At 35.4% G+C, this 72,089-nt stretch overlaps 1 protein-coding gene and 1 pseudogene across 4 annotated transcripts; one reads left to right on the top strand and one right to left on the bottom strand.

Moving 5' to 3' along the window:
• Positions 1-20,271: 20,271 nt before the first annotated feature.
• On the top strand, positions 20,272-42,374 carry LOC121444692 (male-specific submandibular salivary gland protein-like). Of its 4 annotated transcripts, XR_005973813.1 has the most exons (9): positions 20,272-20,455; positions 21,256-21,404; positions 24,068-24,135; positions 24,291-24,419; positions 26,612-26,722; positions 28,845-28,946; positions 29,085-29,118; positions 41,750-41,807; positions 42,242-42,374. XR_005973813.1 is itself a non-coding variant. In XM_041646593.1 (8 exons), the coding sequence occupies exons 1-7, from the start codon at positions 20,357-20,359 to the stop codon at positions 29,099-29,101; spliced, it is 675 nt and encodes a 224-aa protein (XP_041502527.1). In that variant the 5' UTR covers positions 20,272-20,356; the 3' UTR covers positions 29,102-29,118; positions 33,027-33,103. The 4 variants fall into 4 exon arrangements, 3 of the variants coding, with proteins under 3 accessions (XP_041502527.1, XP_041502525.1, XP_041502528.1); XM_041646593.1 differs by lacking the exons at positions 41,750-41,807; positions 42,242-42,374 and adding an exon at positions 33,027-33,103; XM_041646591.1 differs by lacking the exons at positions 41,750-41,807; positions 42,242-42,374 and adding an exon at positions 30,062-30,291.
• A 20,486-nt stretch (positions 42,375-62,860) lies between these two features.
• LOC121444685 lies at positions 62,861-63,535 on the bottom strand (annotated as a pseudogene).
• Positions 63,536-72,089: the final 8,554 nt, after the last annotated feature.

The following is a 72,089-nucleotide window of genomic DNA, read 5'->3' as shown; positions in this document are numbered from 1 at the left end:
ATATAAATTACAATCCTAAACACTAACCCAACCACAAATCCAGCCCAACTTTAGCCTTAACACTAACCCAAACCAATCCCAAGTTGTAGACCTAGCCCTAACCCTAGCCCCAACTCCAGTACCAATGTTAACACTAATTATAAATTTAACACAATACTTAACCCTAACATCTAAGAATAGCACTAAACCTAACCCTAACATTTAACAATAACTCTAACTGCAACCCGAACACTATCCCTAACACAAAGATGAAATCAACAACAACCATAATCCTAAACCTAACTAAAACCCTAACATTAAACCTACCACTAATGCTGATTCAAACCCCAACCTCAATATGAAACCCAGAACAAGACCAAACCTAAGCTTCAACCTGACCATAAACCTAACACCTAAACCAAAATTTAAATGCAACACAAACAATAACCCTAATACAAAATTCTCTTCCAAACACAATCTCAAACTCTAGACCTAAACATAACTATAAACCTAACCCTAACGTTAACCTCAACACAAACCCTAAACTAAACATAACCACAACATAAATGCCATTCCAAACCCAAAAGTTAAACCCAACCCTAAACCTATCCCTAACACTAAATCCAAGAACTCCAACCAAAACACAAACTCAAACCCCAACCTAGCCCTAGCCATAGCCCTAACCTAAACCCTAACCCTAATCCCAGCCCCAACTTCAAAACTAATCCTAAATCTAATCTTAAGCCATGAACTCAAACCACAATACTGTACCCTAATGCTAGCCCTGACCCCAACCCAAACTCTGAGTCAAACACCACCCTTAGCACTAATTCTATTTAGAAGTCCAACCATAGGCCTAACTCTAATGCTAACTATAAACCCTAACTCTAACCCTAACACTAAACCCTATAGCTATCTAGCAATAACCCTAAACTCTAACCTTGAACTTAACACTAACCTCTAAGACATGAACCCATACCTTAACCCTAAACTCAACACTAACCCTAACCCTGAACTCTAACTCAAAACCTAAACTCTAAACCATAACACTATTGCTAACCCAAACCCAAACTGTAACTGCAAACCCAAACCTAACCTGAACCTTAAGCTTTAAATCTAACTGCAACCCCAAACCCTAACCCTAACCCTATCCCAAACTCCAACCCTAACCATAACCCCAAACCAGGCCTAGCCTTAAACGTAACTCTAATCTTGACCAAAACTACTAACCCTAGCCCCAATCCTAACCTAACCTGAAACATGATGTAATTGAATTTTCCACTTATTTCCCTCCCCAATCTCTCCCCATGCCCCTTTCAAATACAAGACTTCATTACAAATAATCTAGGTGTTAGCTTCTAGTGTATTTGCAAAAAAATAGCAGTTATTTTGCTCTTGGAAGTGAGAAAAATTAATTCAATACAATTATATACATTAGTGAGTTTATAATCCCTATAGATACTATGTTTTAATAGGGATAGTTTTCAAATACTTTCATTTCATTTTAATGTTCAAGGATGTAAAATCACTGACCATCATTTCACATATTTATAGGTTATTTTTATTACTTCCTTTGAGAATAATCAAGTAAAGTTGTCTGCCAATTTTATGGATACCTTTGGTCTTTTCTTAGTCAATGTTTGATGTACTTTTAATGATGTTTATATTAGTCTTTTTCGAAATGAAGTGTTGGCACTGACTTTGTTTTTCCAAAGCACAGCCTGTCAGACCAGTCTGTGTGACTATGCCCTTTGTTATGCAAAAAATATTTGCTTTCATGAACAGTTCAATTTTTAACCAAAATTCCTCTCCCATGTCTGAATTATAAAACAGTTCATTTAAATCAGTGGTTCTCAACCTGTGGTGGTGTGTTGTAACTCCTTTTGGGGTCAAATGACCATTTTGCAGGGGTTGCATATCAGGTATCTATCATACAAAATATTTATATTATGATACATAACAGTAGCAAAACTTGCTGTTATGAAGAAGCAACAAAATAATTTCATGGCTAGGGGTCACCACAACATGAAATGTATTAAAAGGTAGCAGAAATAAGAAGGCTGAGAACCACTCCTCTGTTTCAAAGTTCCCAGTCTTAAATTCCTTTCTTAGATTCATTCTAAATTTTTATTTAATTTTTATAGAGGGAAAGATGGGGTGAACTAACTGAAAACAAGTTTTTCTTACTGGGAAAGAATCTTCTCTTAGCAAATGTTCATAGTGTCTTTATATTTAATCTAATAAGAATAGAAAAAATATATTGTGATGGCTAGGCCCAATTCCATTGTCTCATATTTCTTTTTAGAGATAAAATACTTTTAAGTTTTGATAATTCTTCTGTACTATGTATTTAATTTTTTCTCAATTAAAACCCCAATGCTTTTTGTACTTTCTCTTATTTATTTACTTACTTATTTGGTTATCTGGAAATTTGTATATTGATATAGAGATTAGATTATACTAGTTTTCTGATGTTTTTGAAGAATAGCAGCATGATTTTTTATATGGTTATCAAAATATCTGTAAATAATTTTAGTGATAAGGTAAACTGCAAAAATTACGCATTTTTCAATGTATTAGAGAACTCTCAAATATTATACTTTGTTATTTTATATGCATATACTATATATGTAGTTGTTCTAATATATAGGTACTTTTCCTTTTTTGTTATGTGTTTCATTAATAATTTTGTTTCTTGAATGTGAATTTTTATTTTTGCCTCTTTTATAATCATACCAATCAAAGCTAATATTTTAAGTATATCAATTATTTTAAAATATATTACATTTATTAATACAATTTTGTATAACTTTGTAATATTTTCTACATATAGAATCACATTTTCTTATGTCAAGATATTTTCACATCTTTAAGTTCTTTTCATTAAGTATGTGCATTTCTCTTGTCTGAATTATTTTGCTAAAATTTACTATTCTCCATAGAGTAAAATATTTTCTTTTTTGTTTATTGTTTTCAAGAAATGCTGTAATATATTCCTGTATTATTTAGGTATTCGTTCTGGATTTCCATCCTTGCCTTATCTCTGTGTCGTTGTGCACTGTCAAAGAATTTATTATGGTTAAGTTTTACCACCTCATACAATTGATACATATTAAATGCTCTCCCTCTTCAATTCCTATTCATCCTTCTCTATCTCTACCTCTCTACTGATATGAACATTGTTTTGGAATCAGATGCCTACTGACAGTGGTTGTGCCCATACTTTAATGTCTTTCAATAGAAGTGAAACCTATTGGTTTCTTGTCTTTTTGTTGCTGTTGTAGTTGTTTTTTGTTATTTTGAGATGTGATATTTATTCTAAAAAGAGGCATTTTATTGTTAGTTTTATCAGTCAATTTTGAACACTGGTATTCAACACATAGTATTTTCGTTATGCTTTTCTGATTGCTTGATAATATTGGATTAATGTAACAAATTCCTTTGACTATATATCTGATGGAACATTGTCAAAACAATACTTTTAATTAGTGGTAAGTTTAGTGGAATCACTTATAAATCTGTTTAGCTATCTCATTTTCTATTTGGATTCCTTTTCTATTACAGACCTGATAATTTTGTCATTAATATGGTTTTGTAAAATAAATGTATGTATGCAATATATCTTGGATATATACATCCCCCACTCCTTCTTTCCATTTCACACTTTACCTCAAGATATAACTTGTTTTAAACTTTATTGTAATTTCCTTTTTATAAACCAGCAAGTTCAATTAGTGCTGCCCACTTGTGCTCACGTTTGAGGTCCTCCACTGGGGGGTGATAAACCTGCCAATGCTCCCACACAACTTGTGCCAAGACAAACAACTCGCTCTCACTCAGAAGTCAGTAACTGAACTTGTGAAATAGGGATGAGAATTTGAAAGTACATTCATTGTACATACATAGAATTGGCTTTATTTTATCAAATAACTACTTCTTGTTATGTTCCAGCCATGGAAAATGGGTAATATACCCACTTTTCCTAATTCCTAAAAAAATAACTTTTCTCTTTCACAGTAGCTATCAAATGCAAGGATCGTTTTCGTGATGAATGGGACTTTGTTTCCACCTCTGATACTCAGTGCTGGGATTTTGGCTGGTTTGACCTTGGCAGATTGTGTGTGTAACTATGAGTACATATGTGTGTGAGCTCAGTTTTGCCTGGGTGACTTTGCTGTCTTTCCTATAAATGTGTTTTTTTCTAATTCTCCCAGTACAAAACTGACAATTTTTCCTGAAAATAATCTATACTAACTCTGTGAATCTTAGTATCCTTTGTTTTAATATTCAATATTGCTATTTGTTTGGATTATGATTTATTACTTTTTTTAAATTTTCTCTGTAGTAAAACTAGCATTATTAAGTTTCTGTATCATTATAAGAATGTCTGTTGAATTCAATTTTGTTTTAATTTATTATTTCTTATTATATACTTACATTGAATTGGCTTATTCTTGTTATTATAATTCATTGACATGTATCCTTAAAACATTTAAACAAGATTTTGTGTGTTTAGAGTTGAAGGATCTCATAGATATAAATTTTCTCATTCAAACTGAGAGTTCTGTATCTCCCAGTTATCTTTGAGAACATTGTGCTACTTTTTAAATTCGATTAAAAAAATAAAAACCCAGGTGTAAATAGTTTTAAATTAGTCCTGAGGAATCAGAATCAGGCCTGCTGTTCATATAGAGTTTCATGCCATTCACGCAGAAAATTGTGAAATCCTGCCTGTAATAAATACAGAAAGAAATAATAAATTTTAAGAACACATTCTACACAAATTTAAATATATGCTCACTAAAATATAGAAAGTTTTTATTGATTTTTGAGCTATACATTTTTCTATGTTCCCTTCCTTCCTCTCCCCTCTCCTTCAACCTTCTTCCATGGTCCCTATGCTCTGAATATACTCAAGAGATCTTGTCTTTTTCTAATTCCCATGTATATTAGATCTATCTATGTCTCTCTTAGGTACCTCATTATTGTCTAGGTTCTCTGTGATTGTGATTTGTAGACTGGTTTTCTTTGCTTTATGTTTAAAAACCACTTATGAGTGAGTACATATGATAACTGTCTTTTTGGGTCTGGGTTACCTTACTCAAAATGATGTCTTCTAGCTCCATCCATTTTCTTGCAAAATTCAAAATATTATTTTTCTTCTGCTGAGTAGCACTCCACTGTATAAATGTACCACATTTTCTTTATTCATCCTTTGATTGAGGGGCATTTAAGTTGTTTCCAGGTTCTGGCTATGACAAACAATGATGATGTGAACATATTTGGGCACATATCCACATGGTATAATTGAGTATCCTTAGGGTATATACCCAAAAGTGAGTCTTGAGGAAGGTTGTTTCCTAATTTTCTGAGAAATTGCCATACTGGTATTCAAAGTGCCTGTACAAGTTACACTCCCACCAGCAATGTAGAAGTGTTCCCTTTCCCCACATATTCTCTTTTTTTAAATTGTATTTATTAAAATTTATTATTACATGATAGAGTTCAGTAATATACAGGAGTTCTTCCAGCCACAGCTTCTCATCCCAATTCACCATCTCTATATATTTCACTTTTAGAAACTGCTGTTTAAATGCAGATGGCCTTATAAATTTCCACTCCTAACCTAAACTATTTCTAGCAAATAGGACATGACTAATTCACAGTTTGGAGAGCCCATTTTTCCCAGAATGACAGGCTCTCCTCTGGCAATACAATTCCCTCTGCCTCTCTCAGAGTAACATCTGGCAGCAATGGACATTTCCTCTTTAACATCTATCACTGTTGGATGCTTAAGTCACATCCAATAGTCAGTGAATCTCTTGGTTTGGGGAGGTCATTATCTCAGAGTTCAGAAACTGATAATAATGTTTGTGTGGCTTGCACATTTTGGTATAAAGTTTAGGACAAGTGTTCATGTACTGAGGGATCATTCAGAAGGGGCATATGTTCACATGAACATTTATTTTAGCAGGCAGACATAGATTAAACTGTGCGCACTCACCATCACCTCTTCCTAGCCATGTCTCAGGAGCAATCCAATTTGCAAAAAGAAAACAAGCTTTGGGTTCTGTGAAAGCAACAGTGAGCAATCAGGGACCATCAGAGCATTCTGGAGACTGTCTTCCCAAAACCTTTCTCAAGAACCAGTTTCTCTGTGGTGATAGTTAGCAACCAGAGTGTGCCCAGCTTCACATTTAAGTGTTCCTTCCTAGTTAGAATGACAATTGTGTGAGCATGTAGCTAAGTAACTGTGAGAAGAATGGATCTAATTTCCCCAGTGTCACTGCAATATCACCTTTCAGGACTAACAGCACTGAATGATTACACATATCATTTGGTAATTGTGTTTTTATTCATTTAACCCTTGGACATGCAATTAGATTATAAATGAGCACACATCAGAAAACAGCAAATGTAGCTGTTAACCCAGCTACATTTTTAACTACCGCTAGTGACAGTGTTTTTGTCTTGTCAACATTCATCAATGATGAACATAGTCAGGGACACAGAACATAGCCTTTGATAATAAAAAAGAGAAAAGAATAACTGATAATCACATATTCTCTAAGATAAGTTGCCATCAGTGTTTTTGATCTTGGCCATTCTTACAGGTGTAAGATGGTATCTCTGAGTTGTTTTGATTTGCATTTCTCTGATGGCTAAAGATGCTGAACATTTTCTTAAGTGTCTTTTAGTCATTTTAGATTCATCTTTTGAGAGCTCTCTGTTTAGGTCTGTACCCTATTATTATTAGATTATTTGTTCTTATGATGACTAATTTCTTGAGTTCTTTGCATATTTTGGAGATCAGACCTCTGTCTGATGTGAGGTTGGTTAAGATCTTTTCCCATTCTGTAGGATGCCATTTTGTCTTTTTGACCATGTCTTTTTCTTTATAGAAGCTTCTCAGTTGCAAGAGGCCCTACTTATTAATTATTTCCCTCAGTGCCTGTGCTGCTAGGGTTATATTTAGAAAGTGGTTTCTTGTACCAATGCATTCAAGTATACTTCCCACCTTATCTTCTATGAGGTTCAGTGTAATTGGCTTTATGTTGAGGTCTTTGATCAATTTGGACTTGAGTTTTGTGCATGGTGATAGATACGGATCTATATTCATTCTTGTACATGTTAATATCCAGTTATGCCAGCAACATTTTTGAATATGCGTTCTCTTTTCTGTTTTATATTTTTTGCTTCTTTGTCAAATATTAGGTGTTCATGGGTGTGTTGATTGATATATGGGTCTTCAATTTGGTTCCATTGGCCTCCTGTCTGTTTTTATGCCAATATTAGTCTAGTACTGTAGCTCTGTAGTAGAGTTTGAAGTCAGGACTTGTGATGCCTCTAGATGTTCATTTACTGTACAGCGGTGTTTTGGCTACCCTGGGTTTTTTTCCATCCATATGATATCTATTCCTGTTCTTTTGAGGTCTGTGAAGAATTTTTTTCTGGGATTTTGATGGGCATTGTGTTGAATCTGTAGATGGCTTTTGGTAAGATTGTCATTTTTTACTGTGTTAGTTCTACCTACCCAAGATCATGTGAGATCTTTCCATTTTCTGGTGTCTGCTTCAATTTCTTTTTTCAAAGATTTAAAGTTCTTGTCATACAGGGCTTTCACTTGTTTGGTCAAAGTTAGTCAAAGATATTTTATGCTATCTGTAGTTATTGTGAAGGATATTTCTCTTATTCTTTCTCAGCCGATTTATAATCTGTGTAAAGCATGGCTATTGATTTTTTGAGTTAATCTTGTATCCTGCAACACTACTGAAAGTGTTTATAAGTTGTAGAAGTTCCTTGGTAGATTTTTTTGGGGGGTTGCTTATGTCAACTATCATATCATCAGCAAATAGTGAGAGTTTGGCTTCTTTTTTATTTGTATCCCCTTGATCTCCTTTTGTTGTCTTATTGTTCTAGCTAGAGACTTAAAAAGTATATTGAATAGATATGGAGAGAGTGGCCAACCTTGTTTTCTTCCTGATTTCAGTGAGATGGCTGTGAGTTTATCTCCACTTAGTTTGATTTTGGCTATTTGTTTGCTGTATATTGCCTTTATTATGTTTAGGTATGTTCCTTGTACCCCTGCTCTCTCCAAGAACTTTATCCTGAAAGGATATTGTATTTTGTCAACTGCTAAAATAAAGTAAGTTTTTTATCTTTGAAATTTTACACGTATGCAAATTATAAAAAAATCCTTATGAAAAATAAAGAAAGAATAGTAGTAATGGAAAACACAAGACAAATGACAAGTAAAATAAACACTATTTTGGGAAAATAAATGTAATATGACAATCAGTTGTAATTATCAACTTAATTCAATTTAGAATCATCAGGCAGGACAGATTCTGTGAGTGATTGTCTACAACACTGTGGCCTGTAGGCATATCTTTGAGGGATGCCTCATGGTATGTGATGTGCAAAGATCTGGCCTAATTATGTTAGCACCACTCCCAAGTCACAGGTTCCTAAACTGGATAATATTGGGAAATCCAAGCAAACTACAAGTAATGAATCAAGTAAAAATGTATACTTTCTTTCTCTACGCTCTTGATTGTGATGGGACACCCAGCCTCAAACTCAAGCCACTGTGCACTGGTATGGGAGAATTGTCTGTATTCTGTCAATCATGTTATAAATAAACATTGATTGGCCACGCAGGAAGTATATAGGTGGGAAAACCAAACAGGAAGTAGAAATGATGCAAAGAGAACAGGAGAATTCTGGGAAGGAGGAAGCTGATTCCTCCCACTCCTGCCCAGACCAATGAAGCAGAACATGTGACATGCCCTGCCCTGAAAGGTACTGAGCCACATGGCTAACATAGATTAGAATAATGGGTTAATAGGCCAATCAGCTTTATAACTTATAGAAATCTCTGTGTGATATTATTTGGGGCTTGCCGGCTGTGGGGTACTGGACGAAACAAAAACCCCCAACAAGCAGGCCCAGCCAGCTCGTGTTACAGTGCACTGTATTATGGACATATGCACTAAATAACCTATTTATCTCCGAGGTTGCTTCATGTCATTATATTTTATCACAGCATCATAATGAAACTATAATGTGGACATATAGCACACTATGGTAGGTGTATTAAGAATATTTGGCAAATCTACCCTTCAGACAGGCTCCAATTTTCCCAACCACACTTGATCAATTTATGAGTTTATATCAGTGGACACATTGACAAAAGCTGAAAGAGGTACATAGTATATTCTGGGAAGGAGGATGATTTTATGATTACTGACATGAAATTGCCAGTGGCTGAGGAACAGGTACTTGGAAGGAGATGGGCTGTGTACTCAGATAAAATAGGTACGTATAAGGAATATTACAGGATAAGCACAGCATATAGAATCAGAGTCTGAAGTGAGATACTTGTTTTCTGAACAAAAAAAATGGATTTGTTACATGTATAGCTCTGTATGAGTTCATTGATAAACTGTAATGACAATAAAACCACCAAGTGATTCAAAAACAGATGCTTGGAGAGAAAGAGGGGGACGGGGAGAGAGAGAGAAAGAGAGAGAGAACACATAAATACATAAATATAAACAAAATGGTGCATATTCTATAGGTTCTGTGACCAAGTAGATGCTAAATTGTTAGCTGTTTTCCAGCAGCTGCTTCTGTAGGACACATCGAGGGCTTTTGGTTAATGCCCTGTGCCTGACATTAGAAAAACTGATGAGGCTCCTGTTAAATGTACCACAGTTATCCCAAGAACTCAATCCAAAATTAATAGTTTCTCAAGCATTTATTATGGGTATTTGGGTTTATAACATCATAAATGACAGAGAAATCTGATAGATGATGCTAATGCATTGAGAAAGATAAAACAGAGAGAAAATATTAATGAAACACACAGGGTTTGTAGGTCACCATCAAATGTCCAAATTCACCAATAATGGAACTAGAAACAAGACCTTCAAGTTAAAAGAAAAAATAATGTACACAGCAAAATCAAAGAACTTGAGGAAAAGGGAGAGTGACCTATAATCATGACATATTAAAACACAGTAGACTAAAATAAAAATAAGTGATAACAAAATGAAAGGGATTTATATATCTTTTTGCCATAAATGGAATATGATCTCAATTGCCCAGTTGAAAGAAATGACAGGAATAGAAGAAGGTAATCCATTTCCTTGCTCTCTCACCATACAAGAATGCACAGTTTGTGTACTGCAAAAATGAATCTTCACATCTCAACTCCTCTAATTTTAATTAAAATGTGTAATGATATCAATATCCTATTTCCTTTCCTCCATCCATATTCCTGTCCTTGCTCCAACTCAATTTTTCAAAATAGTGGTGACCCTTTCCTTGATTATTTTATAAATATAAAGCTAGAACATATAAAATTATTTAGTGTGTCTAATGTGTATATAGTTGGGAGTCTGAGAACTTTGTATTACATAAAAAATACCTACGAAAGGCTAATTCTCCCTCTCTCTAGAGTCATCAGTTGCCTCTAGCTTTTGCCTACAAACTGGACCCCTTGAAATTCCCCCTTTACATTATACATATCTGTTGGTCATGTAACTCTTCAGGTATTGTTCAATATTGTTGATACATGTATGTACCCTGGTATTCTTCTAAGAAAAAAATCTCACAGTAGGCTTCCTGGACTACTGATTCTTAATTTATTTTTAATAGTCTCTCATGTGAGATGGTCCTTGAGCCTTAGGTGCAGAAGTTGTTTTGTTGATTTATCCATTGCAGCTGGGATCCCATGATCAGTTAATTTCTATATTATGACCAGTTTTGTTTTCTTATAATTTGCTATATATCTCCCAGAGAGAATATATTTTTGGATACAAGGTGAGAGTTATAGTTATTTGTGAGTATAAAATCAAATTTAGAATGTAGTTAGGATTTATACTGATTTAATAAAGTGAAGTAATACATTCTTTAACATTCATTACCTTAATAAGTCTGAGTAGTTGTTTAGGCTTCTAGTACTAAGCATAGTATCCCTTCTGTTGTGTGGGACATAAGATGAATTAAACAATGAATGGTGAACAACAAGATAAGAGTGCCACTGTTGCACCTTAAGCATATTTTGCCAAGCTAGACAGTGTTATGTGGTATAGAGGTACCACAAGGTGATAAGTTTCTTTATTGCTCCCCTCCCATATTAACTAACATAATATTGCATAATCTTATAAAATTTATTCCTTGAAGAGGAGGCTTTCAATTTAGACCTGGTTCAAAGCTTCTGATCCCTGTGTCTGAAGTCTTCAGTATTTTCTGTTATAAGTTTTAATCTCTGAGAGGCACTCAAAAGCTATAGCAACATCTTATCTTGTTTTGGGAGTCTCTTGCAACTATTACAACTCAGATGAATATTCCTCATATTTGTTTCAGGCACTCTCTTATAGAGAATATGAGTCTAGTAGGAAACTTTGTCAGCCCAAGTAGTGCAAACTAACTTTATCTATATTAAAGTAAAATGTAAAAATTCATTGTGGTTATGCATGTTTGTACATAAAGAAATTCTTCTTTGTAGTATACATTGTTAAGTTTTAATCATTCCACATGGTTTTTCTAAAACCAGAAAATCATTTAATTTCTAAAAGTATTATTTGAATAACATATAAGCTGTTATTTGCAAATTATATACATATATAAAATGTATCTTGATTTGATCCATTGCACAATACTTCTCTGATACATATTTATGACTTCATGTCATCTTCAAAATACTAAGAGTATTTGCAATTAGTGTCAACCATATGAGCTTGGGTGTGGGCCATCACTGAGACATGGATAACCTCACAGCTGCCATATTCCCCAATCCCACCCCCAATAAGGCTCACTATGCCCCAGCTGCTATGAACTGTCAACAGTTCTTTATATGTTGTGGGGGCTTTGAGATCCTCCTCTACATCCATACTTATATGTGGAATTTTTGGTACTTTTCATGACTTGTTAAGAAACTTTGAATTACTGTATGCATTGTCTATGATATATCTATAAGACAGAATATTACAGCTCTGAAAAATATGGAAGGTATTTTGCATTCTACAATATAAAATATTCAGCCAAGATTTAATCATGCAAATAGACAAAATATCCACATTATTAGTATATTATTTTTCTATTATCTATAGCAAACTGTAAATTACATATGTACCAAGAATTGTTTTAAAATAAATGTCTTTGTAATTTATCTTAAAATGTTATTCTTCCTCTTATGTCACATTGGACTAGGTTCCCTATAAAAATGAAAAAAATATTAAATTTTGATACACATTACACCATGAACTTTTACAGTCTCACATCTGACATTTACAGGAGATAGTGAGGGCTTTGTATTCAGTCACATATTTAGACCATTCTATTATCTTACCTTCAACAGAAGCATTCTGTACAAGCTTTTGCAGTTGAATATCTGTGGATAAACTCAAATGATACTAAAAGTAGATAAATAAGTCTTGTCATATCTCCTTCAGTTTGCATTAAAAAAGTTTTCCCTGGTATTTGCCTTATATTTTCTGTAGCTGCAAGCTACTGAAAAATGACCCTTAGAAAGTCCATAGCATCTGAAGGACATGAACAAATTTGTATCCTTTAAATTATTTGACATACATAAATCTAGAAATGACTGTAACATTCAATAATTAATATGCAATTACTACTGTATTGTATTATTTTACTAATTATACATCCAATTTGCTTTTATTCCATTGTCAATAGCTAAGAAATCCTTAGACATTGACTATATGGAACAAGTTTCCAGAGTATAGCCAGCTCCCAGAAATGGTGTATAATTGTGTCTGAATACTGAGTACTCCATTCAAAGTTCTGATAGAACCCTATCATGCCTTCAGGCATGGGGTCCTCAGATGCCTGTTCTAAAATTCTACTGTTCTCAAAGCCCCTAACAAAAATAGATAGGGGTCACAGGTTTCTGAGCTAAGCATTAAGGCCACACTTCTAAAATTCTCCTATCTACCAGTGCTGAGAAGTATGAAGTCCCTAGATTCCTGTTATATAAGTCACTACAAAGAAAACAAAACAACATGAAATCCAGGATAACATGTTTCTTCCAAAAATAACTCATCCTGTCTTCCTATAATTATAAACCCCAATAACAGCAACCTGAAAGAAATTGCAAAAGATAGAGAATTGATAGAACAATTGCAACAATACTCAAACAACTCAGAATATAGTCCAAGGGAAAACATCAGATAATTGAAGGAAATAAGGAAGTAAATACAAGATATGAATAGAGTGATATGAAAAAGACAGAAGTACTGAGAAAAGGCAAAACTGAGATGGTACTGGATAATAAGGTCGAGTAAGTCTAATATAACCCTCAGTGAAAAGTCAGTATAAAAATAGATCATGCAGAAAAGAGAGTATAAGGGTCTGAAAACAGTAGGAAATTTCTCCAAAACTAAAAACATATTAGGGCACAATAGCATGTGTCAAAATATCTTCAAAAATTGAATTAACACACCATATTTATCTGACAAAGTACAATATCAACAGCACTAAAACCTTCAGAAAATGAATAAACTCATACAAATTAAACAACATACTACTGAATGAAAAGTGTGTCACAGAAGGACTAATAAAGAAAAATTTACTAGCAGTGAGATTTCAAATTAATAATCGGATGAAGCACCTGTAATCCTTAAAATAAGTACAAATCAAACTCAATGATGACATAGAAAAAGCAAAATTGACCCTTCAATTTGTGAAATGAAAATACTAAAATTGCAAAAAATCAATAAAACAAAGGGTTTGTTCTTTTAAAAAGAGAATAAGATTGGTAAATCCTTAGCAAAACCAACCTAACAAGGAGAGGAAGAAAACATAGAAGTTGAGTTGGGAAAGCAATGGGTGAAAATGACAAAAATATAGTACTCCCATTTCAACTCATTCCCAAAATGAAAAGATTTTAATTGAAAAATTAAAAACTAAAGATTCTAAAGACTCCACTAAAAATTATTAAGAGCTGATAATAATTGGAAAAAATGGCAGTATGCAAAATCAATGAACCAAAACCTGAAGCCTTCTGATATATCAATGAGTAACATCTTGAAAAAGCAATTGAGTAAACTATCCAATCAACACACACACACATACACACACACACACACACACACACACACACCACAAATAATATCTATGAATCTGCTTAACCAATTATATGAAAACTACAATTATAATTTTAAGACACAGAAAATATAAATTGATTAGTTAATGGAATCTGAAAAGAGGTTATTACTAGGTATTGGATGAATTAGTTTTGTAAACAATATATTGAAAAATAAAATGATTATGGGAATATTAACCTTCTTCTGGAAATGATGAGAACAATGTCTTTGACAAAGCCTCAAGATAGTCACTTTACAGCATTACTCCCCATTCTCTGGCTCTTACGTTATTCATGGAATAGATGGGAGAGGTGCTTAAGAGGACACATCCCTTACGGAGGGTTTTTTGGAAATTAAAATATTCTGGGCAGAGAGAATTACTTTTTAAAATGTGTGGTTGCTGAAAGATTTCTAATAATCTAATGGATCATCAAACAGTCGTACACAGACACCAGAACATTAACAATTATTATTAGTGGCTATAAAAAAAGAAGAGTGAGGACATGAATTTTAGAGATGCACTTTCCAGAGAAAGACAGGAAAATGGAATTGGGACAATATTGAAATAAGTATTCTTTCTAAATATTTATCAAATTTAAGACTATTAAAATATTAAATTTTAGTGCTGAGATGTTTAGAAAATTTAATCAGTAAAATAGACTTGGAAGGAAATATTTGTTTTACAAATCAAGACAGAAATTGCCCATAAATTCACATTGATGTTTGAATTTATTTTCTTGTTAAATGAAGCTTATCGAAGCCTTGATAAAAAGATACACATACAAAGGCAAATGTGAGCTATACATGTCAGTTATTTATCTTTGTAATTCTATGCAATAAGATGCACATATTTTCAACTCTCTATAGATTTATATCAGTCCTTACTTATTTTAATGTCTATCCTGAATTGATTCCTTTTGATAAATACTTTGAGTTTATGGGAGTATTGGTTATTATATTTCTCTTACTTGTGAATAAACATTTAAATGAAGTCTTTAAAGAAGTGTATTAGTTTTAACAATTGTAGAAAGGCCATTACCAAGTGGAACCCAGAAACAATATTCTGAAAAAGCAATTGGGAAAACTAACCCATTAAACACACACACACACACACACGCACACACACACACACACACACACACACACACACACACACACTTTTTGGTTTGGAACCAAAACAGACAGACTTTTCATCTACCATCTCTAAATATATATGCTTATATATACACATATGACTGTGCATGATTAGCAGTGAAATTCATTCATATTTTTATATTGTGGAATATACAATTTTAAGTTGGTCCCTCAGTGTCTGTTTTAATTCTTTCATTTTCATTTCTAACTCTGTTAATCTGGGTAATCTTTTCCATTTGGTCATTTTGGATAAAGGTTTGTCAATCTTATCAATCTTCTAAGATTTTTTTTTTGTATTTTTTTCATTAATTTCTGCACAGAGGGTGACTATTTCTTCCTGCCTTCTCATTTTTTATATTATTTTGATTTTACAAGAATTCAAGTTCACATTTAATTTATTAATTTAAGGTTTTCTCATTGATTTGATATATGTGTAAACTTAAATATCAACCCTGTTTTCTTGGAAAAACAAAATAGAATTTTCTTCATTTTATTTTATTATATTTATTAAAAGAGAAATAAAGCTATCTTTTTTCACTTTACATACAAATCCCAGTTCCTACTCCCTCCCCTCTTCCCATTCCCTCCACTTTCCTTCCCACCCCATCCCCCATCTACTCCCCAGAGAGGGCAAGGCAAATTGCTTTGGGGAAGGTCCAAGGTACTCCCCACTATATCTAGGCTGAGCAAGGTATCCATCCAAAAAGAATGGGTTCCCAAAAAGTGACTACAAGCAGTAGGGATAAATCCTGGTGACACTGTCAGTGGTCTTGCAGACTGCCCCAATCATACAACTGTCACCCACATTCAGAGGGTCAAGTTTGGTCCTTATGCTTGTTCCTTCCCTATCCACCTGGAGTTGGTAAGCTCCCATTAACTCACCTAAACTGTTGCAGTGGGTGCCCCATTCATGGTCTTTACCTCTTTGCACATATTCTCACTGCCTCCACTCTTCATCTGGACATTGGGAGCTCAGCCCAGGGCTCCACTGTGGGTCTATGCCTCTGTTTCCATCAGTTGCTAGATGAAGGTTCTATGGTGACATTTAAGATAGTCATCAATCCGACTACAGGCAAGAACAGTTTGAGCACCTTGTCCTTTAATGCTTAGGACAGGTCTTAACTGGAGTTATCCTTGTGGATTCCTTGGAATTTCTCTAGTGCCAGGTTTCTTGCTAGCCCCATAATGGCTCCCTCATTCAAACTTCTCTTTCCTTGCTCTCCATCTCTGTCCTTACTAGGTCTCCACTGTCTTGTTCTCTCAAGTTCTCCTTTCCCAAACTTTCTCTCCTCCTTTTCCCCTCCCACCCTCCCTTCTCCCGTGACCCCATGCTCCCAATTTTGTCTGGCAATCTTGTCTATTTTGCCTTTCCAGTTGGATCTACATATATTTTTCTTAGGGTTCAACTTGTTATTTAGCTTTTCTAGGGTTGTGGACTCTAGGCTAATTATCCTTTGCTTTACAGCTAGTATCCACTAATGAGTGAATGAATACACAACATGTATATCTTTCTAGGTCTTGGTTACCTCATACAGAATGGATTTTTCTAGTTCCATCCATTTGAATGTAAATGATGCTGAATGTAAACATGTAGAAGAATGAAAATAGACCCATATCTATACCCATGCACAAAACTCAAGTCCAAATGGATTAAAGACTTCAATATAAATCCAACCATAGTAAACCTGATAGAAAGGAAAGGTTCAATGCATGGTCACAGGAGTCCACTTCCTAAATATAACCACAGAAATACAGAAACTGAGAGGAACAATAAATAAATGAAATCTCCTTAAACAGAAAAGTTCTGTAAAGCAAATACACAGTCAATAAAACTAAAAGGCAGCATGCTTCATGGGAAAAGATCTTCACGAGCCCCACATCAGATAGAGGACTGAAAATATATATAGAACTCAAAAAATTAGACATCAAAATTCCAAATAGCCCAATTAAAAGTAGGGTACATAACTAAACAGAGAATTCTCCACAGAAGAGTTTCAAGTGGCCAAAAGACACTTAGGGAAATGTTCAACATCCTTAGCCATAAGAGAAATGTAAATTAAAACAACTCTCAGATACCATCTCAATCCATTCAGTATGGCTAAGATCAAAAACACCAATGATAGCTTATACTGGACAGGATGTGGAGTAAGGGGAATACTCCTTCATTGCTGGTGGAAATGCAAACTTGTACAAACACTATGGAAATCAGTATAATGGTTTCTCAGAAAACTGGGAATCAACCTAACTCAGGACCCATCAATACCTCTCTTGGGCATATACCCAAAGGATGTACGATAATATTATAAAAACATTTGATCAACCATGCTCATAGCAGCATAATTTGTAATAGCCAGAACCTGAAAACAACCTAGATGCCCCTCAACCAAAGAATGGATAATGAAAATGTGGGATTCTCTTTATTTCATACCACAAATTTTGATATGCTCACTTTTCATTTACATTCTATTTTTAGAATTTACTTTTTCTTCTTGATTTCTTAACCCCTTCCACTCAGCAGTGTATTGTTTAATTTTCATGAGTTTGTACACTTCCTGTAGTTTCTATTACATTCTATATCTAGTTTTATTTCATTGTAGTCAGATGAAATGTAGGAAATTATTTCAACTACCCTATATTTTACAGGATTCTTTTGTGTGCTAATATATAAACAAATAGTGCTACACTAAAACTAAAAAATTCCATATTTCAAATAAAATATTATTTTTTTCCTTTTCAATTTGGTCTTTTATTATTTTTATTTCTTTAATAATTTTTAGGGTGTTTTTGAGAGCAAGTCTCACTGCATCTCATAAACAACCACCTGTCTCTGCCTCCTGAGTGCAGGGATTAAAGGTGTGTGCCACCACTGCCCAGCTATGACTTTCTTTTATCTTTTTCACTTGAGTTGTATTTTTATTTTATACTACAGTAATACAAGCATTTGTTGCAAAGAGGGGCTGCTTGTTCATCACAGACTCCTGGCTAGAATAGCCCTGAAATAAAACACAGAAACTGCATTAATTCAATCACTGCTTGGTCCATTATCTCTAGTTTCTTATTGGCTATCTCTTTATTAATTTAACCCATTTCTATTAATCTTTGTGGCAGTGGCTTACCAGGTAAAATTTCAAGCGTCTGTCTCTGGGGGATCCGTGCTGTATCCCCTCACTCCACCCTTCTTTCTCCAAGCATTCAGTGTTGTCTTCCTTTCCTACGTAAGTTCTGCCCTATCAACAGGCCCAACATCTTTATTAACCAATGAAAGCCACACAAAGACAGAAGAACCTCCTACACCATTTCTCCTCTGTTTAAAGAAAAAGGAAGGCTTTAACTTTAACATAATAAAATTACATATAACAAAACAGTTATCAAGCAAGAATTACAGTTACAATATTTACATCTACTTTATCTTTTATAATAACTAATGAAAATTATAACTATATCATAGACTCCAGAAAGATATAATATTACCTATGTAAGCTGGAAGTGCATTGTAAGCAACTTCCAAAACTCTAGAATTGACAGAGACATCTCACTGTCTGGACAGTCACCCAAAGTTTTTCGGGTACCATCAGGGCATCCATCTTCAGCCTACAGGCCCATAGTATCAAGCAGACTTTTCCATAAAGCAGGAAATTTCAAAGACAGATCAATCATTTCCTTCTGTATCCTGCAGAATATCTTGCAGACTCCTTCATGAAGCAGGAACCCCAAAGGATCATTTCACCTCTAAGCATGCTCAGCAGTCATTTCTCTGTGGGTCTTACATGTCCAGGCAAGAACAGTTTCTTGCCCAAATGGCTAACCAACTACATAAGTAGCCTCTTTGATGCCCATCTTCCTCTTGAAGTAGATTGGTGCTGCCAGGAGCAGATGTATCTAATTGTCATGAAAAGTCCTAAATCTTTAAAACATTTAAATTCCATATTCTGAAGGTCTCTGAAAGATTTGAAGAATACCTAATTCACTGAAATATATATCTATACATCTAGTAAATCTAACATGACTACATTCTTGACTATTATAGATGGTTATCTATTAACCTATATTTCTTAATTATACATTACATTTTTAAATGAACTACACAATCATAATACCCTAATCAAGATTAGAAATACATATACATATAACAAAATTAAAGTCAAGATTGCCTGACTTTCTTTTCTTAATAATATTATATTTATTGTTAGAATTAGTGTGGGTATGATTTAGAACAGTGATTTTCAACATTCCTAAAGATACAGTCCTTTAATACAGTTCCTTATCTTGTGGTAACCCTGCCATAAAATTATTTCATTGCTACTTATAACTGCAATTTTGCTGTCATTATGAATCATAATGTAAATATATGATACTTCCTATGGTCTTAGATGACCCCTTTGAAAGGGTAATTTGACCACCAAAGTGGTCAAAACCCACATGTTGAGAACTCCTGATTTAGAAGATATAGTAAACAGAATTGATTGAAGATGAAACTTTGAAATAGAGAGTTAAACACACAAAATTATACACCACTTTTGATGAATGAGAAGGAAGCAAACAATGAATCAAAGAAATAAATAAATTCTCACAATGTTCTGTCGATTCCAGTTAACAAACCATCATCACTGGGATTCGAGTGGTAAATACGTTGGGTCAAAGGAAGAGATTTTTATTCCAGCATGTTTTGTATAACAGAATAGTCATCAGTAACTTATATTCATGACAGAACTATTTAAATTACACATTCATTGAGGCATAAAACATCATGTGTACAGGAAGAACATTAAAAAATGCACTTCATGTAGAGATTTTCATTTTCCTTCATCATCAATTACATCACTTATTACATATTGATGTCCTTGAAATAATTTATAGATTGCTCTTTCATTTGTAGATATGTCAACAATAAAAGTCATATCAAACTTTCCATAAAACTAGTCATGCTGTTTAAGTAAAATAATATCAAACAAATCCCAACATTACCAATAAGGAAGCATGGAAGAAATATAAATACTAAGAATGAACAACTCCTGTTTCATTCAATGATTTGAGAAGAGAAAAGTGCTGTAACTGTATATCCATTTCTGATTTTTTGATAACAAGGCTAATTTGAATTGCTGTAGAAGAGAGAAGAATAAAGAAATAGGATGAGGATTCTTCTGCTGTTTGCTGTGGTATACTCTGTTTGGGCTACCAATCAACCTCCATCTAAAATGAAACTTCAGACTGACAAAGACTCTTCAGAGGTATTAAGTGAAATCTGACCATGGAATGAAAAAGTGTGTCTGAGAAGGTTTTGCTGTTTGTCCATGTTTGCATATGTTTTTATGATCCTGTGTGCATACACATTATTCATTCTTATTTATGTATAAAGGTTATTTAACAAGCAGATGTGTTCAGGTCACTCCCTATACCTGAAAGAGTTTGAACTTGCTGTCTTTTCCAAATCACAGTTGTTTTTTTTTTTTTAACGTAAGGATGTTAGTGATACCACTGTATTTCAACAGTAACTTGACTTTGACATATTTAGTTTTTCATATCAAAATATCACCATTTACACATGGATCTCAACAATTAATTCATATTTTATAGCTCGTATCTGTATGCAATATAAAAGTGATTTCATATCGGCTATTTTTCCTATGTGAAAAACAGATGCAGTGAGTATTATAGGTGTTGAGGGGGAAAAGGAAACAGTAGATTAGGGGAAATGGTTCTGTTAGTATGAGGATGAGGAGAACACACTAAGAGAACCCCAAAATTCTTTTAAAATGTTAGGCATCCTGGCATGAGATGGCAGAGACAGCAGCATCCCTGTGGTTCAGTCTCCACATAGTACAGTGAATTGGTGAGTTCTGGAAGAGTTGGAGAATCTTTATCACAAAATTAATGTGGACAGTGATTGAGCAAGACACCTAACTTTGACCTCTGACAGCCACACATGCATTCATGAATTCTGTTCTACAAACACACACACACACACACACACACACACTCACACACACACATATTCACTGACCTTCCTAACGGGCCTTTTCCCTCGTAGTTTTCAGGGAATTTTCGCTCAATTTACTTAACATCTAGTGACGCAAAGATGCCAAAAGAAAATGGATTTCTGAGAATTTATACTCGTAACATTAGATATTATCTTAATCGTAATAATTCTAAAAAATTATCAGTCAGTTTTAACACAAGGTAAGTGACTTTTTAAATTTTAAGATGAGAAACATGTAGAATTATTGCTGGCAAAACACATTAACTATGTGTGGTTGCTCATAAGAGAATTTGATGACACTACTTTACTTGGTCATAATTTCTAAGATCATGTTATAATCTCAACATCTATGTGAATAAATGTTAGGATCACATAAAATTTTCTAAAGTATCTTTATGTTCATGAAATATGAAGACAGTAAGAATGGAACCTTGCTCTTCATATTTTGCAATTTTTTGGTAACTAAATTTACACATGCTCAAACCGGTCTTTATTTCTGTATACAGTTAAAAATGAGTCAGAATTTGTGCATATCTCTCCACCTGTTAATTGATGGTAGTATAAGCATACACCATGTGGTCTAATTTGTTTTGTATTTGTAAAATGTTTCATGTCAACTGAAAATAGTCTACAGAAACACAAATTAAACAATGCATAATGATGTAAGTCTAAACACTGGGCATTTGACAGCCAGAGACAAAAATCTTCACAAATTTCTAGCAGATCTGATTGGCTTAGTGAGTTACAGTCTAGCCAAGGATACACAGAAATTAATAGTCTGAAAAAACCCACTTATAGACAAAAAAAGATACATAAAATTCCATTTCATACAAGAAAATATACTGTCCTAACAGTCAAGAAATAATTTTAATCAAAGTGTAAAAACAGAGTTTTTGATAAAAATTATTCTAGCTAGCATTTATTTTCAACTTGTAATAGCATAGAATGAACTGGAAAAAAGAAAAAAAACAGCTGAGTAATTATCATTATTAGATTGACCTATGGGCATATTCATGGGAGGTTGCCTTAATTTCTGTTGGTGAATGGGCAGGCCAATATGAGCCACAGTCAACCTTAAAATGTGGTCCTAGGCTGTATGAAAATGCTGCCTAAGGATGGACCTCCAAGAACATGCCAATAAGCATGGTTTCTGCCTTATCTCACCTTCAAAGATAAACTATTACCAGAAAGTGTAAACAAAACAAATTCTTTTCTCATTCATTTTCTTTTTCTCAGAATGTTTTACAATAGAAAAAGAATGGAACTTGAAAATACTGAAGGTATTTTGTTGACTATAATTAAAATATGATCATTTACGAAAACATATACAACTGATATTTAAGTTTCAAAAATGAGTTAGGACACTCTCTCAATATTATAGCTATCACAAAAAGTTTTAAAAACAATACAAACAAAAATCCAAATCAAGCTAACCAATCAGCTAAAAAGAAAACAAAACAGAAAAAAATTGCATGATGCAATTTTTTCTTGTGCAGTTTTTTTTCTTACTTGAACATGACTTCAATTTTCCAATTGTAGACTTGTGTTCTAAAAACCAGAGTTGGTGAGAATCTGATAAAAGCTGTGGTGTGTTGTACTTACCTCAGAACCCAGCCTAGCAACTGAAGGATTGAATCAGTTGGATCAGTATTTTATAGGTCACCACAGTTTCAGAATAAATTGAGGACTAACCTGAGCTTTTTAAACCCTGGTCTCCAATGAAAAATAACAGACAGAGAAAAAGAACAAGCAGAAAATAAAAAGAATTGTTTATTATTTGGGGTATATTAGATACCACTATAAATTCTTTTAAATCTTTAAAGTATATTTTCAACTTGAATGTATAAAAAGTTGATTGCCGTAGAACTTGATACAAAAGGAAGGATGAGCAAGAAAGATTTTATGAAAAATTGTAGTGTTATGCACAATGTTCAAAAAATGAACATAAAGGTGTATATTAAAGATGAGAAATAAATGCATTTTAGAAGCAAATTCTGATATTGAAATAGAATACCCTTTGATTATTGCTGAATTATTTTAGTTTTTCAATGGAAATAATTAATATATTAATTTATATTTGTGTTTCAGATTAGGGTATTTTAATCAAAGAATGTTCTTATAAACATGCCTTTCTGTCAAAATACTGATAATACAGGCCAAATTTGTTTTAAAAGTGAAAAAATGTGACCCCAAAATAATATATTAATAAATGGGAATATGATATGTAAATTAGAATATTGGCAGTAGTATATCAAGTTTTAGCTAGTAAGTACACAACTCAGATTTTCTTTATTTGTGATCTCTATGCTCTGCTCATTGTAGATTTAACTGATGTCCTCAATTAAACATTGCCAATAAAAATTGAAGTGCATCTTGTAGTAGTTTGATACTTTAGGAAACTATTATTCATAATTTCCTGCACTCAAAGTTTGTATTAGTGAATCAGAGAAATATTTTGGGATAGAATAAAGAAAATTTTAAATATGTGCATATATAAAATACAGAGATTACTTTTTACCATGATGTGTGTTGAGGCCTTTCAAGACCTGAATGTAAATCTCTACCAACATGTGAAGAAAATCTCTTCTATCTCATTTATTAGGTGGCAACTCTTGACAATCACCAGCTCTAGGTCATTAACTCAGTCAGAATCTTTTTACAATATGGAGACACATTCTTTTTGCACTACAATGATCTGTTCAAACGATAGATAATTTTAAAACTGGCAATTGGGTATGGAAAGAACCACACTGTAGAAAGGACAATGAGTACGATGAATATAAAATACGAATGCTTACTTAAGATGAAAAATAACATATTTGTAATAACAAGTGGTGAATAACAGATAACTCCTTGCATTTAGGGAGGATGACAATTGTGAAAACCATACTGTTGTAGAATACATTGGAAATCTCGTTCTTGACAAGCAAGGTGTGTATCCAGTCTTTCAGGATGACTGTGCACAACAAATTCTTCAGTACATTCAGCTTGGCAATTTCAATGAATTGTTTTACAGCTACCACCAACTTCTTGAGAAAAGCAGCATAAAGAAGCGAAATTCATTTTGTCTCACCCCCCTCCCCCAGGGAACACCACTGATTCACAGAAGAAAGAAAATGGAGAATATACTGGTTCCAATAGTCTCTGGGCCTTAACTACAAGATTCCGTACCATCCCATATTTCTGGATTTACTCCCCAGATCTTGGAAAGAGAGGTTTGTAAAATCTCAAAACCTGCACCCATATTATCTAAGTCATTCTTTTAAAAATATTGCGCAAGTATATGTACAATACTACAAACACAAGATTATGAGAGACATCACATACTCAAATAAAATGAAAAGTCATTCTAGTTCTTGAGGTTATAAAACATTATTTAGTTTTTGACATTACAGTTACATAATTCCTCCTTTTCCTATCCTCTGTTCAAATATATCTATATGTTGCTCCTTGCTGTTTTTCAAAATCATGACATTTTTCATTAATTATTATTATATTCATATACATATATTTGACATGTATCATATACTTTATATGAAATAATACATAAGTTCTTGTGGTCTACTGAATTCTCAAAATATAGCAACTGTTTTTTTTTTTTAAGCTTAACAAAATAGACATGAAGCTGGGTGATGTTGGCGCACGCTTTTAATCCCAGAACTCGGGAGGTAGAGTCAGACGGATCTCTGTGAGTTTGAGACCAGCCTGGTCTACAGAGCTAGTTCCAGGACAGGCTCCAAAGCCACAGAGAAACCCTGTCTCAAAAAAAAATAGACATGATTCCTCATTAATGATGTTTATGAGAATGGAAACAATAGTCAGACTACTTAGTCTTTTATTTATGTAAGTTGAGTATGGCATGAAACCAAGAACTAAAACATTCAAATAGTAATCATAAAATTTGAAGTAATTTTTTATCATAATATTTTTATTGGTTATTTATGAAATTTTTATAATGTATCCCTGTAACACTTACTTCTCACTTCCCATGTCTGATCTCACACTTCTGGTCTTCTCCCCAAAATATTTTAAAAGTCCAATTTGAGTTACAATATTTAATATTTTTTATATATCAATCTTTCAACCCAGAGGAGAGGTGCAAATATAGAACTCTGAAAACATGAACCATGTTTTAATTAGTTGGTAATCTTAACTATATATCTTCTTATTTTTTATGTGCATATGAAGTTATTGGATTAATTGAGAAATTGAATGAATGAAAGATAGTTCTAGGATGTTTTAAATATCAATGAGCCACTTGCTATTTCTGTGGGAAATCATTGAGAAGTAATTTTAATAATTTAGGAAATTGAGTGGTCATTAAATGTATTAACCAAACATACTCAGCTATTGAAGCTGCAAAGAATGTTTGAATGTTCTATTCTACTTATGTAGATCCTGTTTCAAGTTTCATTGTAGCACTGAATTAACATAGTATCTAGTAATATTTGTGGAACATTGGAATATTCTGATCTTTTTAGTTATTTGATATTTTCACATCTTCATACATTTGAATTTTGATCAAATTACCACCTCAATCCACCATTTTTAACTCTTCCATAATCTACTCATCATTTCTCTCTCCCAATGTAACATAATTTTATATACACCTTTTTATTCATTTAGCATTATCAGTATGTGCTTGGGTATAGAAACATCCACAAAAGCATGGGCAAGCTATTTGTGTAAACTGTTGAAGTAATGTTGTTCTTTCTCTCTTGGCATCTATCAGCTCCCAACATCTTCTCTGTTTTGTGTGGACATCAACTGATCATTCACTATTAATGTTGGAATTTTACCTGTCTTGATCTTGTAGACGTATCTACTTCTGCTATGATTTCTTAAATATAATGGCCCTGACATATCCAAATAATCTACTTCTAAACAATCTTTTAAAACCTCAAGGTTTACCAATGTTTCCAAGACTTATTATGTAAAAATCCCTGAGGTTTGGTAGCAGTATGGGAAAATATAGAAGCCTCATGTGGTAATGAAAATTCCAGGGTTGGTTACTCATTCCATGCATATCAATGCTGACTCTGAATTAATCACCATGTACTGAAAGATTAGTTTTCCTGACAAGAACTGAGAGTTTCACTAATCTCTAGGTGTGAAGTCAATTTTTTAGATAAAGTTTGATATGAACATTTAACCTATGACCTATGTAGCCACTGCTTTTTACGACTTATGAATTAATTGGGACTAGGAATGTTTTCTCTTTTATGTAAAGGATATTGAATTGCTTTCCTTATTCAATATTTTTCTATATGTGTGCAACATACTGCTTTTTGGGTATTAGCACACACTGATTATTTTGATGTAAGAACTCACAATGCTATACTCAAAATGAGACTTAAATGGTTAGTATTCATAATGCTCTAAATTCCAAACTCTTATTTCTTCTCAGTCTCAGGCATGGCTCAATTTTCATTGATTAAAGTGTCAGATACCACCATCTTGTTTCAAGTTTTCTATATTAAAAACAGTGGGAAAACAATCAATATGACAGCAGCATTGTGTAAGTATCATATCTGATTGTATGTAGGAAAACTCTTGTTTGAAATTTGAGTGTGGGGATGGAGAGATGGCTCAGAGTTTGAGAGCACTGACTGCTCTTCCAGAGGTCCTGAGTTCAATTCCCAGCAACCACATGGTGGCTCACAACTATCTGTAATGGGGTCTGGTGCCCTCTTCTGGCCTGCAGGGATACACACAGACAGAATATTGTATACATAATAAATAAATAAATCTTTAAAAAGGGGGGGGGGACTGTAGAGATGGCTCAGAGGTTAAGAGCACTGGCTGCTCTTCCAGAGGTCCTGAGTTCAATTCCCAGCAACCACGTAGTGGCTCACAACCATCTGTACTGAGATCTGGTGCCCTCTTCTGGCGTGTGGGCATACATTGAGGCCAAATGTTGTACACATAATAAATAAATAAATCTTTAAAAAAAAAAGAAATTTGCCAGGCGATGGTGGCGCACGCCTTTAATCCCAGCACTCGGGAGGCAGAGGCAGGCGGATCTCTGTGAGTTTGAGACCAGCCTGGTCTACAGAGCTAGTTCCAGGACAGGCTCCAAAGCCACAGAGAAACCCTGTCTCAAAAAACAAAATAAATAAATAAATAAATAAATATATAAATAATAAAATAAAAATTAAAAAAAAAGAAATTTGAGTGTGTATTTTACTGAACAAAGAGACCAGGTACCCAAGGAAGTGTTTAGAAGAAATAAGTGTTTCCAAATATCATTATTAATGATGTGCTTTACAGAATTTTTATTTCCAATACCTTTGTACCTACTCTGTGGGTCTGTTTCAGTCTTTACAGATGTTTTGCCAGTCTTTCTGTAGATTAGAATGGTCCATGTGGTCATAACCATAACCAACTGTCACACACTGAATTTCTTGGGTTTTATCACTTAACACAAATGAACATAAAATGTGAGTTCAATTGTCTAAAAACTGAGTCATTGTTAGGACATTATTCTTAACTGGATGCCCTTTATATCATAATATTCATTCACACCATCACAAAATTTAAATAAGTTGCATTAAAATTTTGCTGTCACTAAGATTTAGTCCTTCATTTGTGATGCTTTAAAGCATGTTAACAAATTTGACTCATGATTATCTCCACAAGTAAATCAATTTAATTTTATTCCTTTTGGTTGAATCCACAATTTTGAAGAAGATTGACCTTCTATTAGGGGAGAAGTACAGCTTTCTTTTAAAAATAATACTCTTTATAATATAGTTGCATTATTTTCATCTTTCTTTTCTTACTTCAAACCCTCCTATGAATATACCAGCCCTGTGTCTCTTTGAAATACATGGCCTCATTTACTTTGACTTAACTTAATTTACTTGTAAAACACATGAATAAACCTGTTCAATCTGTATAATTTCACCTCTATGAATATGTTTTCAGAGCTGACCATTTGATACTGAATCACAAAATAGTCAGATCTTCCATGGGGAAGACAGTTTTCCCACTCTTATTTCTTGGTTCACTGCAATTTTAGAGCTGAGGCCTTCTGAGATTTTTGCCATTAACTTTATCATATCTATTGACATCATTCTTGAACAGTACCCATATAGGCAGCAAAGTAGGTAAGACTTCTTATGTGCAGCTTCTGATAAAGCTAAGAGTACAGGTTTTGGCTTTTTACTTTTGTTTCACCTCAGGAGAAAGGGCAGAATTGGTGGACTATGTAAACAGTTTAGATATTTTCTCCTATTAGCCTTCGGGTAAAAAACACTAGGGCATGAATTCTATGGCTAAAAAAGGGCAAAATAAGAAGCTATAATATGCTAATAAGTGTAAAATTCAGATAAAAACTAAACCAAGCACTGACTACATTTTTATATACACATTCTAAATGTTCAAGTATGTCAAGAAAGTTATCTAATCTTTCATGATTTTCAGAACTGGAAAAATAAAATAATTATGAAATTTTGAACACCCCCCAATATTTAAACATAACTTTAAGATGAACTTACTTTGAACAATTACCATTCTGAAAGGAAGGTTGTTGGAGACTATAGGAATTTACAACTATACAGCAAGGTTTAATGACTGCATATTAAAATTTAAACAGCATCAATAGACACATATCCTAATTTTTCTTCCATGAACTATAGCAACATCATCAACTCTGGATAATGATTCAAAGGAAGAGTATTTCAAAGCAACCAATTTATACAATATTCCTTCCGAAAATATCAAAGATATGACACAAACAGGTATTGGTATTTATTTGCTTGCTCATCTAAATCAATTTCCAATTGAGGCAACAAAACACTGATTCTGTATCCATATACAGTTCAGAAAGTCTCTAATTAAGTCGTTATGAATACCTGCTTCTTTGATCTATTTCACAGACTCATGTCCATCCTGAATGAATATATCAAATAGGTGAGTACTACATAATAATTATAACTGTCAACTCATTACAATAGTCCCATTATAACAGAAGAATAGTTTAAGGAAATTAAATCATTTTTTGGTATCATAGTCACCTTTCTAAGGTGATGGACCATCATTACTAAGGCAATCTATAAAATAAAGCATTTAATTCATGGTTTCTTCGTTGCAAAGGGTTAGAGTCAATAACCATCATGAGAGAGAGCATGATAATAGGCATGTAGACATAGTGCAGAAACAGTAGTTGAGAATTTACATTCAGATCCACAAACAGAAAGCAGACAGGAAATTGTCAATGATGTAGGTTTTTAAAACTTCAGAACCTGCCCCCAGGGATACACTTCTTCAATGGAGGCCACTCCCCCCACAATTTTTCCCAAACAGTTTCATTAACTGGGAACCAAGTATTAAAATGTAAGTATGGATGGCAAAAACAACTCCATTTAGGTCAATGAATGTAATGTGTTGAAAAAGCAATTAAATTGTTATAGGGCAAATGGTGTATTAATTTTATTTGTCAAATATACAATTGATAAAACAATAACTATGATAATTGTTTGGCTCCTCTGGGATCTTTTGTAAATTATTTACTTAGAATTGCTAAATACTTCACAATTTTCAATGAAATTCATTATTGTCTTGTATGATGTAGATCCATATGTATGTTTGGTGTTTGTGCCTCAGAAATTGGTATTTACATGTAAATTCTCCATTCACATATGAACCACTTAACCATTCCAGTTAGCATATTCACCAGAAAATATATAATTTCAAATACACATCATCATCCTATGGTCTATTTTTAACATTTTTATAACTTAGAATTTATTTATTGCCTCATTAATCATTTGTGTATATCAATTTATTTTCCCCCAAACATCAAATAATTAATAACACCTCACGTATGTATTAACTTTCATTTATAATTTTCCAGGTTATAAGAAGATTGAGACAATATTCATCAACACTTGTTCTATGGAATGAGAATCATAGATATAAATTTAAATAATATTTGTCTTCAAAATCACACATTTAGTTTTCTTAGAAAATACACTAGTTGACTTAGGTAGTTGCTTCCATGCTGTTCTCATGTCATAGTTAGTGATACTGTGTTCCTGTATGATTAAATTACTAGATTTCACATATTTACAAATGTGTTCTAAATAAAAGTATCTAACATGCATTATAAATGAGTGATTTATAATGATATATTTTTTCTGAAGTTTAGGAAAACTTAACCTCTACCAGAACTTAGGTGCATATTGTTCATTACCTTGTATGTAACAGAAAACAAAAAAGTTTATTGGTGGATAAACATAGTGCCAACATTAGGAAATTTGATAGTCAATGAATACTCAAAAACATTATCAAAATCGTTTTTGATGTGTATTACTCCATTTACATTAAAATCCAAGAGTGTCAGACCATATAAAATAAAATTTAAAATTTAGCTATGAGAATGTTAAGGGACTAAAAATAGTCTTACCTAAGGGAGAAGACATAAATTGGTTATTCAATACCAAATGGTTGGCATTGAAAACACATGTATAACTAGCATTATACATCCTAAACAGGTTATATTTAGGAATACACAGACACATGAATGTACACTCACATAAAAAGGCATTCCCATTTGATGTATAATTCCCATTTTGTAAGTTTGTTGTAGGTAAATGTAAAGAGCTTTAGGCAAATAAGTTTAAGGAAGAACTTTTAGACCTTTTAGCTTGTTGCTTGATAAGATGCAATTTATATCTGCTAAATGATGAGGCATGAAATTATGAAAATGAATAACACACCTCTTCCCATAGTCACCCATACTTCAACAGGAGCATGCCTAGTAATCCGTCTAAAAATATTCCACTAGCTGGGGACCAAGCCTTCAAACATTTAAGCCTTTGGGGGTTCATTCTTATTCAAATTACTACATTACACACCCTGGTCTCCATAGGCCTGTAGCCACATCATAATGTAAAATTCACTTCATTCATCTTCAAAAGTGTTCAGAGTCTTTCAGTTTCAAGCCTATATAAACATCCAAATTTCAAGGTTTCACCTGAGTCTCAAAACAGTCTTTTAACTATAACCACGTGTATAATCAAAAAAGCAAATTACACTCCTTAATACAAAGTGGTAACAGAATATGTAATGCCATTCCAAAAGATGAGAGAGGCATAGTGAGGAAATACTGGACCAAAGCATGATGAAAACCAATAGTGAAAACTCCAAATCCTGCAACGACATGTGTACTTGAAAAATTTAGCTAAATGGTTTTCCCTTGAAGCTTTGAGGACTGCAACACAATTCTCTATATTAGGATGGTTCTCATATCATGTTAACATCTCTGCTTAAAAGGTATCCCAGGCTCCAGAATCTCCAACATGCCAGGATCTCCAACATAACAAACTGTGACCTTCACAGTTTCATGCAATGACTTCACCAGGTGTCTAGTGACTCTGTTGTCACATACCTGGCCTCAGTAGCTTTCCTTAATAGCAGAATCCATAACTCCTTTACTTTATGCTTGTATAACTTCTGTCTTGAAATTTCCTCTGTCAATTATATTAGTAAAAAATTTCTTCAATTTATCCTCAGGCAGTATATTTTTGAACAAGAGCATAAAGCAGCCTCATTTTTGTTAAAACACCATAAGAATTGTCTCTAGGCCACTTATTAATATTCTTTCCCTATGAAAGGTTTTGATCTTGACGTACATAGTCCACATCTTAGCATCACTGTCTTCCAAGATCCTACATGCATTGTCCATCAAGCCTATTATACTACATTCAACTGCTTTCCTAATCCAAAGTCCACATTCTGGCAACAAGCAGCATTGTCAGGTATGTCACAGAAATTCCCCAGTTGCTGGCACGGACTTCTGTTTTAGTTACTGTACTACTACTGTGAAGAGGCACCATGACCAAGGCAAGTCCTAAGGGAACATTTTATTGTAGGCTTGTTTACAGTTTAGATGGGTTAGTCTAAGTTGAGAACCAGACAGAGAAGATTGTAGAAGAGTTGTTGAAAACTTTACTCCTTATTCTCCAAGCCATATGCAGCAAGGTCTCATGGAGACAGAGCAAGAGTCTTGCCTGGGCTTTTGGAACCTCAAAGCTTACCCCTAGTTGTACACTTCCAACATGGTTATACCTCCTAATTCTCTCCAAAAAAGTTTCACTAAGTACCAGACTCTTAGTGCCATTATCATTTAAATCACCATAACATACATGTCTCATTCAAAATCCACTATTCAGTGGAGTCAGTAGAGGAGTTCTGTGAAGCTTCATGGAGATATATAAAGCTGAAGCCATGGATGAAAGTTTCTTACCAGCTTTCTCTCCATAACTCACTTGTCTTGCTTTTTCATATGGCTTAGGACAACCTGGTGTGGGAGCTCCTTACACTCCTTCAGCCAATGTCCTTTAAAAAAGGGTGGGGGAGAAGTGTTGTGAGACAATAATCTATACCCTGGCACCTGTATTTTTAATAAATACTGATTGGCCAATAGTGAGGCAGGAAGTAGAGGTGAGGTGATGAGAATTCTGGGAAGAGGAACAAGTAAGTCTGAAGCGGTCATCCAGAGGCAGAGGAAGCAAGATGTGACTGCCCTGCCAAAAAGGTGCCAAGCCACGTTGCTAACACAGACAGGAATTATGGGCTAATATAATTTATAAGAGTTAATAAGAAACCTGAGCTAATAGGCCAATCAGCATTTATTTAAAATACAAGTGACAGGGTACAGTCCATTGTCCCACAGCAACAATCTACCTAGGAATGTCATTGTCCATATAGTCTAGACACTCTTCTATCAATCATCAATTAAGGAAATGGTTCACAGATATGTCCACAGACAAATCTGATGTAAATATTTTCTTAATTGAGTTTCCCACCACTTATAGGACTATAGTTAGCATCAAGTTGACAAGGAAGAACTAAGAAGAAACGTAAGAAGAAAAAAGAAGAGGAAGAAGAGGAGGAAGAAGAAAAAGAGAAAGTGGAGGAGAGGAAGAAGAGAAGAAAGTATAGAAGAAGAAGAAAAGAAACTAACCAGCACATTTACTACAATAAAGTTGGTCTGTACTCTTCAGAGCATAAGAGTAGACACAATTCAGATATTCACAAAAGAGATAGAAATTCTGGAAAATTATAAATGATAAGATTTATCATGTAGTAATTTATAAAATGAAACATAACTCTTGATGTTCCACTTCTCAATAAGATTAACAGAAGAATAAAATTTCTTCAAAAGTAATCAAAAACATCATTGTGAATTATATTTACACTCCTTTTCTCCCACCAGCAATGGAGGAGTGTTCCACTTTATCTCTATCCTCTCCAGCATAAACTATTATTGGAGTTTTTGATGCTAGCCATTCTGACTGGTGCAAGATGGTATCTCAGAGTCTTTTTGATTTGTACTTAACTGATGGCTAAGGATGTTGAGCAATTCTTTAAGTGTCTTTTGGCCATTTGAAATTCTTCCCTTGAAAATTCTCTATATAGCTGTACCACATTTTTAATTGGATTTTGATATTATAATATCTAGTTTCTTGAGTTCTTTATATATTTTAGAGATAAGTCCTCTGTCAGATGTGGGATGGGTGAAGATCTTTTCCCATTATGTGGGATGTTGTTTTGTCTTATTGATTGTGTTCTTTGCTTAACAGAAGATTCTCAGTTTTAGGATATCCCATTAATTAATTGTTGTTTGCAGTTTCTATGCTACTGGTGTTATATTTAGGAAGTGGTCTCCTGTGTCCATGTGTTAAAGGTTACTTCCTACTATCTCTTCTATGAGATTCCTTGTGGCTGGATTTATGTTGAGGTCTTTGATTCATGTGAACTTAAGTTTTGTGCAGCGGATAGATATGGATCAATTTGCATTCTTCTACATGTTGACATCCTGTTATGCCAGGACAATTTGTTGAAGATACTGTTTTTCCATTGTATAATTTCAGTTTCTTTGTCAAAATCAGGTGTTCAAAGGTGTATGGATTAATATCAGAGCCTTCAATTTGATTGATTCCTTTGGTCCACCTATGTGCTTTTATGCCAATACCAAGCTTTTTTTTTTATTACAACACTGCTATAGTAGAGATTGGAGTTAGGTGTGGTGATGCTTTCAGAAGTTGCTTCCTGGTGTCTGTGAAGAGTTGTGTTACTTGCCCTTTTTCTTTGTGGCTCTTAATATTCTTTCTTAATTTTGTATGTTCAGTGTTTTGACTATTATATGGTGATGGCACATTTTCTGGTCCTGTCTCTTTGGTGTTCTGTAAGCTTCTATTACCTTCATAGACCAATCTCTCTTCCATCTCTTGTAATCTGTTGGCTATGCTTGTATCTGTAGTTTTTGTTCATTTATTCAGATTTTCCATTTCTAGAGTCACCTCAGTTTTTATTTTCTTTTTGTCTCATTTTAATTTTCATGTCCTTAGTTCTTTGAACTGTTTGCTTCATGTTTTTGATAGTTTTTCTTGGGCTTTTTGGCTTTTAAGAGATTTATTGATTTCCTACAACTTTTTCTTTTCCTCCATTTTTTAAGGAAAATTTTTCATTCCCTCTTTAAGGGTTGCTTTCATCTTCATAAAGTTAAATTTAAGGTCATTTTCTTCTGTTTCAACTGGGCTAGGTTGTTCAGGTCTTCCACAGGTAGTAGACAATTCAAAAAAAGTGTGTATTCTAGACACAGCAGGACTGTTGCAAATATTAACTTTTAGAGACTGTGATAACAAGAACGATGTGTACTAGTTCAATACAGAAAAAAAAAATGACCCTAAAGAGAGAAAAGTGGGCACAAAGTCTCATCAAGAAGTTATTTGCATATGGTACCATTGAGAGAGGAAAGATCAGCTGTCTTAATGGCATGTCCCTGGATATAGTAACCACATGCTCAGGAGCGAAGGAGAACATAAAACGAATTCTGCTTGTTTTGTGTGTATATATGTTTTCATTTTATTTTTGTTTTGAGGCAGAAATAATCAGGAATTTTGTTGGGTTAGAAAATGGCTTGGCATAAGCCTTCTAGAGAAAAAGAAAGCCTGTCTTTCTTTGTCATGGCAAATAAAGTTCTCTAAATATTAAATATGTCCATGTATCATTAGCCTTTCTTCTGCTTTGTGTTGCCCACATGCAACTAAACTAGAGGTCCTAGGGGATATACAGAACACTGTACTTTATACTCATCTTATTCCTTCAACAGACCACGGACCTCCTGAAGACAGAGGTGTTCTTTGTGTTCTTGTTTTCAGGGGCCAATATGGTGCCTCACCTAATCCAGGCTATGGGCAGCTACTTGCTAGCTGACCTGCTCCCTAGATTACTGCTTGACAGACTTCAGCAAGAGAAAAACTTTTTTATTACTTTAAAAATAATGCTAAACAAAATTCCCCCTGCCACTCCTCCTCCCACTTCCCTCCCGCTTCCGAAACACTTCCTTACCCCCACCCCCACCAGTCCTAAGAGAGGGCAAGGAACCCTGCCCTGTGGAAAGTCGAAGGCCCTTCCAGGCTGGGCAAGGTATCCATCCAAAGAGAATAGGATCCCAAAAAGTCAGTTCATGCAGTAGAGACAAATCTCAGTGCCATTATCATTGGCTTCTCAGTCTCACCCAACTCTCAAACACATTCAGCGGAACCTGTTTGATCCCATGCTCATTCATTTCCAGTACAGCTTGATTTGGTGAGTGTACCATTAGCTCAGGTACACTGTCTCAATGGGTAAAACCCTCGTGGTCCTGACTTCCTTGCTCATATTCTCCCTCCTTCAACTCTTCAACTGAACCTTGTATGCTCATCCAGCGCTCTGATGTGGGTCTCTGCCTCTGTCTCCATCCATCACAAGAAAAAGGTTCTATGGGGATATTCAAGATAGTCATCAGCCTGACTACAGGACAAGGCCAGTTCAGGCCCCTTCTCCTCCACTGTCAAGGGTCCTAGTTGGGATCATCCCTGTGGATTCCTGGGAACCCCTCCAGAGCCAAAACTTTTGCCAACTCCACAATGGCTACCTCAAGTAAGATATCTCTTTCCCGGCTCCCATATCCATCCTTCCTCCATCTCAACCATCCCACTCCTCCAAGCTCTCTCCCAAGCTCCTCTTCTCCCTTCTCCTTTCCCCTCTTCCCTTCCCTTTACCCCATGTCCCCATGTTCCCAACTTTTGCTAGGCAATCTTGTCTTTTTCCAATTTCCAGGTAGATCTATATATGTTTTTCTTTGGGTTCTCTTAGCTTCTCTAGGATACAAAACTATAGGCTCAGTGTCCTTTGTTTATGGCTAATGAGTGAGTACATACCATATTCAGATTTTTGGATTTGGGTTATCGCATTCAGAATAGTGTTTTCTACTTCCATCCATTTGCATGCAAAATTCAAGATGTCATTGTTTATTATCACTGATTAGTACTTTAATATGTAGATGTGCCACACTTTCCTTATCCATTCTTCAGTTCAGGAGCATCTGGGTTGTTTCCAGGTTCTTGCTATTTCGAATAATGCTGCTGTGAACATAGTAGAACAAATACTTTTGTAGTATGATTGGGCATCTTTGGGGTATATTCCCAAGAATGGTTGGTATTGCTGGACCCTGTGGTAGATTGACTCCCAATTTTCTGAGAAACTGCCACACTGATTTCCAAAGTAGTTGCACAAGTTTGTATTCCCACCAGAAATAGTTGAGTGTTCCCCTTGCTCCACGTCCTCTCCAGCATAAGTTATCATTGGTGTTTAAGATTTTAGCTATTCTGACAGGTGTAAGATAGTATCTCAAAGTTGTTTTGATTTGCATTTCTCTGATGACTAAGGAAGTTGAACATGTCATTAAGTATCTTTTGGCCATTTGAAATTCTCCTGTTAAAAATTCTCTGTTTACTTCAGTTCCCCATTTTTAATTGGGTTATTTAGAGTTTTAATGTCTAGTTTTTTGGTCACTTATTTGTCTGAAGCATGGTTGGTGAAGTTCTTCTCCCATTCAGCAGGATGCTTTTGTCTTATTGGCTATATTCTTTGCTTTACAGAAGCTTTTCAGTTTTGAGGTGCTCCCATTTATTCAATGTTGCCCTTATTGTCTGTGCTACTAGGTTTATATGTAAGAAGTGGTCTCCTGTGCCCATGTGTTGTAGAGTACTTCCCACTTTCTCTTCTATCAGATTCAGTGTGTTTAGATTGACATTGAGGTTTTTAATCCATTTGGACTTGAGTTTTGTGCATGGTGATAGATATGGATCTATTTTGATTCTTCTACAGATGTATAGAGCCCTTTCACATTTCCAGAAATTCATATGAAGAATAGAATAGTAAAGTGTCAATCAAGCCAACATACTGATATTTAGAATGTAGGGATAGTGTGAAGAAAGCCCTAAAATTTATAGAAGAGTAAAAGCATAATGATAAAATATTTAATATTTTAACAGTTACCCCAGATATATTTCTTGCAGTTCTGCACACACACACACACACACACACACACATGTATTATACGTAGACACATTTCTGTGTTTTAGGCTGAGTCAAGAGTAAAAAAAACACAAAATTCATGCAAAGCATGAATCAACCAGATTTTACATAGCATTGTGTGATGAGTGCCCAGACTCTATGGATTATTAAATATTACTATATGGTAAATTCAAATTCAAAGTCATGTTATTTACTTTTCTCCAACTTCTGTAAATGTCTCTAATTAGTGGGGCTTCAATCTGTTTACATGTGCCTCTATAATTAGCAGTTTTAATTGGGTAAAATTGCTTCCTAGAATACAGGTCAAGTGTGTGAAGAAGGGCCTTGTGATGAAAAGCAAGCTTGAAACAAGGAAACATTTGGGGGCTCCCACAAAAAAATTTACATGTATTATTTTAAATATAAACTATTAGGAACTAAATTTTCTAAATAAAAGAGACAAGAAGGGAATTAATATGTGAAAATTGTTTGGTCTGTAATTTGATATTTTTTTTCAAAGTTCTAATGGCAAAATGTATTCTCAGAAGGCCTCAAACTACACAAAGAACTATAGGCAACAGAGGAAAGCTGGGAGCAAAAGTGACACTCTGCAGAAAAGATTATAACTTTTGGATGTCTAAGGCCAAATGTTCAACTTCTAAAACATTCATATAGATAGCATATACACTCCATACATTATATATATACACACACATATATAAAAACATACTTAGAGTAATATACTTTAAAATGAGTGTTAAATCTTTTCAAATCTCAGACCCAAAGAATTGAATAAAATTTCAGTTTAATTTGTGACAAGTATGTGATTATATATATATAATTTTATTATTTCATACATTATAGTGTGATTTGATCAAATCTTCTCCCATTGCCTCTCCTATAAGTCATACCCTATCCCTCCAAGAATTTTCCTTCCATAACCCTCTAGTTCTTCTTGCCAGAAATACCAAAATCATTGCCTTTTCATCCTCCCATTTTTGACTCATTTTGATTAGCATCATTATGTTTTATAAGCACATACAAATGACAGACATGTGACTGATAGCAGCCAAGTTATGGAGAGCATTCTTTAAATTAAAGTAAGGAAGCTCGGAATGTTGATAAAGACAAGATGATTAGCAAAATGATTCTTAGAAGATACAGATAGGGGAAAATAATATTTTTACTCTTCTAAATAATTTTAAAAAATGTGACAAGTGTTAAAAAGCTGAATTTGTGAAATCCAGTAAATTACTGATCTTGGGTCAATGTCACTGGGAAGGCAAATTACATTATTTCCTTAAAGGACTAATGCTCTTGTCTTTCTCTTTTTAGAGATAAAAGCCTTCTTAGGAGTAGATCTGCCTTCTTTGTGCTGTTTCTTATCTTGTTGATTAATGGAATATAATGAAATGTAAAGTTTCTACCCTGGATATATGTTATAAAATCTATTGTATTGAGAAGTAAAAGAGATTTTCCTAATGAGCCTTTATTGTCAAAGTAACACCAATCTCCTCTTAAGAGTTAACTCTAAAAATAGAAATCAAATCTGAGACCATAGTCCCCAAATGTTTTTGGTGTCCTTGGCATTTAGGAAGAACAAGGGTGCCAAGTGGGCCAAGAGTTTGGTCTTTTAGCCAAGAAGAAAATAGGCAATTTTCTTCATTATCATTTATCCTATAGTACTGTCTTAGCTTAGCTTTCTCTTGCTTCAATGAAACACTATGACCAAAAGGCAAGGTGGGGAGGAAAGGTTTATTTGGCTTACACTTCAGCATTGTTATTTATCATTGAAAGAAGTCAGGACAGGAATTCAGGCAGAGCAGGATCTCAAAAGCAGGAGCTGATATGGAGGCCATGGAGGGGAATTACTTCTGGTGTGCTTCCCATGGCTTGCTCAGCCCACCTTCTTACAGAACCCAGCACCAAAATCCCAGGGATGGCATCAACCACAATAGGTGTGGCTTCCTCCACTGATCACTAATTGAGAAAAATTTCTTACAACTGGATTTCATCAAAATATTTACTCAACTGAGGTTCCTTTCTCTGATGACTCTAACTTGTGTCAAGCTGACACACAAAACTACCAAGTCAAATACCCAGACATTTTCTCCCTCCTGTTCTCATCACTTCTCCTTATAAAGTGGTAACTATAAATGCTATTATGAAATTAGATTTTTGCACCTTAATGTCATCAATCTGAGTGGAGAAAATGGGATATGGTTTTCATAGTACCTCTCCACTGTTTTGTGTAAGAGATCCAAAAAGTATATCTCTGTTGGGGAATATTATTTTATGGTGTGTTACTTTTGTTTATGTTGCATTTGTTTAATTCTCTGAAGCTGTATTACAATGCCTGCCTAAAACCTCTAATGTTCTAATAAGAGTTGAACAGCCAATATAGAAGCAGAAGAGAGAAATAGGCAGGGCTGGAAGGCAGAGAGGATAAATATGAAAAGAAATTTGGTAGGGTGGATCTGGGAATAAGAAGGAAGGGAGAGGACTTCAGAAGCCAGCCACACAAGTCATCCAGCCACAGAGAAAGTAAGACAAAGAAGTTATATGGGAATAGAGAAAGATAAAAGCTCCAAGGCCAAAGATATATGGGATAATTTAAGAAAAAGTGACAAGAAACAAGACAAGCTGAGACTGGGAATTCATAACTAAAAATAAAACACAGAGTATGATTTATTTGGGAGCTGGGTGGTGGGCCCCACAAAAGGCTAAAGATTCAAATGAGTAAAACATGAAACAACATACATCTGTTTTTCTGTGTATAACTCTCAGATTTAGGAAGGTAAGAAATTTTCTGTTTCATTGAAAGAGAAGTACATTTCAAAATGAAGGGAAAATTTTTTAGCATTATACCGCCAAAGGCTCTACTTTGCAGGAGATGACAGATTTTACTTTTGATTGTCCCAATCAAAATCTCTTCATGGGCTGACTAATCATCCCTCAATTAAGCTAGTCTTCCTCTTTTTTGTTTTAGATAATGCATTCAGATTTTCTTGTACTGTTTACATTTTCCCAAATTCTGTCCAACTATGGAAAATCACCCTGCCATCTTAAACTTTAAATGGAAATTCTTCTTTAGCAAAAATAAAATTAACCTCCTAATTTTTTATTTTATTTCCTGATTATTCTCCTACACTAAAAAGTGTACATGTAATCTTAAAATTAAAAAAATCTCCCTCAGATAGCATTATGATATTTATCCGAACATAACACTGTGATATTAGATTTGATTAAATACTTTTATAATATTTGGAAAGTTATACATGTTATCCAATGAGATTAATCATAGAGTAAATTTACAATCAAGTATGGATAACTTTGATATTAAATTAAGCAACTATAAACAACATTGTTCATGAATTAGACAAGGATGACAGTGAGCTATCAGTATGTTCTGGTACACTAATATAATAAAATTAACCCAAAATTGTAGATTCAAAAAGAAATTTAATGAGAACAAATGATAAGACTTTTTCCTCACTGATATGTTCTGTTTAGATATTATATAAAATGCTCCTTTGGATAAGATGATATGTTAAATTCAAGGTATAGACAAACAAATCAACTTTGAAATGAATTGGAAGTGTTTCCTTGAAATTAGGGGGTTATTTTAGAAATACCCACTTAATGAAGTATCACAGTTACTGGTCATCAACATGTATCACTTCATCTTTAAAAGTAACTAATAACTTTGGTGTCAGTATGTATTGATTATCTAATATGTGTATGAGTCGTGGTTGGAATGAGAAAGTCCCCCATATGTTTCTGCATAAAAACCTTTGGTTCTCAGTGTATGATATTCTATATGAAAGTCTAGATCATGTGGAGATCAAGAATGCATGCCATTGGAGAAAGCTTTGAGATAATATAGATTTACCACACTTGTTTGCTCGCTCTAAGTGCTGTTTATGATAAATGATATGAACTCTCAGCACCCTGGTCCAAGTCTGCATATGTGCTTCTTTCTGCCATGATTATCTTAATTGAAGGACTTTTTACTCTCTGGAAACATAGGCCCAAATAATTTAATTATTTCATAAGTTGTAATGATCATGGTGATTGTTTTTTTTCATTGCTGGTTTTGAAAAACTCTATAAGGATTGTGCTCTCAAGTGTATAAAATCAACTGTATACATCATATTTTCCAATAAGAGAAATACATGATCTATATTTCCAGATCATTCTCTTCAACAATTGAACTACCATGTTTTGAAGAAGACAGAAGTCATGCACAAGTAAGGCATCTGTTTGAGTGAAGCAGAAGGATATCTTTGGTCTGATTTGTCATATTTAGTTTGCATATTTAAGATCTCATTCTATTGTGATAATGTGGTGATGTGGCTGTTTCTGTGTCAATTTCACTATAATTGAAGAATAGTTTGGATATGCATTATGAAAGTTAAGTTTTCTCAACTTGACACAAACATGTGTCTTGTGAAAAGGCAGAAACACATTGTCGTGATACTAAAACCAGAAAGACCTCTGGGCTTGTGGAGGGACATTTTTGTTTAGTATTTATATGTAAAATCCCAACAGAGCTTGACTCATGACATTTCTGAGCATGTGGTTAGGAGTTGTAGAAGAAATAAGACTTAGCAAGCCATAAGGATCAAGCCAGTAAACAACACTCCTCTACTCCTCCACTCATCCATCGCATCTTTATTTCCAGCCTCCAGGTTCCTTCCCTGAGTGTCTTCCCTGGACTGCTTCAAGGATGGATTGTAATCTGCAAACCAAAGATGATGTTTTCAAATTGCTTTTTATCAGTATTTTATCATCACAATACCAAAGCAAACTAGAACATACATGGTTGGCATTAGCACTAGTACACTAAAGGCTTGTTTGTGTGTGTGATTTCATGTGTAAATATTAATGCATGGGTAAGGCTCTCTTGTGTAATTATGAAAATGTGGCAGTGAGAGATAGGCCTATGGAGCATGGTACTTTGTAAGAGTCTTTCACTTGTACATAGAAATCAGAAATTTCCCCATTCTTGTTAGTAGTCACTAAAAACACCTCTGCTTCAATTTCCTCAGTGCTGAGATAAAAAAGCTTCCCCCCACACCTGGTTTATTCATATAGTTTCTGGTGATCTAAGGTACTCAATATTCCATTGCATTTATTTTATAAAATAAGTCATCTCCTTGACCCTAAGAAACATTTCTTAAACAACCTTATTTTGACCTGAATTAATGAGATTAAAATTTTATGAGTATGATGTAATTTTTACTATATTAATAATTAACATAAGATTATGTGCAATATTGAACTTAATGTTTATTGAACTCAATGTTATTGCCATTGAAAATTTTCACATAATACTGATACAATGAAAATATTTAAACATTATTAAGCATATTTTCAGTGTTGAAACTAAATTTCTGTTTTTATAAATGCTCATTCATTTTAGAGTGACTGTGCTCAAAGGCCGATAAACCAGAAAAGATCTAAGAGAAGCGGAAATAGAAATTTTCACACGTGAATAGGGGGGTTGGTAGCACAGCACAAATGGTGTGAAAACAAGGCTAAAATACAGGTGCATTATCAGATGCTAAAGGAGCAATAGAGGAGAGGCATAGGTAAGTAAATTCATTGATAAAAATGTGATTTACATGTCACAGTGAAACATGAGCTTGCATGCTAATTGTTACAATTTTTCCAAACCAAAAGCTGAAATTCTCATATTGGTGTGAAATAAATGACTAAGGAGAGTTTTAGGTATTTTCTTTCACTTTCAAAAAAGAAAACATGATTTTTCTATTCCTAGCAGGTGAATCACTCATGTCTGGCCAAAGTTCTGTTTGAATTCTACAAAGGAGTCAGTATTAAAGGAAGCAAGATGGCTGGACAGAATTCATACTCTTTGTTCTATAGAGAATCCTAAAGCCACTTAGAGAAAAATGAGCTACTTTCCTTCGAACGTTATTTAGTTGCATATAACAAAACAGCTGATTATGGGTCTAAGTAAAACATCTTGTTAAAACAAATGGAAAAAGTTACAACTTTGAGTTGCCTTTTTAGTAAATGCTCATGCAAGTGAAGCAAACATTCACACTTACTTATTTGGCAAAAGCACATTCTTTATTCTCTAGAGAATACTATTCCCATTTGGAGAAAAGTTATCCATTTTCCCTGGAAAACTGTTATTCTTGCTTACATCAAAATAACCCTGCTTACAATCCTAATTAAAAACCAATTGATAAATATATTCAGAAGAACAAAAACATTGAGTTTCCTCTTTAGATAGAATGCACAGGAGGAATCCTGCTCTGTGGTCTATCTGAGAAAACAAATGCTATTTCTTCTAAAGAGAACAAGTACCCCTTTTAGAGAAACATGGCCTGATTTCCTATGAAATATGTGGTTTGCCTCACACAATAGTTCTGCCTATATTTCTAATCAAAGCAACTTTTTCTTAAGTCAAGTAAAAAATATACTGCATTTATACAATCAAGAACTCTGTTTCCTAATTAGTAAATACATAGGATGCAATCGTTCTTAGTTAACTGTATGAGAAATTGGTACTACTTGTTCTGTAGAGAATAGTTATCCCATTTAATGAAAGGTGAGCTCTTTTCCTGTGAACATTATTAACTTGTATGTAACAAAACAATTCTGGTTAGGTGCCTAAGTAAAGCAGTTTGTTATAACAAGTGAAAAATTCCATATTCTTAGAAGGTTAGGAACTTTGAGTTTCCTTTCATTCATATGAGTGAAGCAAACATGTTAAGTTACTTAATTCAGAAACGCATACTACTTCTGTTGAGAATATTAATGCCATTTTGAGAAAAGTGAGCTCTCTTTCTTTGAAAATATTAATATACATGCAATAAAACAGCTATTTATATGTGTAAATAAAATACATTGTTAAACTAAGTTAAAAAATATACATATACAGATGATCAAAAATTTTGAGTTTCTTTTTTCAAAAATGCTCATGCAAGTGTGTCAACAGCTATGCGGTCTAGTCTAAGATCAGCATTTGACTACTTGTCCAATGAGTTTCCTTGGTAAAAGGCACCTACTGAAACAGACTCTCACTTAGCAAGGACTATGGTACTGTATTGGAATTTTAGAAAGACTTACTATTAGTAAGTTATCAACTTTAGAAAAACATACTGATAAAAATAATAAAAATTTAACTGATAAGTGTTAAATTTAACTGATACAAATGTTAGAAGGACTTACAGTTGATAAGACCCAAGCCTTAGAAAAACTTAGTAATGAAAATAATAAAAATTTGGCTGATAAGATACAAGTCATAGATGGAATTACTATTGATAAGATATACGATTTGAAAGATTTACTACTGATAATATACAAGCCTTAGAATTAGTTAGAAATGAAAACAAGAAAATTTTGACTGAGAAGATACAAATCATAGAAGAACTTACTATTGATAAGACACAATCTTTATAAAAATTTACTACTGACAAGGTACAAGACTTAGAAAAACCTACTAATGGAAAGAAGAAAAATACTCAGACACAGATTACTTTAGAACAGAACCTACCTCACCATTGCACTATTAAACTGAAGAGGAGCAACCCAAGGTTATTAGAAAACCAACCTTAATTTATCCAGTTACCATACAAGAATGACCACTAGATAACAGGATCCCCAAAGGATATACAAAAGTAAATTGGAATCCTGTAAATATTATTTTGAAAAGATTAAAGGAAGCAGTCATTTTGTATGGTACTGGAGTCTTTTGGGGATACCATTTCCTCAGGCCTCTACAGAGTCCAATCAATGCACTACAGATGGTGAAGGTTCCAGGGTTCAAGTCCCTGCTTGGGTGCCAATTTGTCAGGGTCATTTTGGGTTACTAACATCTCAGGCACCAAGGAGACCACTCAAGGTGCTACAACCAGAGAATAAAAAATAACTAAGGGGCCCTGAGGGGAAACAAAGCAGCTCACATGCAATTTCTCCTCAGCATGTCTCTTTATTGTTCTTTCTTACTTGTCCTCAATTCTAATTCTTCTGTCCTGTTTATAATTTATTAGCTCTAAGTCTCTGTCTCGGTTCTAATTCTAATGCTCTGCTACATTCTTTTTTTTTTTAAATCTTCTTTATTTTTCTATCTCTGCTAATTCCTGGCATGCTTCTGCTTCAACTTCTGCTCCAGCTTCTGTTCCTGCTTGTTAGTTTGTTCTCATCTAGCTAAAAAGACACACAAAATCTTGCAGGTATAGGTAACCAGGCAGTCTACATAAACAGACAAGGAAAGTCTATGGACCTTGGTTCATTAGCACTTTGTTAAATGTTAGCAAGCTCTAGGGGCCTTTTAGATTTGAATTTTACACTATTACTCTAAGTAGTTGAAACAAGGAGACCCAAACCTCTAAATCATCAGATCCATAGTTTGATGCTTGTCAGAGGTGTCAGTGTAGGTTTATCTTTCTCTGGGCTGTGGGTAGATGGTTAATTATTTTTCCTGAAAGTAAGACACAAGCACTAAATCTTCTGAACTAAAATTATCAGTCAAATGAGGTAAAGGTGATAAACATAAAGAGTTAGGAATCTCTTATTGCAAAGTCAGTTTTAGGTCATTTATTTTCTTATTTATAAGTGAGTTAAAACCAAGGCATGCTTATTTATTTCTGTGAGCAGTTATGAATCAACAGCTCGGGGCATGTAGTAATTCTATGTCATTGGATATCTGAGAATTTCTTAAATGAAATACTTTTTTCCTGGACCCTAAACATTGACCAAATGCCTGTCAATAAAGATAATTGCAAGAAGACAGATCTCTACATTTACACTAAAGAAAAAACAGAGACCTATAGTGGGAAGTAGGCCAATATTTTGTACAACAGCCATTAGAACCAGTTCAAAAACTATTTCCTAAATCTATAATTTACCATCAAATGGATATCTTACTAGCTGATTCAGATGCAGATACTTCAGAAAAAAATGTTTGAAGAAGTAAAGAGCATTTGTCTTGTTGGTGATTACAAATTTCTCCTGAAAAAATACAAAGAGGAGACTCTAATATGTATTTAGGAAATAAGATATGTTTACAGAAAATTCAACCATAGAAGCTACAAATTAGGAGAGATCAATTATGAACTCTTAATAATTGTCAAAATTTATAAGAAATGTTAACTGGCTATGGTCCAAAATTGAATATACAACTTAAGAACTAATTTATTTATTTTAAACCTTACAAGGACTTAAATATTCCAAGAAAACTATATTCTGAGACTGAGAGAGAATTGGCTCTTATAGGAAAGAAGTTATATGGTGCCCATATGGACCACTTAGATACAAAGCTTGATTATATTCTGGATATTTTATCTTCTATACAAGAGTTATTATGCAGAGAGAAGACAATCTCTTAAAACAAATGTGTATCCCACACAAAATGAAAAATTAAATACCTATTTAGAAAAGGTTTAATGTGGAGCTGATCTATTGAGAGCTCATCAAGACCGGCTGGACTGTGACTGAAAAAGCATGGGATAAAACTGGACTCTCTGAACATGGCGAACAATGAGGGCTGATGAGACACAAAGGACAATGGCATGGGGGTTTGATCCTACGTAATGTGATGGCTTTGCGGGAGCCCAGCCAGTTTGGATGTTCACCTTCCTAGATATGGACGGAGGTGGGAGGTCCTAGATCTTACCACAGGGCAGAAAACCCTGACTGCTCTTTGGACTGGAGAGGGAGGGGGAAAGGAGTGGAGGAGGGGGAGAAGGGTGGGAGGAGGGGGCGTAGGGGGAGAGGAGGGGGAGGGAAATGGGAGGCTGGGAGGAGGTGGAAACTTGTTTTATTTTTCTCCTTTTCTCAATAAAAAAACAACAAAAAAAAACCTAAAGTATTGTTTTTCTATTTACATGGTGTCTCTTGTTAATGGAGAATCCTAAGGAATAAAGTGTGAAATAAATTTTGACATGTAAATTAAAAAAAAAATTACCTCACCTCTTCCCATTCCTCTCCCACTCCACCACTCACCCTCCTCCCTCCCACTCCCTCCTTAAGAAAGGGCAGGGAACCCTGCCCTGTGGGAAATCCAAGGCCCTCCCCTCTACATCCAGACCTAGGAAGCTTTGCATCCAAATAGCCTAGTGTCCCAAAAAGTCAGTACATGCATTAGAAACAAGTCCCAGTGACTTTATCAATGGATTCTCAGCTCCTTTTGTCAACCACATTCAGAGAGTCCGGTTTGATTGCATGCTCATTCAGTCCCAGTCCAGCTCGACTTGGTGAGTTCCCATTAGAACAGGCACACTATCTCAGTGGGTGGACGAACCCCTTGCAGTCCAGAATTCCTTGCTCATCTTCTCCCTCCTTCTGCTCTTCAACTGGACCTTGGAAGCTCAGTCCATTGCTCTGATGAGGGTTGTTCCTCTGATGAGGGTCTCTGTCTCTATCTCCATCCGTCCACAGATGAAGATTCTATGGTGATATTCGAGATAATCATCAGCGTGATAGTGGGGCAAGGACAGTTCATGACTCTTCAAGGACAGTAGTTGACTCTTCAGTTTCCATGAGTTTGTAGGCTTTCTGGGGGCAGAATTGTTGTTAAATTCTAACTTTATTTCATGGTGATCCGATAAGACACAGGAGGTTACTAAATTTTTTTTTGTATCTGTGGAAGTTTGCCTTGTTACCGAGTATGTGATCAATTTTCGAGAAGGTTCCATGAGATGCTGAGATGAAGGTATATTCTTTCCTATTTGGGTGGAGAGTTCTATCGATGTCTGTTAAGTCCAATTGATTCATTACCTCCATTAATTCTCTAATTTCTGTGTTAGGTTTCTGTCTGATTGACCTGTCCATTGGTGAGAGAGTAGTGTTGAAGTCTCCTACTATTAGTGTGTGCGGTTTGATGGCTGCCTTGAGTTTTAGTAATGTTTCTTTTACATATGTGGGTGCTTTTATATTAGGGGCACAGATATTCAGGATTGAGACTTCATCCTGATGAATTGTTCCTGTTATGCGTATGAAGTGTCCATCTCCATCTCTTCTGATTGATTTTAGTTTGAAGTCAATTTTGTTAAATATAAGTATAGCTACACCCGCTTGTTTCTTAGGTCCGTTTGATTGAAAAACCATTTCTCAAACCTTTACTCTGAGTAAATATCTGTCTTTGTGGTTAGGGTATGTTTCTTGTAAGCAGCAAAATGTTGGATTTTGCTTTTGCATCCATTCTCTTAACCTGCGCCTTCTTATAGAAGAATTGAGACCATTGATATTAAGTGATACTAATGACCAGTGGTTGTTAACTCCGGTTAATTATTTTGGTGGTAGAGTTTGTGTGTTTCCCTTTTCTGGGTTGTGCTTGTGGAAGGTTGTTAGATGTATAAGTTATTGTGGGTGTTGTTGGGTTCCTTGGTTGTGATTTTCCTTCTAGTATTTTCTGTAAGGCCTGGTTTGTGGCTACGTGTTGTTTAAATTTGTTTTTATCCTGGAATACTTTGTTTTCTCCATTGATGGTGAAAGAAAGCTTGGCTGGGTATAGTAGTCTGGGCTTGCATCCATGGTCTCTTAGTTTCTGCAGCACATCTATCCAAGGCCTTCTGGCTTTCATTGTTTCCATAGAGAAGTCAGTTGTAATTCTGATAGGTTTATCTTTATATATTACTTGACCCTTTTCCTTTGCTGCCCTTAATATTCTTTCTTTATTCTGTATGTTTTGTGTTTTGATTATTATATGGTGAAGGGATTTTTTTTTTGATCCAGTCTATTCGGTATTCTGTATGCTTCTTGTAGCTTTATAGGAATATGCTTCTTTAGGTTGGAAAATTTTCTTCTATAATTTGTTGAATATATTTTCTGGGCCTTTGAGCTGTAATTCGTCTTCTTCTATCCCTATTATTCTTAGGTTTGGTCTTTTCATGGTGTCCCAGATTTCCTGGATGTTTTGTGTTAAGAATTTATTGGACTTGCTGTTTTCTTTGATCAATGAATTTATTTCCTCTATAGTATCTTCAGCGTCTGAGATTCTTTCTTCTATTTCTTGTATTCTGTTGGTTATACTTGTTCTGTAGTCCCTGTTCATTTACCCAGATTTTCATATCCAGCCATCCCTCGGGTTGTGTTTTCTTCATTACTCCATTTCAGTTTTCAAGTCTTGAACTGTTTCCATTACCTGTTTGGTTGCTTTTTCTTGGTTTCCTTGGGTATCTTTGAGGGATTTATTCATTTTTTCTAACTTTTTGGTATTCTTCTCATCCATTTCTTTAAGGGAGTTTTTCATATCCTGTTTAAGGGACTCTATCACTTTCATAATGTTACATTTAAAGTCTGTCTCTTCTACTTCTTCTGGATTAGGGTGTTCAAGTCTTCCTGTTGTATGTTCACTGGATTCTGGTGTTATCATGTTGTTTTTCAGATTGCTGGAGGAATTCTTGCATTGGCGCCTGCCTATCTCTTCCTTCAAATCATGCTAAGAGAGTCTTGGTGGCTTGGTCCAGTCTTTGCTTTGGCTACCTGTATGCTTCAGGGTTTTTTCTTGTTCTGCCCTCCCTTAGGTCCCCTCAGCACTGGAGCTTCTCAGATACTCTCCATCCTGGAGTAGGCTGGGGTGGTGGATCTAAGGACCACACAGATGGAAAGAAATGCTTGTGGAGCAAACTGGGATGGGGTAAGTAGAGAAAGGCAGTAGCCAGGGAGAAGCCCAGCTGAATGATCTGAAAGTTCAGGGGATTGTTGGGTACCTGTGCTCTATTCCCACGGTGTCCGACCAGCCAGCTGAGCACTCACTTAACCCCCATGGGGGGTGGAACTTCTGGTACAGGATCAGGCCACTTGTTGGCCAGGGACCTCACAGACAATACGGCGGGCTTGCTGGGTGCAGGCTTTGTGAGACAAAGTAACTCTTGCAGTAGTTGCACTCGCCACTTTGTCCCCAGACCCTCAGCCCCAAAGCAGGCTGAGTTGGGGGATGCTATGACCACATAGATGGAAAGGGGTGCTTGGGGGACAAGCTGGGATGGGATAAGAAGAGAAAGGCAGTAGCCAGTGAGAAGCCCCCACTGAATGGCAAGAAAGTTTAAGGGAATGTAAAGTGCCTGAGCTCCCTTTCCAGTGCATCTGCTAGGAAAGGTTTCTAAATTGATTCTCAAAGAAAAATTGACCCTTTATCAATTAGCAGGAATAGACTCAGCAAAACTTATGTTACCTTTTTTCTAATGCTGAAATTGCCTCACTGTGGGCAGAAAGTAAAAACTGAAAAAAAGCTTGTAATTTTGGGGAGAGATTAAAAACAAGCATCCACAAAGCAAGAACCTTCTTATTATAAAATGAACTAATTGGATTCTCCCTTATATAAGGATGGGAATACCAATTTCTGAACGCTCTACATTTTATACTGATGCAAATAAATTAGGAAAAACAGATTATAAATCAGCAAAATAAAGTGGCTTAAAGCCCTTATGATTCAATTGAAAAATCAGTGTTATAAGCTATTCTTGCAGTATTAATAGATGTTTCAGAACATCTTAATGTTGTTATTGATTGTCAATATGCAGTAAGAGTTGTTTCAGATATTAAAACTACTGAACTTATTGCACATTATTCTGAATTAACATTGTGATTTAACTACAGAAAGTAATCAGAAATAGATATCATCACTTGTATATTACACCTGTCAGATCCCATCATACAGGTCTATTGGGTCCTTTAGCACAAGGTAATGATGAACTTGATCAGCTATTGATAGGAGATGTGCTAGAAGACTCATAATTTTATAATAAACACCATGTTAACACAAAGGTTTAAAGAAAGATTTGTTCTATCACTTGGCAACAAGTCAACAAAATATCCTACTTATTCTTAATACAACCAAACTCTATTACCTGCAGGAAGCAGCCCAAAAGGTACTCAAAAATGAAATTGGGGAAACGGGTGTGTTTCATCATGTATAGTTTGGAAAAGTGAAATATATATGAGCACTATAACATAGATACATATCCAGAATTTCAATGGGCAAGTGCTTTTAAGTTAAGAAATGGCAGATTCTATAGGTAAATATTTATTAGAAATCGTGGCTATTATGGGTATGCCTGTACAGATTAAAATTGATAATGTTCCAGCATATGTCTCTAGTAAAATGAAATAGCATTCTTGCATATTACAACACAAAGCATATTGCAGGAATACCACGCAATTCTACAGGCCAAGCAGTTATTGAAATATCTAATCCATCTTTAAAGAAATACTTAATAAAAGAAAAGTGATAATAACGATGCCCACAGATATATTACACAATGCCTTATTAATTTAAACTTTTAAAATACTAATGAAAGAGGAACAATGGCTGCAGAGAGACTTTAGATAATAGAAAGAAACTGCTGAATTAAATCAGACTATATGTTTTAAAGATATTTTGACTTCAGAATGGAAATCAGGATGTGTGTTTTGTTGGGGAAGGGGTTTTGCTTTTATTTACACAGGAAAAATAAAAGCAATGTATGCCATCAAGATTGATAAATATTAGATTCAAACAGAAGAGACCTCTTGATTAGGAGAGGTGATAGTTCATCAGCCAGCTTGCTTATACATTCAAAACTAACTTATAAGACTAACAAATGTCTTTCATTTAATTAGGTATGGGAAAAATAATCTTTTATTGTTGACATAATACTATTTCTGCTGCCAAATATTTTTTTGTCTGAAAGAATATATAAATTTTCAAAAAGGAACTCCCCTAAGTTAGGGTTGGGTCAGAATTTTGTTTTGTCTTTCCAGAAGATAAAAACTGTCCAACTAAAGAATCCAGAGACCACTGTACAAATGAGATATCTGAAGAAGAAGGAAAAACCATCTAGAGAAAATTTCTCAAGAAAAAAAGTAAATTGGCCTAATGGCATAAGACATATCCAATAGTGTAGGATTTCACAAATCTTCTCAAATATGTGCTTTTGCTACTCTCTACAAATGTAAAAGACAAATGGTCTTTTGTGGTCCAAATTCAATTAAAAATCAAAGCTGGCTTTGGAGTTGGATCATGGTTCCTTCCTTCTCTAAACTCAAGCATGTTTGTTAAAGGAAAATCCAAAATCCCGTCTCATGTCAGAAGAACCACCTGGGATGGAACAGAAGAAAATCAAAATCAAGGAAGTATTCTATTGTGACTAATCTCATAAGCCTTTGTTTTATTTTGACTCTAAAACTTTTCATAAGGTATACATAGTACCTCAAAATTTATAAGATTGCAATATATCTTTATATATGAACTTTCTATTGTGATATTAATGGTCATATAGAGTACTAACTAATTCTAGATATAAGCTTCATCCATCTTCCTGTAGTGATTTTGGACTTGAATCTGAGCAGGTAACTAGGAATTAAGCTTGAGTATATTTAACAAATGTATTTAACAGACTGTGGTCCTTTAACCTCTCTGAAGTCTGTTACATGTGAAATTTAAAAGGCTTAATTTTTCTGCAGTGAACAATGACCATTCATAACAGTGATTTTTAAGTCCATAAAAAGATGATGGGGCCTCACAACGACAATTCCACAAAGATTGTGGTAGTACCAATAAGCTGCCAAATGCCACCCAAAAGCCAGTTTTGGACTTCAAACTGCTCAAAACAAGTTCAAAGTGGTTAACTTAGATGGTCTAGGACTCTAGCCAGGACTTCAGATAAGCCCTGCACACAGAGACTGAACAACAAGTAACACAGCTAACTCTCCCTATTCTTGACCATTATCTCGGTTTTCTCAGGGTCCCCAAAGATGCTGTCACCCCTATATAGCAGAAAATAGTTTTAAGAGTTTAACACCCATATTCCTGAGAGGTGGGGTGGGTAGTGTTTGGTAATTTGGTGGATTAAGAATGTTTGTGTTTAGTGGGGGTATTGGTTGTAAATTTCAAATTGTTACTGGTCTTGGTAAGGGAGGGAATTAAACAAGGGAGGTTGGATTCAAGGATGTCTTTCTGGAAAGAAAAGGGGGGGGTGGGAAGGATAATATAAAATGATAAGATTTGAATGAACTTTTAGATGAAGAAGCAACTACTAGCCTCAAATATTTTAAATTGGTATCGTTGGTCATTGGTATGAATTTTTTTTTTTTTTTGATTTTCGAGACAGGGTTTCTCTGTAGTTTTTTTTTTTTTTTTTGGTGCCTGTCATGGAACTAGCTCTTGTAGACCAGGCTGGCCTCAAACTCACAGAGATCCACCTGCCTCTGCCTCTCGAGTGCTGGGATTAAAGGCGTGTGCCACCAATGCCCGGCATTGAATTTTTTTTAATGATACAAAATTAGGGTTATTTTATTACGCATATTGAATGTATGCTTGTGCTCTTATTGAAGGTATTTTTGTATATTGATACAAATTTAAGGTTAATTTTGTTATACTGTTTCTATATTTCTATTCTTGTTTAAGGTATTTGCTGAATACAAAAACTACAAATAAACTGGACATTGGGAATGTAATTATTACATAATAATTGTTTTTATTGTATACAATTTTACTGTGTTACAGTTAAAACAATTCCTTTTTATTTAGAAAAAAAGCATATTTAATAGGGATGTTGTTCCATGTTTCTGAAGTGGATTGGTACTGCCAGGAACAGTCATATCTTACTGCTGTAAAGTCTTATAATAGTAAGATACCTTAAACAAGAATAGATCCAAATCTTACCATTTTATCTTATCCTTCCCACATCCCCCCTTTTCTTTCCAGAAAGACATCCTTGAATCCAACCTCCCTTGTTTAATTTCCTCCCTTACCAAGACCAGTAACAATTTGACATTTACAACCAATACCCCCACTGAACACAAACCTTCTTAATCCACCAAATTACCAAACACTACCCACCCCACCTCTCAGGAATTGCTTGTACAAGGGATGCAAACATGCTAAGCTAATCATATTAGAAAAACATACCACCAGTTATGTAGAGAATATTAATACCATTTATAGAGAAAAGTGAGCTTTTTTTCTAGGAACATTCTTAAGTTTCCTGCAACTATAATAGTTCTGATTAAGTGTCTAGATAAAGCACTTTAATAAAACAAGTGAAAATGTAATAGTCTTAGAAGATCAAGAACTTTGAGTTTCCTCTTTTGAAATGACTCTCATAATAATTAAACAAACATGCTCGGTTAATTATTTAAGAAAAACAAACTGCTTCTTCTGTAGAGAATGCTAATCCCATTCAGAGAACACTTAACTCTTTCTACAGACACTACTAAGTTGTATGCATACCAAGATCCACCATTCTCAGTGGAAAGCTATTGCATTGCTTGAATCAAAACAGCTGTTTATTCGGTCACAGTCCAGCTGGCCTTGGTGAGCTCCCAGTAGATCAGCTCCACTGTCTCAGTAGGTGGGTGCACCCCTTGTGGTCCCGACTTCTTTGCTCATGTTCTCCCTCCTTCTGCTCCTCATTAAGGGGGGTGAGGGAAATGGGAGGCTGGGAGGAGGTGGAAACTTGTTTTTTGTTTATGTTTCTTTTTCTCCTTTTCTCAATTAAAAAAAAATAAAAAAAAACAAAAAAAAACAGCTGTTTACACACTTAAGTAAAACAGGCTTCTTAAAGCTAATTTAAAAACAATGTATTTAGAAGAACAGAAACATTGAGTGTCCCACTTAGATAAATAATGCACAAGAAAAGGAAACATGCTTTGTGGCCTATTGGAGGAAGCCATACTATTTCTCCTGAAGAGAATACTTAGGCGATTTAGAGAAGAATCACCTGATGCCCTCTAAAGCATAGTAAGCTTTTTGTGTCAAAATAGCTTTGCATATTTGCCTAAGAAAAGTAAATTGTTAAAACCAAGTGAAAAATGTAATAGATTTAGAAGATCCAGAACTTTGAGTTTCCTCCTTAGAAAATGCACATACATGTGATGCAAAGATAGTTACCTATATGAGAAAAGCATACTACTTGTTCAATAGAGGATTCTAAACTCATTTAGAGAAAAGTGATCTCTTTTCATAGGAGTGTTATTCAGTTACATGCAGCAAAACAGCTCTATATGTGCCTAAGTAAAGCACCTTATGAAAATCTATTGAAAACTGTAATACAGTTAGAAAACATTGAACTTTGCATTTCCTCATTAGAAAATGTTCATACAAAAATGAAGCAAGCATGCTCAGTTACTTCTTTCAGAAAAGCATAGTACTGTTAGGTAGAGAATATTAATATCATTTAGAGAAAAGTTTCCTTTTCTCCCTTTGAAAGCTATAGTGTTGTTTTCATCAAAACAGCCCTGCCTACAAGCCTAAGTAAAGCAGGCTTCTCAAAACCAATAGATAAATGCAATATATTGAAAAGGCCAAAACCCTTGAGTTTCCCCTTTAGATAAAACATGCACAAGAGAATGAAACATGATCTGTGCCCTATTTGAGAAAAACCATACTACTTGTTCTAAAGAAAATAAAATGAAAAAAAAATTATTTGTTTGCCAATTCCGTTGAACTTGTCCATATTGGGTTTTATGGTCTAAGTTGATGAGGACAACTGACCAGGTCTCTTCCTTAAGAGGGCACCAGATCTCATTACAGATAGTTGTGAATTACCATGTGGTGGCTGGGAATTGAACACAGGACCTTAGGAAGAGCAAGCAATGTTCTTAACTGCTGAGCCATCTCTCTAGCCCCCCTCCTTCCTCAGACCTCCTTCCAAATCCACATTGCTCTTCTTTCTTTCTCTCCTTCCTTCTGTCTATCCCACCTCCTTTCATTGCTTTCTCTATCACTTCCACCTCTGTCCATCCCTCCATTTCTCCCCCCTCCTGTCCTCCTTCCCACCTCTTTGCTCCCTCCCTCTGCGTCCCTCCCTCACTCATACCCCCTACTTCCCTTTTGTCCCTCCCACTTCCTCCCTCCCTCTCTCTATTCTTCCCACTTCCCTTCCTTCCTAGAGAAGAGTGGCCTGATTTTATAAGAACGGTATTAAGTTTTTGCATTGAAACAGCTCTTTTTATTTGCCTAAAAATGGAACTTGCTATAATCAAGTGAAAATTTAATACACATAAAAGATAAAAAACTTTTAATTGCCTCTTTAGAAAACATTCATACAAGTGACATAAACATACTTCCTTAATTATATGTGAAAAGCAAACTAATTGTTCTGTAGAGGATGGTAATCCCATTTAGAGAAAAATGAGCTCTTTTCCTATGAACATTATTAAGTTGCATGCAAAACCAATTCTGCTTATATGCCTAGGCAACACACCTTGTTTAATGAAGTAAAAATGTAATGCTATTAGAATATCAAGAACTTTGTGTTTCCTCTTTAGAAAATGTTTATACAAAGGAAGTATACGTACTGAGTTATTTATTTCAGAAAAGCATACTACTTGTTCTGTAGAGAATAGTAATCCTGTTAAAGAAAAGTGAACTTTCTTCCTTTGAACATTATTAAGTTGCCGGCAACAAAACAGTTCTGATTAAGTGTCTAGGTAAATATTTTAATAAAACAAGTGAAAATGTAATACTCGTAGACAGCCAAGAACTTTAAATTTCCTCTTTAGAAGAAGTACATGCAAAGTGTATGCTAAATTACTTATTTCAGAAAACCGTACTACTTGTTCTGTAGAGAATCTTAATTCCATTTATAGAAAAGTGAGCTCTTTCCTGTGAACTTTATTGAATTGCTTACATACAACCACTTTGCTTATGTGCCTAAGTACTTTGTTATATCCAAGTGCAACATGTAATACACCTAGAATATTAAGAACTTTGAATTTCATTTTTAATAAACACTCACAAGTGAAGCCAACATACCCAGTTACTTATGAGAAAAACATACTCCTTGTTCTGTAGAAAATATTAACCCCATTTAGAGAAAAGTGGCCTTTTCTTCTTTGAGAGCTATTGGGTTTAGAGCACCAAGATATCCAAACCCTATGAAAAGTATGCTATTTAAAGCTAATTGATTCTCTTAGTACACTTAGAATTGCAGTGTCCAAGGATATGTCCCCAGGTAGGTCCTTGGGCAGCAGAGGAGAGGGAGCCTGAACTGGCCTTATCCCATAGCCACACTGATGAATATCTTGCATATCAATATAGAACCTTCATCCGGCAATGGATGGAGATAGAAACAGAGACCTACATTGGAGCACTGGACTGAGCTCCCAAGGTGCAAATGAGGAGCAGAAAGAGGGAGAACTTAAGCAAGGAAGTCAGGACAGCGAGGGGTGCACCCACCCACTGAGACGGTGGGGCTGATCTAATGGGAGCTCGCCAAAACCAGCTGGACTGTGTCTGAATGAGCATGGGATCAAACCGGACTCTCTGAATGTGGCTGACAATGAGGGCTGACTGAGAAGCCAATGATGATGGCACTGGGTTTTGATTCTACTGCATGTACTGGCTTTTTGGGAGCCTAGTCTCTTTGGATGCATACCTTCCTAGTCCTGGATGGAGGGGGGAGGGCCTTGGACTTCCCACAGGGCAGAAAACTCTGACTTCTGTTAGGACTGGAGAGGGAGGGGGAGGAGGAGTGGAGGGAGTGGGAGGAAAGTGGGAGGAGGGGAGGAGGTGGAAATTTTGAATGGTATTATTTATAAAGCAAAAATAAAAAAATAACCATTGAGTTTTTCCTTTAGATAAAACACATACAAGTGAAAAACTCATGCTCAGTGGCAAATTTGATATAAAAAAAATGTACTACTTCTTCTGTTTGGAATATTAATTGTATTTAGGAGTGGTCTCTTTTGCTATGAAGTTGTTTGCATCAAAACAGGTCTACATACAAGTCTAAGTTAAAAAGGTTTATTTTAAGTAGATGAAAACTGTAGTACACTTAGATGATAAACTTTGAGATTCCTCTTTAGATAACACATGCACAATGGAAAAAAACCTGCTCACTGGCCTATTTGAGATAACCATACTACTTGTTCAGTAGAAAATTCTAATCCCGTATAGAGATAAGTGGCCTGCTTTCCTGTTAACATTATTAACTTGTTCACATCAAAATAGCTCTGCATCTATGTCTAAGTAAAGTACCTTGTTAAAACCAAGTAAAATATTGTAGTGCAATTAGCAGAGCATGAACTTTGAGATTCCTCTTTAGAAAAGAAACATGCAAATGAAGGAAACATACTCTGTCTCCTATTTGATAAAACCACATTACTATTTCTCTAGGTATTTCTAATCATGTGTAGAGAGATGTGACCTGTTTTCTTATGAAAGATATTAAGTTGCTTGCCTCAAAACAGCTCTGTATATGTAAGTTGGCATGTTAAAACTAATAAAAAATGTAGTACACTTAGAAGAGCAAAAACTTAAAATTGCTCTTTAGAAGACTCATGAACAAGTGAAGGAAGCATGCTCATTGCTCAATTTGAGAAAACCACTGTGGTTGTTTGAAAGAAAATGGCTGCCATAGGAGTGGCACTATTAGAAGTTGTAACATTGTTGGAGGAAATGTGATATTCTAGGGGTGAGCTTTGAGGCATCTTATGCTCAAACTACACCCAGTGTGGATACTGAATGTTTCTGTTGCCTGTGGATCAAGATGTACAACTCTCAGCTCCTTTTCTAGTGCCATATCTGCCCACATGCCACCCACTATGATTATAATGGAATAAACTTCTGAGATGTAAGCTAGCCCTAAATAAATGTTTTATTTTATAAGAATTATTGTGGTTATGGTGTCTCTTCATAGGAAAAGAAACCCTAACAAAGACTCTTTGTTCAGTAGAGATTACTAATGATATTTAGAGAGAAATGACATATATTTCCTATGAGAGATATAAGTTCCTTGAATCAAAACAGGTCTGAATATGTAACTAAGTAAAGCTGGTTTGTTAAAACAAAGTGAGATAATATAGTACACTTAGAAAAGCAAGAACTTTTGGTTTCCTCTTTAGAAAATACAATCACAAGGGAAGAAAACATCATTGGTTACGTATTTAAGAAGACCATACTACTTGTTTCGTATGGATTCTAATTCAAATTAGACAGAAGTGGTTTGCTTTCCCATGAAAGATATTAAGTTGCTTGCAGCAAACTACCTCTGTTTATGTGGCTAATAAAGCAGGATTGTTAAAACCATGTGAAAAATGTAATAGTCTTAGAAGATCAAGAACTTTGTATCACTTGTGCCTGTGATTGCTAAAGACAACACTATGTTCATTCAAAGTTACAACTTATTGCAGAGCCTTTCACTCTGGTCTCCTATTCCTCTCTTTGTCTTGATACTAACCTTAGTCATTATCTTTATCCTACCTGAACCCTAGCCTTACTAAATGCCCTTGCACTGTCCTCCAATAATAAGCTCATATGCTCTGCTTTCTTGTAATCACTCACCACATCCTTTGCATTACTTCTCTGGGGTGTGCATTGGTACAAAAAACCTTTCACTGTTTTAAAAATACTACCATTTTCACTCTGTTCTTTAAAAACTTGATCTGTTCAGCAAGGTACACGTTGATTGATCCTCTCATGAAGCTGGCTGCTTCAGAGTTGTTGGTGAACTCCATCTACATCTGTTGTAAAGGTTATTTTATTTCATTGTAGAAGTACCTTGATATTTGTAAACATGTCTTACACATTTTTTAATCACTCATGCTTGTGTTAATCCAAGATCATACTATAGACTGTTTCAGTGTCTTTCAGAAGTTGTACACCATTCTCATATGCTCTGTTTTCTTGTAAATGAATGACCGTTTCTTTTCCAATACATCACTGCCACCTGCACTGCTCTACCAAATATACGCCAAAGTTCTTTGGTCTATTAAAGTACTTCTATTTCATTTCTTCTTCACAAAGTGCCTTTAATTATCAATGCTCACAATGTTGTTCTGAGGCAGAGAAGCTTCAAAATTCTTCAAATAAAATCGTGTTCTTCATTGTAAACAGTATATAGTTTTCACTGTAGTAGAAACACAATTAATTTTGGAACTATGCCACTCTGTTGTGTGCCTTTCAGTCACTTGTGCATGTGATTTCTAAAGATGACATGGTACACTGCTATAATACCGTGTCCTATTGAGAAAGCACAGATTCTAATGCTCTGCTCTCCTATTCCTTTCTTCTTCTTAATCCTGACCTTAATTTTAAGACTACTGTTTTTGGCAATCCTACAATAATAAAAAAAAACTCTTATGCTCTGCTTCCTTGCAATCACTTCTCACTTTCATGAATGTATTCCTCTGTGAGGTGCATTTGTTTTTGCTGTTGGAAAAACAGTCTGGTTTTCATTTGGTTTGTAACAATCTGGCTTCAGGGAACTACACAGTGCTGCTTTGATGTGAGCAACATCTGAATTGCATGAGGAAGGACATTCAGACTGTTGTACATGGGTCATTGTTTTTACTGTTTTAGATGTACCGTGGGTTTTGCCAATACATTCAGTCCTGCATTTTAGTCACTTGGGCCTGTGCTTGCTAAAGAGAACACAAAATGCATTCCTTTTCCAAGTAACAGATTCTTATGCTCTGTTCTTCTGTCGCTTTCTTGTTCTCAATCCTGGACCCTAATTTGAACCCTACTGTCCTAAGGAAGTGCTACCATAATATACTCATATGCTCTGCTGTCTTGTAATCAATCACCAGTTTCCATAAAGTGCATTTCTGTGCAGTGCTTTTGAAAAATGAAGTTTTTGCAGCACTGGTACAGCTTTCATTCTGTTCTTAACAAACAAGATCTACCTGGAAATATGTGAGATGCTATTCTGTTGCAAGTATCTTCAGAATTACGTGTGAAAAGACATCCTAAGTGTTGCAAATGGCATCAAGTTTTCACTGATGTAGAAGTGCAATCAACTTTGCAAATATGCCTCCAGCCTGCCATTTAGTCACTTGTGCATATGATTCCTAAAGGTAGCCCTATGTTCTGTTCAAGTTGCAGATTCTGATGCTCTGCTCTCCTATCCCTTTCTTGTTCTTGACCCTTACCCTGGTACCTTAACTTCAACCCAAACTCTAACCCTAATGAATGCCCCTGTGCTCTGCTAATAAAGTCATGTGCTCTGCTTTCTGATAATCTCTCACCACCTCCTTTCTATCACTTTTCCGTGACATGTATCATGATGACAGAGCTTTTATTGTGGTAAAAGTACTACAGTTGTCACTCTGTTCTAAAAGAAACCCTGTTGTATTTAGGAACATACACGCTGATCCTCTCTTAAAGCAAGCAGCTTCAGAGTTGCATGAGAAATCTGTTCAAACTATTGTAAATTGATTTGGATTTCACTGGAGAAGTACATTTGTATTTGAAAATATGTCTTGTATAATATTTTAATCATGAATGTGTGTGCTACTAAAAGATGATTGTGTGTATTTCTTCAGTGTCCTTGTGCAGCTGTCAACTATTTTCATGTTCTCTGCTTTCTTGTAAATAGTCACTTCTATTCCAGTACTTCCTAATGAGGTACCTATCATGTATCTTGGTGTCTTCAGATAAAACCTTTTTCATTGTGTTTAACAAATTGGCTTTAGTATGGAATGCATGTGCTGCTGTTTTGATACAAGCAGGTTCAGAGGTCTGTGAGTAAAACCATCGACTTTATTGTTAATGGGATATAGTTTTCACTGTAGTAGAACTTTTATGGCTTTTGTGAGCAAACCATTAAGCAGTGTTTTAATCATTTGTGTTTTTTTTTGAATTCCCAAAGACTTTAGGGAATCATTTTTAATCGTTTTTAAACAATAGAAGGTACAGAGTGGGTTCAAGACAGAGCAGCTGTTTTACAAAGTGAGCTCTATGCCTGGCTCAGTTCCCAGTATGAAGGGACCGAATCCATCCAGTCCCCTGGTTCTCAGTCTGTAGAGAGAGGAGGTTAGAGGGATAAAGGCAGAAACTCTCAGGTTACTGAACAGCTTATGAAGAGAGCAAGCAGATGAGAGAGGACACAGTCAACAGAAACTAGGATGTCTGAGATCAGAGGGTGAAACAGTCGTCATGGAGAAACAGTCGCTGAGCACAATTAACATCAATTCAAATTATCATCAAGAGAGTACGGTGGAGGAGAAGCCGGGACCACAGCCCTTCAAGTTCTCAGGCTAATGGTGCTGTGGTTCAACAGTCTGTGGAAGGTGGCATAAACCAGAGATTCCACCGCCATGGCGTGCAAAAGAATTGCGATAGCAGCACATGGATGCCTGCCCATCTAGAGTATGGGCTCAACACTGCTGGAAATCCAGTCTGGGCTTTCGCCCCTGCAGAGCTCTATGTTCTTTTCAAAGGCAGGAGGAGGGTTTCTTCATGGATGCTTTCTACCCACTAGGTTTTCCTCATTTCTTCATCACTTATACTAGAGAAGATGCTGCAAGCTATCTCAGCTAGCTTCTAATTTGGCCAGGGCACCAGGACTACACGCATGATTGACTAAATGACCATGTCTTCTTGGTTCTTCCAAGGGTAGGCTCAGTATGCTTCTTTGGATTGAATAGGTGCGATCTTGTTTGAGAAAAGTGTGTAAATATAGGACCATATTTTGTTGGTCTCAGTCCTGGAGAACTGGTGGAGCACTCCGCGGCTCTTGTACAGTTCGATGACCGATTTTGCCTCATCCTTGTACCATCGTAGTTTGGTAGCAACTGCTTTGGGTTTATCATCTTCTTGTTGGACAAGTGGCTCACCAGTGATGTCACCAACCCCCAGCACTTGAGGAGGGTTGAAGTCCAAGTTATACCCTCTCCCGCTAGAAGGGTGACTCCATCTTTGGTTCAGAAGATCTTTAAGTGTCTCAAAAGGGATATTCAGACTAATCACTAGGTCCGCATCACAGATTCTGTCCAAGGCTTCTTTTGCCTGTACTAACATCCTCGGGAATCCGTCTAACAGCTAGTGTTGGATGCTCCGGTTCTCCAGTTCTGACACCATTAGGCATGTGATCACATGATCTGGAACCAAAGGACCTTTGTCTAGGTACTGCTTTGCCATGTCACCAACTTCCATGCTGGCCTTGAGGTTCTCCCGCAAGAAGTGGCCGCTGGAGAGATGCTGGAGGTGAAAGTTCTGGGCGATCCTCTGGCATACGGTGCCCTTACTGGAGCTGGTCGGCCCGAGGATGTCCGTGAGCAGGAGTTTGGAAACCATGGCTTTGGAGGGGAGGGGATGGCATGGACGGCAACCCATGCACTTGGCCTGACCGCCCCTGCCTCGGTACCCTCCACACGCGAGGATTTGCCTGCCCTCATTTGTGTTTTCAAAAGATCACACTGTATGTTGTTTGATTTACAGATTCTTATGCTTTTCTCTTCTACTCCTTTCTTTCCATGACCCTAATTTTAACCTTACTTTTGCAGTGCTACTATAATATATTCACGTGTTCTATTTTCTTGTAATCAATCACCACTTCCTTAGAGTACATCTCTGTGAGGTGCTTTGGTGTAAGGAAAATTTTGATGTGGCAAAATTAGAATGAAGTGCACTTTGTTCTTAACAAACCAGCTTCACTTAGGAATGTTGTTTTGATATGAGCACAATGTTAACTGCGGGAAGAAAGAAAAACCTTTAAACTATTCTTTATGGAATATAGTTTTCACTGTAGTAGATGTACTATGGATTTTATACATAAACCACAGGTGTACTATGGATGTTTTACAAAAACCAGTCTTACATTTTAGTCACTTATGCATGTGTTGACTAAAAATCACATCAATGTTCTATTCCAGTTACAGATTCTTATGCTTCACTCAGCTATTCTTTTCTTGTTCTTGAGCCTAACCCTAAGTGTAATCCTAAATCTATTTTCCTTGTGTAATCCTAAAAGAATAAATTCTTATGCTCTGCTTTTTTATAATCAATCTTCTTTTCTTTTACAGTGCTTCTCTGGGAGGTGCATTTGTATAACGAAGCTTTTGCTGCTAGGAAATTAGAATGATTTTCACTGTGCACTTAACAACCCTGCTTTACTTATGTAGATGCTGCTCCTCTAATGCAAGAAACTTCCATGTTGTTAGGGTTAGGGTTCTGATTAGCGATAGGGTTAAAAGTTTAGAGTGTTAGGGTTAGAATTAGATGGATGGGGGTACAGTTAAGGATAAGTTTGGGTTAAGGTTATAATAAGAGTTGGTATAGGTTTAGAAGGTTAGGATTTGGGTTAAGTTTAGAATGAAGCACTGTAACACAACTAGCGATTAATTTAGAGGAAGGAAGAGAACCTGAGATTCTTATCAGCACGTGGAAGTATGACCCTGTCTGTAAGGATGGACTAGGAAAGCACAGCTTATCCATCTCTAACAGAAGTTGTACATAGTAGCAACCTTGAAGAACACATGCACATGTGGCTGACAAATACGCCTCACAATGACATATTTACAAAATCAGTGTATTACTACTGCAGCTGTATCCAAACTCGATTTGCTAAGAATTACTCAAAGAACTCTAAAGTTGCTTGCTTCAGTACAGCAGTGCATACAATCCAAAGTGGAATTGGATTGTTAAGAACAGAGTGAAAATTATAGCACTTTTATAACAGAAAGCAGTTTGCAACAGTAATGAAAGTTAAAATAGAAAAGGACTGTAACACTAGATGGATTGTTTTATAGGAAAGCACAGAAAAAAGAATTTTACTCTAATACATCTGCAAGGTTTCTTCTTGAACAATAATGGCAGATAAAAGCACAATATACACATCTATAACTGAAGCAGTATTCAGGGATATCCTTAGAAAACATACATATATGTTATTAAAATGCATCTCTAAAGTATATTTGCCTATATGAATATAGTACCACATATAGCATTAAAATATCACTCAGGGTGTATTGGCCTATCCAATGTACTACCACTAAAGTTATATCTAAATAAATTTTACGACAAAGTGTGCTAGATTACACATATACCTCAGAAGTTACTTGCTTCAGAACAGCATAGCATACACTCCTAAGTGTACCTGGATTGTTAATAACATAGTGAAAACTATAGTTCTTTTACAATAGAAAGAAGCTTATTATATGGATGAATGTTACAATTGAGAAGTACTATGACACAAGTGGGGACTGATTTATAGACTATCAGAGAAAATGAGATTTTTATTGTAGAAAATCAGTAATTGCACTGATTGAACAAGAAGAGAAAAGAAAATCAGCATACATATCTGTAACTGAGTCACAATCTCTGATGAATTGGTCCATACATACAACACATTAAGGATACTTGGTTATGCTTACCTGAGGTACCTGTGACTATTATGATCTAGAAAACAATAGAAGAGGGGAAGTTCAAGAGTATAGGTTGTTCTCCACAAACTCACATCAAGAACCTCTTGCTGAAGACAACACCTACAGAACACATTGAATATGCAAAAGTCAAGTTGGTACCTTTCTAGAAACTTCACTCTTATGTTCTAGTGCCTTTGGTACAGGAAGATACTCTGCATGCTACCAAAAGAAAAATATAGACACCAACCCAGTCACAAATTCTTGGATCAACAATGATGTGATACCTGCAAGATATGCTAGTGCAATAATGGCAGCACAAATTGATGGGAGTAACTCACCAATATATAATATCTCCATCAAATCGCTCTCCTCAAAGATCAGGAAACCCAGCAGAAAAGAAGTCAGAAAGATTGTAAGATCCACAGGGTATGGAAGTGACCAAGAAAAAAGGTCCTGTAAATAAACAAGATCAAAGTGGGTGAAGAGACCCATATCCAGACAATATTGAGAGAGAGAGAGAGAGAGAGAGAGAGAGAGAGAGAGAGAGACTAGAAATTGAAATTATCCATTGCCCCTTTCCAGTCAGAAATTGGAGAACCCTGTAGAAGCGGGGGAAGAAAGACTATATGAGTCAGAGGATATAGAGGATACCAGGAGACTATGGTCCACTGAATCAACTTAACTGGACTCATATGGGCTAACAGAGACTTAAATGGAAAGCACAGGGCCTGCATGGGTCTGCACCTGGTCCTCTGAGTATTTGTTATGACTGTTAGCTTGGTTTTCTTGTGAGATTCCTGATAATGGAATAGGGTATATCTCTGACTCTTTTGCCTGCTCTTGAGGTTCTTTTCCTCCTATTGGGTTGCCTTGTCCAATTTCAAGATGAGGGCGTTCACGTTGTCTTCTTGTATCTTGTTTTGTCCTTTTTGGCTATCATCTCATGGAGATCTGCTTTTTTCTGAAGAGGAAGAAATAGGGGAGTCAATCTGGGAGAGAGAAGAGGCAGAGGTTCTAGGAGAAATGCAGGGAGAGAAAATGTCATTGGGATATTTTGTATGAGAGAAGAATCTATTTTCAAAACAAACATACAACAAACAAACAAATATATATTAGCTCAGAGACTGAGGCAGCATTCATTGGACCTGTACAGGTATGCACAAAGTCCTTTGCTTATATGCTATGGTTTATATTTTAGTGTATTTGGGATCTCTGAGTGTGCAAATGAGTATCTATTTCTCATGCCTTCTCTTTTCCTTTTTTGCCCAATTCCAATGTGTTAGCTTTTTTATCATAATATATTACATTTTATTTTATTTTGTTTTACATTATCTCTTAGAAGCCTATTTATTTTCTAATGGGAGACAGAAAGGAGATGGAATTGGTGAGATGGGAGGTTGGGAGGAAATAGGAGGAATAGAGAGTGACGAAACTAAAATCAGAAAATATTATGTGAGAAAAAAAGGATATTTTACATGAGAAAATGAAGTTTATTTTCAATAAAAGAGAAAAAAGTGAAGAACAATGAGGCAGGGCCATCTAAAGTAACTAGAGGTTCTGGATGTGATGCTTAAAGCTCAGACCAGATTATGATTATTTGAGAACTAAGAAAATTCTTAGTTAATTAAGGTCTGTGAAACTAGTATAAAATATTGGTGGTGTGCTGGGCCCCATTGTAGTGTATGGCCTCTGTGAAACAGAAGAGGCTTTGGCAAAGCTAGAGGATTTACACAAGAATGTAAACCAGGTTTGCATGGTACAAAAGCAAAATGGTGTGAGAGAGAGAGGAGAGGGTAGAAAAATGAATCTCTCATGGTCTTCCAAACACAGATTTGCTGGACTTAAAGTTTTTAGGAGGAAAGTCATGAATGATCCAATGCTGTGTTAGTGAATCTTTGGAGTGTCTTAAGGCCAGATCATTAATTCACAATTGGAGTAATGAGAATAAGTGACCAGGAGGAAAAGGTGAAACAGACTAAATTTCTTTTTGTGGTGGGCAATTATCTTCCCCAAGGAGTATAATTGGCACATCTCTGCCCTACAAGAGAGCATTCAGGGATGGGATGGATGCCTCTCTAGCACACACCCTGCAGACAAATTTGGGGAATTTCAACTGAGAATGCAAACTTAAAAAGCAATTATGAGGTGGAGGACAGGGGAGAACCTATAAAGCTACCTACTCCCCAAAGGGCAGTTAACATCAAACAACATAGGATGCCAAGGGGTCAGGATGAAATAAAAAAAAAACATTCAAGATCCAGAAAGGGTAGGAATCATCTGTGTGTCCCAGAGATATTTTAATAGCCCAGTGTTGCAAATAAAGAAACCAGGTGGTTTCTGGAGGATGGAAGTGAGTGACAGGGAGTTAAATAACCTACTGCCTCCCATTTTTGAAGCTGTGTCCAATGTTGCTCTTCTACCTGAGGAGTTGGTACAAGAAAGAGAATAATTTCATTCACCTGTGGATCTTGATAAACATGCTTTTTAGAATTTCTTTAGCTGCTGAATACCAACACTGGTTTGTGTTCACATTCAGAACCAGTTTGGATTCATATGAGATATATGACAATGGACCTTCAATATACTTTGCCAAAGTTATCTCCATAGTCTCACTATTTAGGTAAGATGGTGTCCCAGTATATGGCTCTGTTACCCTCTCCTCCCTCCATAAATAAATTCCACTATATAGACAAAAAGATGCCAATGTCTGAGTGCCTTTCAGATTTAGAAACTCATTTGGAAGACTTGTAAGTGCACCTGAGGAGTGGGGATGGGCAGTTGATTTTCATAACGTACAAGGGCCCAGTAGTTAAATTTTAGAGAGCATTGTAATCAGGTAGGCTGTGTATTATACACAACAATGCTATTGAAAAAAATCTTGCAATATCCTGGGTGAAAATAGAAATCAGTTGCAGTTACCAAAAAGGAATCTGGGCTACAGGTGAATTTTTATATCCCATCTGACCAAGGTTATCGCTCCTCAGTAAAATCTGATTAAAAAAAAATAGTAGTCAGCCTGCACCAATTTGACAAAGAAGTGAGTGACTGACCTCCCAGCTAGACTGCTAGTCTCTATGCTTTTTGCCTGGGACAATTCACAGACCCTTCCCCACCCATCTCAGCCTCAGTAGCTGGTCAGCAGGCAAGGCTCCTATGGATAGGATTCTCCACACCCCCATCAGACCCTGTAATTTACAAGTCGCACTCTGCCCCTAAACTCACCCATCCCAGGTGACCTCAGCAGCTATCTGAGACATATATATCACCTGAACCAATGGGACCAAGTGGTGAGGGAATGGCCTCCCAGCTGGACAGCCTAACCACCCCAAACCTACTCACCTACTCCCTGTGACCTGAGCAACTCCCAGAGACATAGATATTGCCTACACTGATTGGACCAAAAGACAAAGATACTGCCTGTACCAATTGGGAGAAGAGATGCATTGACAGTGCAAGAATATATTTAACAACCTAAAGTTGTTCTGGTGCCACCAGAACCTAGTGATTCTGCAACAACACTATGTGAAAACCCCAACACAGAAGAATCAGGAAAAATGGCAATAAAATTAATTTATTAAGATAATAGAGAAATTTATACAGGTAATAAAATTTTTTCTTAGAAAAATCCAGGGTAAACCAAGCAAAAAAAAGTGTAAGAAATCAATAAATCTCTTAAAGAAAACCAAGAAAAAGCAATCAAAGAAGTGGAGAACACAGTTAAAAATTTGAAAATTGAAATAAAGGAAAGAAAGAAAGCACAAACAGAAGAAATTCTGGAAATGGAAAATCTGGGTAAACTAACAGGTGTTACAAATGGAAGTATAACCAGCAGAATGCAAGATATGGAAGATAGAATCTCAGATATTGAAGATCTGATAGAGGAAATAGATTCATTGGTCAAAGAAAGCATTAAAGCCAACAAAGTCATAGCACAAAATGTCCAGGAAATCTGGGATACCATGAAAAGACCAAATCTAACAATAATAGGGATAGAAGAAAAATAAGAATACCAGCTCAAAGGCACAGAAAATATATTCAATAAAATCATAATAGAAAACTTTCCCAACCTAAAGAAGAAAATGCCTATGAATATACAAGAAGCTTATAAAATACTATATAGACTGGACCAAAATAAGTTCCCTTACCACGTAATAATCAAAACAGAAAATACACAGAATAAAGAAACAGTATTAAGAGCTGCAAAGTAAAGAGGCCAACTAACATATAAAAACAGGCCCATCAGAATAACACCCAGCTTTTCAATGGAGACTCTGAAAGACAGAAGGTCCTTAACAGGCGTTTGGCAAAACTAAGAGATTATGGATTCCAACCCAGAATACTATACCCAGCAAAAATTTCAATCATGATAAATGGAGAAAAAGAGATATTCCATGAAAAAAAAAACAGATTTAAACGATACATATCCATAAAACCAACCCTGTGGAAATTACTAGAAGGAAAACACCAACCTATGGAAGTTAACTACACCCACAAAAGTACAGACAATAGATAAACCCACATGAACAAATCCTGAAAAAGGAAGACACATACACACCCACACTACCACCAAAAAATAATAGAAATTACCAATCACAGGTTATTAATAACCCTTGATATCAATGGACTCATTTCACCTATAAAAATAGACACGGGTTAACAGAGTGAATACAAAAATAATTTCCATACTTCTGCTACTTACAATAAATACACTTCAACTTCAAAGACAAACATTACCTCAGAATAAAGCATTGTGAGAAGATTTTTCAATCAAATGGACCCACAAAGCAAGCTGGTGTAGCCATCATAATATCTAACAAAATAGACTTCAAAAATAAAGGTAATCAAAAAGCTAAAGAAGGACATTTCATATTCATCACAGGAAAAGTCCATCAGGATAATATTTCAATTCTGAACATTTAGGCCCAAAACATAAGGGCACCTACATATGAAAAAGAAAGATAAGTGAAACCTAAATCATACATCAAAACCTATCCACTAATAGTGGGAGTCTTTAAAACCCCACTCTCATCAATGAGCAAATCTGACAGACAGAAACTTAACAGAAATAAAGGAACTAACAGATGTTATGACTCAGATGAACTTAACACACATCTATAGACCATTTCATCAAAACACAAAAGAATATAACATGATGAGTAATTCCCCTCTGTATGCTATGAATATAAAATTCTAGACACACAAACAAACCTCACAGTTTCGCCACATTTTTTTCTGGATGGGCTCTGTTTACTGGCAGGCACTATAGCTCTTTTAAGAGAGGTGCAGTAAAAATTGCAAGACTTTTTTTTTTAAATGGTGGCTTCCTGATTTTTCAGCACAAAGGGTTCTGACTCTTTCGGGAAGTCTGGCTATGGAGCATTTAAATGGGGTTTGTGAATAGAGTGTTACAACTTGCTTAATGGCAACATAGACCTGCTGTGTGCCTGAAAATGGGTCAATGTGCATGGCTATCAGAGACAGCAAACATGCCTCAGCCATGTCGGACTGGGCAGAGTTGGTCCTAGTCACACGTGTGTAACATTTAAAAAAAAGTGCTACTGGTCAAAAAAATTACAGATACACACAAAATAAAAACAAATCCAGATGGAAAAACTTGTAAATTAGTCAAAGTGTTGGATAAATTTATGTAGGCTTGAGAGAGAGAGGAAAAAGTGTATAGACAGTTATAATATAAAAGAGTACAGCCAGTCATTGATTAAAGAAGTAAAGATAATAAAATAGATATTAAACTTGTAGAAAAAGTAATAGAGTTAGGAAAATAAACCACATAAATATGAAATATACAAAGTCTGGATTATGTATATTATTTTGTTTTCTTTAAATTTTGGGGGGATTTCTTTTTTTTCTTGAAAAAATTTCCTCCTCCTCCCTGCTTCCCATTTCCCCCACCTCCCCCACTCCTCTCCCCCTCCATCCATTTCTTTCCCCCTCCCGCTCCAGTCCAAAGAGCAGTCAGTGTTCCTTGCCCTGTGGGAAGTCCAAGGTCCTCCCCCTTCCATCCAGGTCCAGGAAGGTGAACATCCAAACAGGCTAGGCACCCACAAAGCCAGTAGGATCAAAACCCAGTGCCATTGTCCTTGGCTTCTCATCAGCTCTCATTGTTCGCCATGTTCAGAGAGTCCGGTTTTATCCCATGCATTTTCAGTCCCAGGCTTTTTTGACTGTGAATGAACTAAGTACAGAGAGACACTTCATTGTATAGGCTGCTAAGATAACCCAACATATACAGTTTAAAGGTATCTTGACTTCAAAATTTGGGTCTAAGGATATTTTGCTTTGGAAAAGAGGTTCTATTTTGTTTCTACAGAGGTTGAGAGCCTGTGGATTCCTTTCAGACTAAAGAGGTTTGATCAAACAAGACCCCCTGAAACAATGGCCTAGGCGGTCCAATATCCATGATGACTTCAGGACTGCTGGCTGAGATGAATCTACCACACAGCATACCCCATGACAAACCTGATTAA

Source organism: Microtus oregoni, unplaced genomic scaffold (genome assembly GCF_018167655.1).
Source record: "Microtus oregoni isolate MIOR12 unplaced genomic scaffold, Mior012 000137F_ref0000512, whole genome shotgun sequence".
Lineage (NCBI taxonomy): Eukaryota > Metazoa > Chordata > Mammalia > Rodentia > Cricetidae > Microtus > Microtus oregoni.
The sequence above is the reverse complement of the archived record's forward strand: the minus strand, read 5'-3'. Positions and strand labels throughout refer to the sequence as shown.

Bases quoted from the DNA above. Each gene is read 5' to 3' on its own strand.
- LOC121444692 (XM_041646593.1), top strand. From the start codon at position 20,357: ATGAGGATTCTTCTGCTGTTTGCTGTGGTATACTCTGTTTGGGCTACC. The intron at 24,420-26,611 runs GTTTGTAAAATC...ATTTCTTCTCAG, and splicing joins CCCAGATCTTGGAAAGAGAG to TCTCAGGCATGGCTCAATTT. The intron at 26,723-28,844 runs GTAAGTATCATA...CATGAACTATAG, and splicing joins CAATATGACAGCAGCATTGT to CAACATCATCAACTCTGGAT.